The following is a 72089-nucleotide window of genomic DNA, read 5'->3' as shown; positions in this document are numbered from 1 at the left end:
AACACGAGACATTACCATTCTATGGTCGCTACAACGGACCTTACCAAGGACCTCCACATCCTCTACGATGCCGGGGTGTGCACACAGTATGAAGTCTATTTCATTTTTAGTCTCACCATTGGGGCTCTTCCACGTCCACTTCCTGCTTGCTCGTTTGCGAAAGAAGGTATTCATGATTCGTAAATTATTTCTATCTGCGAACTCTGCTAATACCTCTCCCCTACCGTTCCTAGAACCTATGCCATAGTCACCTACCACCTTGTCTCCAGCCTGCTTTTTACCTACCTTTGCATTAAAGTTGCCCATCAGTACAGTGTACTGTGATTTTACTTTGGTCATTGCAGATTCCACATCCTCATAGAAGCTTTCAACTATCTGGTCATCATGGCTTGATGTAGGCGCGTAGGCCTGCACCACCTTCAGCTTGTACCTCTTATTAAGCCTAATTACGATAGCTGCTACTCTCTCGTTAATACTGTAAAACTCCTCGATGTTGCCAGCTATATCCTGATTAATGAGGAATCCCACACCTAGTTCGCGCCTATCTGCTAATCCACGATTGCACAGTACATGCCCTCCCTTTAGTACTGTATACGCCTCATCTGTCCTCCTAACCTCGCTAAGCCCTATGACATCCCACTTAATACCGGCTAATTCCTGCAATAGCACTACTAATCTAGCCTCAATTGATAAGGTTCTTGCGTTAAACGTTGCCAGGTTCAGTTTCCAATGGCGGCCTGTCAGCAAATTAATTACATCAATTCTGGCAGTCAATGTGCGGCGGTCGTAACGTTTCTAGCCCGAAACGCTTTTAAAAGTGCTGGCATGAGGTGTTCTGCATAAGCCCGTAATAAAATATGGAACCGTTTATACACAAACATTGGAAGGGCTGGCTGGGATTGGGCCAGTCCTTTTGTGCAATATAGTTCATGCACTTATTTCATCAGGAAGAAGAGCCACAATGATTTTCTTACGGAGAATGCATCGCTAAGGCCTATACATCCTAGCCCCTACTCATACTAGCACTAACGACGGTGGCAATTTTCAGCCTAGCATTCGATTGCACCGAGACTTTTTCCACTTTGAGATTTACCCTCGGTAAGCGAGTGTTGTAAGTAGAGATGTTGCAGCTCGTACTTGTGTCAGTAGAAGTGCTGGAATTTAAGTCATGTGTTAAGATAAGAATAGAATAGCTTTGCAGATACTTTATCTCGACATCACCCTTTGTGACGCACCATTTAGAAACGCATTTAGAAACATATTGCTCGCCTGCAAGAAAGACAGAAGCTGGCTTTGAACACAATGCACTGAGTGCTAATAAAAGCCTCATAATCTTATATACGTTCCTGTGATGTTTTCCCGCGTACAATTTACGTCCATCAGATGCGATGCTCAAACTTTATATGACGTCTGAACTGACTTACGCCCTTCCATTGGTCACGCGGCATGCGCAACCTTTGTCCAGTTTTTGATGGAGCGATTAGCCCCAAATATAACAGAACTTTGTCACTGATTTTCATAGCTAGTGCACCAACCAGGTGTACGAACTAAGGCGGAAGCTGAAATACTCGTCAAAAATGCCGAATGCAGGTCCTACTTCGTACTTGGCCAAAGCAGCTGACAAGGATTTCCGCGACAAAGACTACTAGTGAAGCCGTCAGTGAGAATATAAAGTACGTGAAGAAACCGGTAAGCTCCATCAACTGGTGCCTGGTTTCAGCCGTGGCGTTCATCCGCCGCAGTTTGCTTTTGAGATCACCCAGCTGAGGAGGGTGCAGAATTCTAGCCTCGTGCACTCTGAGCATAAACAGCCTGTACTGAGCTTTTAGTTCGAACGTCTTCCGCATTAGGGTTGTCGTAAATATGTTACTCAGCTTGTCCGTAGACAGCAAAATGTCCGGACTCACAGCTTCAACCACGTACGACGGATTTTCTTCGCTTAAGCATATGTGGTCCGGCCTGAGTGCGCATTTTAAGCAGCTCTCGAACACCTTCACTTCGAGTTTTTTGGCGTGGCGGTTAGCGTTGAAGGCTAAGCTGATCTTTCGCGCCAGCGAGTTGGGATTGAGGTTGACTGTCAGCTCGTAGTGCAATGATGACCCCGCGATAGCGCAAGGGAAGAGGGAGCCGCGATTCAGAGCCTCGTCCAATTCCACAATTGTGTCCAGAGAGTTTGGTGCCGCTCGAACATTCAGCGTCGAGATAAGGTGACTCCTCATGTAAGCTGACAGAGGAAAGACCCCGAGAACCAGAAGCACCGCGCAGTGTATCTGCAGCGCTTACAGAGGCGCCACGCAGGGATTTGCGCGGACGTCACGTACACAGCCGCCAGGACCAGCATGACTGAGTCGTAGGCGTGGTCTAGGAACGAGAATTTGAACTCGAGTACGTCGGCAACACCGAACACCAATGAACACAAAACAAAACACGCTGTGAGCAATGCGAATGCAAGCTGTGACTTCGCTACCACGCCGTGAAACGAAAGCGTCTGCCTTATGGCTTGCCGAGAGTAAAAGACGCTGTTATAGTAAGACACCACACCAGGGAAGTCGAACCATTCGGCGAGCCTCTCGTGCAGCTGTACTGGCGTCATGGCGACGTCGATAGCACTGCGCACCATTTCGTAGCCGTAAGACTGTTCGTTAGGAAATGCTGTCCTGACTAATGTTACGTTCATAGTTTGTAGAAACGTAATCAGGAGACTATGCGGAAACACCGAGCAAGACATATCGGCCGCGTGACTGATCATGCGCACACAAGCAACGCTTATGGCGGCGCCTTGGGGGAAAATGTGACTCTCTATAGTCACATTAGTTCGCCCGCTGTCGCATGTTCTAGCCAGGACCCTGAAACGAGTGAAGCCCGTCAGAAATTCTGGAGTCTTCCTGCTTGGCATCATGCACACAAATCCAGTTCGGCACAGGCGGTTTCCAGGAAGGTTGATGTGGAGATCAGCCAAGCGCTCCACGCCTTCATCCTCCCCTATTAACACCCACACTGTTCGGTATGTTGTCACGTCTCCCTGGCTTATGAAACGGGCACATTCGTTGAAGCCATGTGGTTCCATCGATGGCACCAGGAATACCGTCTCCGAACTGTTCGCCTGGTTGGCCATTAGTAACCGGTGCAGGCCTATGTCTTGAGTCAGCCACTGAGTAGAGGCCGCCGACAGCAGACGAATCCATGCGGCGTCTGAACGGTCCCAGTGACCCTTGCAAGAGGCAACGACGAAGACTCGGCCATGCGCAGTCAGTGAGCGGACAAGTGTTTCAGGTTCCTCAATGACACTTCCGAAACAAACAAGTGGCGAAAGAAATGCCGTTAAGTGCAGGATTAGCCACACAAAACTTACGTGCGCCCTGCGGGAAATCCATACAGATCGCATTGTATATGGTCTCCCTGGACGCTTGCGTTCAACCCGTTTGTGGACTACACTCTGCGTGTGTGCAGAGGTGTTGAAGAGCAGTGAAACCTCGTGCGTGGTGCGGCCGGTGGGTGCGATGGATATTTCGCGTGCGTAGGTGACGCTTGAAGTACGTGCGGTAGGGGCCCTGGATGTAGAGGGTCTAAATTAATGACTGGTATGGGCACCGTTGTTGTGGCTACGTTCCCGGACAGAGATAATAATGTGCTCACCGCGATGATATGCAGTCCGCCTGGTTGGTTTGTAGAGAGTTGCGGATAAAAAGTGTTTTTGGTAAAAAATCAACCACGGTACCTGGGGCTCCACAAGGCGGCAGTTAACCAAAAAGCAAAAAAGGGTCTTGCAACATGGCGTCGCGCTTGCGTGCTCAGGCAAACAACTATTAACTATTTCTAGTATTTAAGTCACACGAGCGTGACGTCGTCTTCCAAAAAATTTTCGGTTTCTCTCTAAAGAAAGTTCCTGATTGGTTCATGGTCGCAAACTTATCAGCACTGCCAATCCGACAAATCAGACCCGCTAATCTACCTTAAATCACCTATTAATCCTCACTATATAATGCACCTATATCAGTCAATAACTCCAACTAAATCGCCTTAATACATTTTAAAGGGTCTGCCTACTTCCAAAACTTTTGAGGTCTTTTGGAATATTCGGGGGTGGGCCAACTTCCTAATCCTATTGCAACTCTTTAGACAGTCGATAAAGAGGTCTCCAAGTTTTCTGCGGATATGATGGTTAATCCTAAACTCTTTTTTTAGCCTTTAGAACACTCGCATATTGTGAGCTTGCATACTTCTTCCCTTGTTTGTCATGAAATGCCGCTTGCTCAAATATTACTATGACGCTTTTTTCACTTGGTGCTGTCTTGCTTGCTATTGTTATTGCTAAGAAATGTTATTAATCTGTGCGATTTGTTAGAACACGTCCCCGTACAGTAGTAATGACCTTGACCTCTTTCTGCAGTAGAATATGCATTTTGCTGTTCTGTGTATCTTTGCAATAATCTTGAAACTGTTGTGCTTATATGGCCAACTATCATCATCATCACTTGCTGTTTGCCCATCGACAGTGCTGGCTACTGGGAAAATCCGCCATGTTTTTTTTTTGTTAATCAACGTTGGCCACTTTCATTTTGCTAACAGCTATAAAAGTTCCTTCGCTAGCTTGAAATGAGGTAAGAGGCTGGGGAGTTTTTCTCATTTTTTTTGTAGTAGGCAAAAAAAGGGTACAGAAAGCTTCAAACGCAAAATCAGGAGGAAGAGGCAAATTTATTAGAAAATTTGGTTGCTATGATTCTGATTGCCAGAGAGTCGTATTCACTAGGAGGTAAAGTCCTCTTGTGACGGTAAACAAGATCTGCTTGAGAAAATCACGGACCGTATCGCAGCTCTGGCCATGTGTTAGGCACTCAGATTCTGGAGATGTCTTCTAGTATGCTTCTAGTATGCACACAAATTAGTACCATTGTTAAACAAAGCTGCTTCAAGGTTTTATCTTAGATTTCACTAAACGATTACACTTTCAAATTATTAGCTTGCATGGCATAAAAATCACGCGCTGGCTTAATATATTTGCGTACGCAACAATAATGTCAGGGTTATAATAGAAGGAGAGGGACAGTTTGTTTTCACTTTTGTGGCAAGTGAGAAAATTTCTCAAGACAATAAGTGTGGTATGTAGACTACAGCTACCATGACTTTCTTGCCGTGCCCACGTATTTCGCCTTCGCTCGCCATTGTGGACAGAACTCCCTCCCTCCAGGATGAACTCTGCGCGAGTGTTCAAGGCCGTGTACGTTTGCACAGAATGGTGATACCAAAGGCGGCCGGAAGCCATGTTCCTCACCTTAATTTCGCATCTAAGGAAGTGTTTTCAGCGCCCCGTTTACTCCGTTTGTGGTGTGCTTGAAGAGTTTTATTCCGAAAGCAATACTACGCCAGGTCGAACCGCTCGTCGCGTGGTCCGTGGACCCCCCTGCTTTCAAAAGCGAATTGGCCAACATGGGTGGCACATTCTCTACCGTTGGCTGTGATAGAAACAGCCACCTGCCAGTGCAGTGGTGCATCATTTAACCGCTGCGAAACTGGGATGGTAGTGGTGTGAGGACTCGCCGCATCTATGAAGAATGCTAATTAGAGAATGAGCAATTCTGCATTTATGGACATTAACCCAAAGCTATCGCGTCATACCATTAAGTGTCTTCCCCAACTGAAGAATGAACACCTGCTTTCGCACACCTACTCGGTTTAACTACGTTAAACCCCTACCAATTTTTTTTCCCTAAACCTTATGTATTATCCCAGTAATACGAAGAGCTGATTGCGGGTGGATGAGGGCGGATCAGACGATGGAATAAAGTAGAAGACGACACACACGAGCGCTTACTCGCAACTACCTTTTTATTCAGAATAACACACGTTTTATACAGAGAGTCGTATTGCATTCAAGAGACCAGAGCGCTTGCTCAAACGACTTTGAAGTTGTGTGTTAGTTCTCTGGTTATTTTACTTTCCCACCGGGATAAAATCACGCGAGGACTAATGGAAACATAGTTCATCTGAATGAGACAACGAAACTGTCTAAGCCGGCCTTCTTTATTGCTCCATGGTAAGGAGGTGTCGTATCTTGATAACTCTTGGTTATGATGGGGGGTAAAATGGGGGAGGAGGGGGGAGAATTCGTTTCTGAGACGGGTTCGCAGCGTAGCAGATGAGTTGTTAAACGTGTATCTATCGAAAGTGTTTTGTGCAAGCGCTTTAAGCTGTTTAGTGGTTTAAATCATTAAAAAATGAGTTACCAGTTAGCGCTCACCTGTATCGTCTTCTACTTTGGTGATTCCTCTGTTTCGCTTTGTTCAACCCTCAGTGAGTTGTTACCAAGTTTCCCAGCTACCCACCCTTCTTAGCACGAAGAGTGGAATCAAGTACAACTTACTTGAACCCCGCTATTAATTGCGAACCAACTGTAGAATATTGTTCGATAGTGTTACGAACATATTTATGAGAATGGTTTAGCCGTGGGATGCACAGCAAAACCTTGATTTTGAAGCAAGTTTCTCCTGCCCTAGCGCCCAGTACTTAAGACTGCCTTAGCGTGAGGTGTGTTTATTGATAATAAATAGCAGGAAAATAAATGTCCTCCGACGAGAGACCTGCGGATACATTGTGCATTTGGTGAAATCATATGATATGCGAAAGAATTACGTTCGTAAATAACTCCCCGTTTAAGAAACGTACTTCTCTGGAATTTGTTGGTACGCATCTGCCTGAATTACTGGCCCTGATCTGTGAGTTCCGCCTCTAAAGGAGTGCATTGGCTAACACTGTGAAAATAAAACATTTCTGACACCACTGCACTCGTTATGTTGTGTTGCTTTGTGTACATTTTTTTTCTGTTTGTAACCAGTACCATTTTTCATAGCTCGTAGCTGTCAGAGTATTTTTAGAAAAATAAATAAAGAATGTGAATGTCAACAAATGCGCTTGCGGATCTTTGAAGTGCTGGTAATGAAGGGACAAGTTCTTTGGACGTTGTTGAACTCTTACCCAGGCATATTTCTGTCACCAAAATAATCATAATGTGCCGTATGTCTTTCACGAAAGTGACGAAGTATGGTGGACCGTGCAAATATATCTCATTGCATTGTTTGCTCCACGAAAACGCTCTTCGTACGACGTGTACCCTGATCAATGACGCTCGGAGAAGTGGAACTGTGTAATCCTAATGGGTTAAACGTGCACAGACGACACGAAAATTATTCTAGACAAACCTAAGGTTACTGGGCAAAGAGGTGTAATTAAACCTTGATCAATAGTTGCGCATCACGATGTTTCGCTTGATTAGCATTATCACACCAGCTGCGACGGTCCGCGTTCCGTCTGCGGGCACATAACATTCGCTGCGTTTTGTTAGAAATAAGTTGTGCTTGTGTGCAGAGCTACTTACCTACTTAGTTACTTAACGATGGATCATGCTCGAAGAGTTGAATTAAACGTATCAATAATGACGAGTTTTAAAACGCGCTTGATGAGAGATAAGCGTCATTCTGGATTGAGCCGTCTTCTTAGGAAACCTGCTTTTTCCTTGAAAACGAGAAGGGGCAAATTGTGCTTCTACAAGAAAACGAAAGGGAAAAAAAAAGACGGAAAATTGCATGAAAACCCTGACCAATTTCTCTTTGCGGATAAGTGTTTCTCAGTACTGGATAAATCACTGGCAGTGAACAAAGTTATCGTCTAATTCGGTTTGCGCCGCTCCTGGCTTGAGGAAAACAACGGCCGTCAGAAGAAAATGCAATATTCGGACTGCCTTTCTAGAGTTTTGGCCGAGCGTCAGTCATCTCAAACAGCTACAAAGCCGCTTGGAAACCTTACAGTATGGTTTCCAGCGATTGTTTCAATTCCATTGCGCGTTTTCTCGTTATGGAAGTAGCACGGTCTTTCACTGCAGTAATACGCTACAGTTATGAAGCAGAAAAAAAAGAATATCAGCCTACGTGGAGCTTGTCTATATAAAAAAAACGAATTTGTTTAATATCTTTTAGCTCACAGCAGTATTGGACGAGTAGCAACCGCGGTGTATGAATATAATATATTCTTTCACCCCTGTAACTACTTAAACGGCAGCTTATGTAACGCAGCATCTTACGACGAAGCTCGTACAGGTAGCCAGTCAGCTTGACTGCAGCAGTAACGCACACGACTGGGGCTACGTCCCGTGCAAACAGTTATATCCAGGCACTTTAAATGAGGCTAGATACGCCGGAAGAACGCTACCAAGTAATAGAGAGTTTTAGAATCGGGTCGGGGCGAATAGGTTGACCCTATCCGCAAGCGCTTAGCGTTAGAGGAACGGGTTCACATTTTCTATCTATAGAACATGATCGCGGATGGTCACTTTGCGTTGCTTGAAGGCAGCGTCATGACGGCGGCAAAGAAAAGCTTTCAGAACAAATAAGCTTATATATATGCTGTATTTTTTCATTGTGTAAGTAAAACGACACGTAAACTGTTGCAGTTACCAATTTCTACTTAGAAAATGCGAAAAATGATGCGAATGTTTTCTTTATGATGCGGACACGTTCAATCCGAGACTATTCACACAGGAAGTTCCGCCGCTAACAGCCGATTGCCCCTCCGTGACCGTGCCTTGCTTTATTTTTGTGCATAAGTTCTGCACTCGCTTTCGCGCTAGCTGTACAAGAAGTGCTTTTGACATTTTTTATTGTTTGCCATGTGCAGCGCCATTTAGGGGGGAACCTGCAATTGAATTATTATGAGTTTACGTCCGCGCGAATAAAATGTACTGCTTCAATATGAAAAGTGTGTTACCGGGATGCCAATACTTTGAGACTCCTTTTTGGGACCGAAATTGCAAACCTGTTTGTGGAGATCAGTAGTTCGAACCTCCCGAGCTTTTTGACGTCAATCGACGCGTTTTCGGTAAGCCTAGCTGCTCTGTAAACAGGGAAGCAAACTGAAATTTTGGCGTGTTTTATCGTTAAAACTTTGTGGTTCGGGCAACTTCAGCCAAAGCGAAAGCCTCGTGCGCTTTTAGATTGCCGTAAGCGTGAGCCACAGAGTAGCGGCAACGACGAATCGGTGATGAAGCGAGAGGGCCCGCTTCGATGGGCGCCGCCATGTTGACCGAACGTAAAGCGGCTTTGGGGCGCACGCTATTTCGCCGATATAGCGTTAGCGTCGCGCGCTCACCCAAACACCCAAGGGCCGTTAGCGTTCTACGCATGCGCCGTAGCGTCCAACTATTGCCCTATGACCGAAAGCGATAGAATGACCCTATACTAAAACTCTCTAATAATAATTTGGGGGCACTCTAGCTCCGCCTTTAAGGCTCTGACGCGACCGCGTAATGTGTCCCGTCAGCTGCTCCTGTTGCCCACGCAGACATTGTTTTCATATTATGTGAAAGACAACATGACATGAAAATTGGCAGTGGCTTTGCTCTGATTAAGCCTGGACATACAAGCGAAAAACTGCAGTTAGGCTTTGTTTGACCTCATGGCTGTCGCAGTTCGCGCACAATGCATTCGGAGCACCACGATAACGGCGTAGGCAAGCGCGTTATATAGCCCTCCTTCCGCATGCGTAGTAACTGTGGTAAACACGCGGCTGCAACGAAAGGTCAAACTGTGGCGAGGAGGCGAGCGCGCAGTATTAGCGGCGGCGAGGAGGCGGCGCACATGCGCAGTGGCACCCGGCTGCGCCGAAAGGTCAGGCGCCGGAGTCGGCGCGGCGGCGGCTGCGCCCATCTGCGCCGCGCGTGACGTCACTCGGTTTCGCGCATGCGCAGGTGTGGCAAATCTTGAATCCGACGGCTCACGCGAAGCGCGGCTGTGGTGCAGGTAGTGAAGCTTTTCGCTTCAATAAAGCCCCGCTTTATCCAAGCCGTATGAACCTCCCTGAGTGGCGTAGGCGTAGCGCATCTCACTCGCAACCAAAGGCCAGGGCTGGATGGATGGATGGATGGATGGATGGATGGATGGATGGATGGATGGATGGATGGATGGATGGATGGATGGATGGATGGATGGATGGATGGATGGATGGATGGATGGATGGATGGATGGATGGATGGATGGATGGATGGATGGATGGATGGATGGATGGATGGATGGATGGATGGATGGATGGATGGATGGATGGATGGATGGATGGATGGATGGATGGATGGATGGATGGATGGATGGATGGGTGGGTGGGTGGGTGGGTGGGTGGGTGGGTGGATGGGTGTATGGAAGGATGGATGGATGGATGGATGGATGGATGGATGGATGGATGGATGGATGGATGGATGGATGGATGGATGGATGGATGGATGGATGGATGGATGGATGTTTATCTGAATGTGCCTCAACAGCCAAGTGACCTAAACGAGCGCACACTAGGTCAGATACATCAAAATGGCCACTTAAAAACATTTGAAACCAGGCATTAAAACCACAATTAGGCAAATATGCCCGAGTCAATAAACGTTTTGTCATACAGGAGTTGTAAACGAGTCATTGGACAGATGGCTTGCAAATCGGGATAAAATGTGTCAAAACATTTTGCGGCTCTCGCATACGGCACACGAAAATTCAGCGACATCAGTAAGGTCTCACAGTTAATGAAACCGCGCACGACTTTTTGCAGAAACTGCATGTCACGTATGAGTCGCCTGTCGCCAAGGGTACACATAGTGAGTTCTGCCAAGAGAGAATCATAGTCGTAGAAAGGACGGCGACCAATATATCTATCAAATAAGATGCGTATGAACTTGCGCTGAACATTTTCAATTTTCGTGCATTAGGCGACAGATAGGCTATTCCAGGCTACTGACGCGAACTCAAGACGCGGTCTCACAAGGGCACAGTATAGAGTGCGTAGACATTCGTGCCATCGAAATTTTTTGTTAGCCTAGAGATAAGACCAATATGCCTCAATACGCGTAACATAATTGAATTTAGATGCAATATAAAATCAAGCCTTGAATCAACAACGACACCAAGGTCTCGTACATGGGCCACACGAGAAATTTGACCCGCCAGAAGTGTACAATCAAACGTAACTGTGTCGCGTTTCCTAGTTAGAGACAGGATGGAAGTCCTCGTAATATTAAGCGATTCATCAAACACCAATTCTCGACGTTCTTAATGCCATCTTGCAATTGGCGGCAGTCCTCAATATCTCCAATATAACGCAAAAATTTGACATCATCTGCGAAGAGAAAAAGTCTCGCGTTCTTGACATGTAACGGCAAGTCATTAACAAACACTAAAAACAACCGCGGTCCTAGGTTGGAGCCTTGAGGCACTCCCGAAGATGATAGAAATTCGTTGGACACACAGCCGGAAAACCGGACCATGTTACGGCGGCTGCCAAGGTAGCTTTTGAGCCACCTGCAGTACATGGGACAAAGTCCGTATTTTTCCATCTTCATCAGAAGTACAGCCTTTGTCAAAAGTTTAGTGCCCAGGGGGTTTACTTCTTAGCCTTCCAGTGGGACCCCTAAAGCGTTCTGGGAAGTCCTACCCACTGAAGCAGGCAGAACGAGAAATCTTCTTACCCAGAGGAAATTTGGAGCGCTGGAGATGCATCACGAACCACACAGTGAGGCTCAGAAGCAAACCCCCTGGGCTCCAAACTTTTGACAAAGGCTGTACTTCATGGGAAACCATATCTAAGGCTTTAGTCATGTCAAAGTAGATGCATCTACCCGACCGCGATTAAATACATGGGGCTCAGTATAATCAAGAAAGGTGCATAAATTCGTTTCCACAGATCGACCTTTTAAAAAACCGTGCTGCAGAATGGAGGTCTTCTGTTTGAAGTATGAGTTCATGCGTTCGTACATAACCATTTCACAAACTTTCACAAAAGAACAAATCAGTGACACAGGTCGAAAGTTGTTTACATAACTAGCATCGCCAGATTTGAATACAGGAACAACTACTGACAACTTCCAATGAGAAGGAAAGACACCAGTTCACAACGATAAGTTGTACAAATGCGTCAAAACAGGGACAGAAATGTCAGCGCATCCTTTGATTACCAAGCTAAGAATTTCACACTCCTGTTGAAAGTTTTGGCTTAAGTTTCTGAATCGCCGAAAGAACCTCATGCTCGGTGACGATATCATAAGCTAAACAGTCAGCGGTGTCCTCAAAAGCGATAATAGCAGTTGTGCTATCATGGCGCAAAGAACAAGAGATGAAGTGATCAGCAGAAGCTTGGCACACATCTTGAGGTTTAAAACAGATACCATCGCGCGTCTGTAACACAGCAGCACTAACTTTATCTTTTCTTTGCTTGCGCACGAAATCCCAAAAACTGTTTGGTTCCTTTTTAAAGTTCTGTTCAAGAAGATTGTGATACTCGGATTCATCACGTGCAATCAGTTTTTTCACAATTTTTCTGCACAATGAATATCTTTGGTAGCAATATTCACTTTCTGATTTCACGTAGAGTTTGTGATACTTCTGTTTTTTCTTCAAGTAGTGTCTCAAATAGCGCGAAAACCAGCAAGAAAATTTACAGTTGTTCGATTTACGGCGAGGTATACATTTTTTCATTATACCCTGTACAATTGATGTAAGTAGCTCAACGCCTGTGTTTACATTCTCAGTCTCAAGCAATTCTGACTAGTCGTAGACAGAAGATCATTGTAGAGCCTAAGGCAATTGCGATGCGCGTATCTAAATTTTTCTGGCACCATCTCACGCACTGGACGAAACTTCGTGCTATAGACGTCTTCTGAGCGTTTAAATTGAACGCAAAGCTTGTATAGTCGTTTGTAGTTGTTCTCAGGTGTTTGAAAGACGTTTTGCGAGTTGCAAATAGGTTTATCTAACGTGCGCTGACGGCGCAGTGCATACTTGCATTTTCTTTATTTTTGCTCCCATGTAAATGCGGCCGCCGCAGTTGCAATCGAACCCGCAACCTTGAGACCAGTAGCCGAGCGCCTCAGCCACTGAGCCGTCAAGTCGGGTCTTTTTGGTACATGCTTTCTGAGACAGCGAATGGTCCCAAAATTTATTGTTGTTTAACGTGGTTGGGCCGCTGCATCTCTATTGCACAAATGATATCGTACATGAAAGAACGAAATAGGAGCTTTTATCTATGTTTTCTGGATGTTTTTTTTTGTTAGAGCCGGGCTAGCAATTCTAGAATGGTTTTCTGGCGGGCTAGTTGGTGCTTGTCGTTCATGATTAAACTGCGCGAAGAAAACACGTACACACATACAGCGCAGAGCCGGGGGTAGGAGAAATATATTCACCAACATATTCACCAAAATATATAGCACCAACTAGCCCGCCAGAAAACCCTTCTTGAATATATTTCTCCTACCCTGGGTTCTGCGCTCTATGTGTGCACGTGTTTTCTGTCTCTGTCCGTGTTTTTTTCGCGCAGTTTATTCACTAACAATTCGATTAACACAATCTGCAAACGTGTGAAAGGGAGTGGCTAATAAAAATAACGATCTCACATCAGCTTGGCTGGCGTGTATTGCCAAATAATTGCCGAAAGCATATTACAGAAGCGCAGATCAGGTTTTTTTTTTGTCCCGTTTGTTATCCGGTAGCCGGGGTGCAATATTCACCCTGCATAGCGCAGACAGCTTTCGGTGTCTATGCATACGCGGTAGCACGTCTAATTTTGTCTGAAAAAAAAGAACAAAGATATGCCATTCTGCAAGAAAAGCGAGGCTGAACCGACTGCCGCACCGGTTCGAAACGGCTCCTGTCAATCGTTCCGGATCGCGTTCAGTTCCGGATCGGGTTCAGTTCGGTTCAGTTGCGGATTCGGGTTAAGGCTCGGTACCGGTGCGGCACCCTCAACAAAACACACTTTTGAACTTCATTCTATTGACGCGCGGCACTGTGTAATTCCAGTGGTGTATTGAATAAGTGGTTCGGTTGTACACACGTGCGGAAACCTTCTACGGAAGTTACCGAATGCGACTTCAATTTTATCACTAAACAAACCGCATGCAGTTTGATCCTGATGTGGCTTTTATATTGTCACGTTGTAGTGACGGCAGTCCAGCGGTCAGGAAGGCACTAACCAGTCTTGGAAACGAAGCTCTTTATTTGGGCTGACTTACGCCCGCAAAAGAACTGAATCACTCGGCGGCGGCGTGGAAAGAGAAGTTTATTTTTTTCGAAAGCAACAAAAATACAAAAAAACGGTTGAACTCAAAGGTCTGATCATTCAAGCCCATGCGCAGTGCCGCTGCACTGAGCACGTCAGTAAGGCAGTAATGAGGCCGACACTCGACCGCCGCGCAGGGCGATGAAGTACGTCGACCACTTGCGCAAGAACTCAGCCTCGCTTATTGACAGTGCGTCCACGCATGCTTGCTGAAAGAGGCGCGTGCAGAGGCGCTGCAACATCGGAAACATCGCTCTTTGCGGACGGCCATTTAAGGAAGCCACTCCGCGCTGCCGCCACAAAACGAACATGCCGACACACAAGAGCATATTTGCAAACAGTTCGCGTGAACTAGTGCGCGCTTCCATGCGTGGTACAAACATCCGTGACACTAGCATCCAAAAGGTGCGCGCCACTACACAGTCGAACATTGCGTGCCGCAATGTTTCTAAGAGACCGCATTGCGGGCATCGGGCGGAGGGCGCCACGCCCCACGCCGCAAGGCGGTCTCTTGTGGGCAGGACCCGCCAGCCTCACAACCAGCCGAAGTCCCTGATATCTGCAGGAAGTGCAGGTGAGGTCAGTTGGCGCCAGCGCGCCCGTCTCGTTTCGTCTGGTATGCAACAAACGTGCTCGTCAGTCGTCGAACTACGAATGCCCGCCGCTCGCGGCATCGCTGAATTTAAAGCCGGCAAGGAAACTTCGAGATAGCACGTCGAGATCATCTAGAGCAATCTGGAAACACGTAGATGCAGCTCTTTATGGCTGCAATCAATCGAGATTAGTCCGGTCACGAACAAAAATGATCGAGTCACGAAAAAAATGATAACACCCTTTCCTGCGGCCTTGCGGGAACGAACAAACACTACAATGATACGTGGCAATATGCAAGAATAGTCGGTTAACCCCGTGGTAGGAGAGGCTCAACAGGCTCTCCCTGCGCTATCAGCCATCGTTGGCGCGCTGCCGTATATCGCTTTAATCACCCTGAATAGCTAGCGCCACCTCTTTACCATCCTGCGAACTTGCATTGCCCCTGCTTTCTGAAGGATGGGCCGCTAAGTTTTGTTTCGTGACTGCCTTGCATGGTGCCTTGGCTCTTGGAGAACACGTTTTGGTCCATTGCGAAGGAGCTGCGCTCTTCAGATCAACCTGCAGCGATACAATGACTGAATACGTGAGTAATGTGCACCTGTGATTTTGTTCCACTGCGGCGTGTTTATGACCCATCGGCGTGGCTGTCGTCAGTGTGCTTGCGCAGAAAAATGTCAGCAGTTGCGCGCACCTCACGGTGTCGTCGTGTCGGGCTGAGCGCTGCAGGTCAGGTTTCACCGCCGCTATGGCGTGAATTGACGTTAGTCTCCAGTCGGGGTAATGTGTTCTGCCCGGCAGTGGCATCATGTTCGTAGTTTACGACGTAGACCCTGCAGTAACGGTGCAGTACACATTTGTGCAACTGAAGGGTCAACACTGAGGCTGATACTCAGTTGAAAAGCGTAGTTTAAAGGACGTAGTTGCAGCGTCTTCGTTCGGCCCCATTTCTGATTTGCCTCGCTCGGAAGCAGCCTCGCTCGAAGTTTGGCAGCGGGAATTTTCGCTTTGAGCTTCTCACTCGCCCCTCACGTGTCGCCGAGGCTTGGAGAGCTGAGAGGTTCAGAGTCCTAGAGCGGGCAAACCTCGTGATCGCGTGGGTTCCATGCGTGGAGGAAAAGTCGCCCTTGTTCGTACACGGTCGTCCAATTCTACTTTGAACACGTCTCGCGCAGCGCCTGTCCTGGGTGCTTGCATAACTAGCAGCAGGCGTCATGGCTTCCAAGATTACCCTCGACTCGTTGCACCTGTGGGTAATCTCGGAGGCCATGCAGGCGCACAAGAAACCGCAGGCGGGCCGACATGGCTTTCGCTGCGTCGCCTGCTACATCGAGCCAGCACCGCCGGATTGAGGTCGCATTGCGGTGAAGTTTATTTCGCATTGAGTGCTCAAATCACCCGGGGGATTGTTGTTTCCGACACAGCAGCTTAGAAGCCCAGCCCCTCCGAATGGCTGATGGCCGCATCCACGGCCAGAAAGGTGTTTCCATATCGTTTTTTCTTGCAATCAACTCGGAATGAAAAGTTGCAAGGGGAAAAGCTTCGTTCAAGTGCCAGTTCAAGCTGTTTACTCGCAGGCCGTCACCTTTACTTAGCTGCAATATTTTATAATTTGAAGGATTTCGTGGCCAGGTAGCTTCCGTCCAGATTACCCTCCCATACCTCTCTGTTAACTGTCTTCTGCCAGCGACGGCTACATTATCTCCACAGACTTCCTAATCCCAACCGGCCGCCTGTCCTTCTGCAGCCCCCTTCAACGCTTGCCTTCTCTTGGAAACCATTCTGTTACCCTAAGGGCCTATTCCTTACCTTGCCTGTTACGTGCTCTATCAAAGCCCATTTGTCTTCGAATCTTCGACTACGAAATAATTAAATCGCGTTTGTTTCCCGACCAATTCTGCTCGCTTCCTGGCTGTTGACATTGCATAAATCAGTGTCCTTTGCGTAGCTCTCTTCGGTGTCCTCGGGTTTATTCCAAACCATTTCTTTAGCCTCTACCTTTCTACCCGTATGTTTAAAGTTGAGCTCCTACAGTTTCATCTTGAGGGCTGTTGGTGTTGTTCCCTTTCTGGACGATTTAACATTCGTTTAATTTTCTTCATGTTAATTTTTAGGTACACCGTTCTGCTCTGCCTGTGTAGGTCGTCGATCATGCTGTACATTTCGGGTTAGCGAGACAGCGTTTTCAGCATATCAGAAACAACTGAGGTAATCCCTCTCGGGAAGCATTATGGTGCACGCAACAAATCCACAAAAAAGGATGGACGCGGAACAGACGGTCCTCTCTCTTTCTCCCCTCGCCTCTGTGCTTGTTCTAGGCGCTAAAACGTTTCCTCAGAACGTAAACCCGCTAACCTGTCTACAAGTTCTTTTAAATTCATATTAAACTTTACCCCCAACTGTTCCCAATCAAGTCTTTCATGCAGCGCCAACAAGACAAGGATGCAGAGAAGAGACGCACACACGGACACAAAATTACAGCCGACAATTTACTGCGAGTAAGTCCACTTTTGTAGGCAAGCTGTGCAACAATCAAGAAAACATTGGGAAAAGGCATAAGAGAGGAGAAAAATGAGTAATTAAAGAAAAGTTATTGTCATCAGGGTTTAACCTTGTAGCAGAAACATCACTGCTTTGTCGGATGAAAGCACTGATGGCGCCCTGACACGAGTGTTTTTATTTGATATGTTGGGCGCCTCAATCGCTTCCGTGGTGACCCGATCACAAGCGGATCTATGACGTCACAGTCCTAAAAATCTGGTTGGCGGCTGGCGACGCCGTTCGTAACTCCATTTTTGTGTTCGCGCAGCCGGTCTTTTACGCACGTGCCAGTTTGCGCAATGTATTTTCGGCCACATTTCAGGCGAATTTCAAAAATCCCTTCTTTATCACACTGAACAAATTCCTTGTCATGATTAGTTCTTCCTTTCTTTGGACAACGGATGGCACAGTTGCGTACCTAAGAAAGCTTTTCAGGAGCCCCAAAAAAAATGGCTGAGGCTTAACTTGGTTAAGCCTGGAGAATGCGAAGCATCATCGTGTCGCGTAATTTGGAGGCGCACAACCACAGCGACGGCGCGAGGTGGGCCCCCGTTTCTCCACTGTCGTGACGTCATCGTGTCACGTGGTGTGACGTCATGTATCACGTGATTTGGAGGCGCACAACCACAGCGAGGGCGCGAGGTGGGCCCTCGTTTCTCTACTGTCGTGACGTCATCGTGTCACGTGGTGTGACGTCGTGTATCACGTGATTTGGAGGCGCATAACCACGGTGAAGGGCTGAAGTGGTAGCTAAAGTAGTATGCTTCGCATAAAAAAAACTGCCTTCACTGTAGCACTATTCATAACCATTTTAAGATCGCGTGAGGGAGTGTGGCAGTAAGGAATGAAGGCCACTTTTTGTTTCTTTTTTGTTTGCCGAGTCTCATCATACTGACCTACTTGACGTTTCTTGTGCCTTTGCAGCTTTTCGGTGCTGAAAGAAGATATCAGTGGTAGCCTGCTCCTCACAAGCGATTAAATTGTTTTTGAAACATTATTTCCATCCTGCGGCAGAGCAGTGGTGCACCGCTTAACCGCTGCACCACTGCGCCAGGATTGACTACTCTCGGCGATCTAATAATGTGAAGAAATAAATGAGGAAATTCGCGCACAGCATACTCTCGGTAATTCAGATTCGGATAATTTGTACTTTCTGTTAATTGGAACAAATTTCAGAATTTTGGCCGGCTAGCTATATTTGCAATGCATTTTGCAATGCATTGGTACCGCGATTTCTCTTAAATTCGGTTAATTCAAATTTTTTTGTCTTCTCCCAACCCTCCCGGCGCGCGAAAGAGCGGCGACCGAGGTCGGATGACTCAGATTTGCGGCGCTGCGTGACCTGAAATCCGGCCCTTCCAAGCGATTAGCTCTCAATAGGGCCGAAAGGGTGCAGCGTCGATCGTAGTTGCTCGGTGGCGGCATAGTTTCGTTTTCTGAGCTCCGCTACGAGCCCGCGACGATTGCGGCTGCCGGACGCGCGTCTGCAAACTAGTCCAACTGAGCGCCAATTCGGAACTAATTGACGCATCGGTGGTCTTCTTAACGCGAACGCGAATAGCGGTGAGGGGCTCATGAGGCGGAAAAGCCGGCCTCGTCATCGCCATCTTCGCCGCAGTGTAGTGCTGCCCCGCTTCGGCGGCCTCGTCGCATCAACGTGCAGAAAGGGCGCCCCCCCCCCCCCCCCTCCCGTTCTTTCCGCGTGGGGCTGCTGATAAGATGCGCCGGCCCGATAACGCGATCGCGATCCGCTGTTAAAAGGAAGCTTAAGCGTCCTCCAAGGTTTTTCTTTTTCTTTTGCAACCCATCTCGCCATTCTTGGGCAAATGTGCATTCCCCTCGCGTCAGTCGGCGTGGTCCTGTGCTTCGATAATGCGCCCTGATTGCGATCTGCTGGTCGTGTGGTGAAGCCTCCTTACAAGGACATTCTTACATATTACTGACAGTGGCAATGCGCCTACAAAATGACGGAATGGCGAAAAACCATCACCGCAGCGCAGTTTTTCACTTAAAAGCACACAACCACTGGCTGTTTTTTTCTTCAATTAAATTTGCTCCATTTTGGAACAGTTTCATGAAGTTTCCTTTTTGTAGCCATTCGAAATTTTGGCCTTTGATTCGGAGCTTTTCTCGTCCCTTGCTGTTTTTACTCTATTGCGAAACCAGCGCATCATTGATCGCTTTTTTCGACCAGCCTTGAACTGGCTGTCACGCATATTTGTACACACAGATATCGATACAGCAAATTGCATTTAGTCTTGGATGAAATTAAGCTGCACTTGTGACATTTCAAACTCGCAGATAATTCAAAGAAAAATCTCTGGTCCCCTGAAGTTTGACTTAATGAGAGTCTACAGTGTATGGGTATTATTCCGCAATTGCAATCGCGTCATACCCTTGAGTGGAGCTTAAGTGCCCCTCCAATTTCTTTGAACCATGTGCTCATCACTGTATGTTAATTTGTGTTAGTGGAAGCCGCCGTAATAATTCTGGGCTTCGATTGGAATGCCTGTGTGACACACCTTTGTTACCGTTGTACCTGTCTCCCAATCTATTCTAGTTCTTCTGATTAATTTTGTGATAGTTTTATTGCTGTGCTCTTATTTTGAGCATAGGCAACATTTTGTTGTTATTCAGAACATTTTTTATGTCTCTCTACCGCTAATTTCGTTTGCCTTGCTTTATAATTTACATTACTCTCGCCGCTAGTATTGTGCGTTTCTTGGCCCCAGGTGTCTGCGAAGCTGGGCGCTGCTTTTTCACTGGCTGTCCTTCCCATTCTTTTGCTGGAAATAAAGATGGCTGATTGATTTATTACAAATAACGACGCGGCGTGGGGGCAGGATTGCGTGAGTGAAATGCGCTGTAGCCTAAAAGTTAAAGGAACGATTGATTCGAGAGCTCATTCCCAGACAGATATTTTCCAGCTAAAACAAAACAGTGAGAAAAAACTGTTCACTCTAATGGCTACGACCACCACCCGACTTGGAAGTGCACGCGGTTACCCTGTGTCCACGCATCCATCCGTACTCTGTCATCAGTTCGCCGCTGGGGGGCAGTGGCGCTGTTAGAAATATTTTTATACGGGGTGTTATACGCCGCCGGTAAAAAAAAATAAAAAAGAGGGCCTGTGCTTAGACAGTATCTTAGTCATTTTTCTGCTTTAATCAAGTCGAAGGGTGTGTTGGTTCATTCAATGTAATGCCTAGATAAAAATACGAGTGCACACAGGATTCTGAGGACTTGATTCGTAAAGAATATCTATTTTTTCACAAAAAAGACACTCGTACGAAAAATCGCCGCTATTTACAATATTTTCACATAATATACAACAACACACAGGCTTCTGCTCTGCAACAAAGGCAGCAACTGCTGACGAATGACATTTGTCAAAACTTCTGCCACATGCATGTGAACCTGCGCCCAGCCACAGAGGCGCTTAAAGATAGCATTTTTGGCGATAGTTTATGAATCACTTGAAGACATTACAAACTATGAAAAGGTAGGCTGACGGGTAAAGGTTTGTTCATTTGGGTTAACCGCGCCTAGAATTAAAAGGATTGCCATACGTCGTGCAATGCGAAGAGTGACTCTTTTCTGCATTAACTTCCGCTTCCTAGTAATATAGAGCCGCGACAACATACATTAGTCTTTTCGAGAATATGCAACAGAGAACACGGGGGGCGGGGGGGGGGGGGGGGGAGCAACGCTCAGAAAATTTCGGGGGGTGTTCTGACATCAAAACATCCCTCCTGGCTACGCCCCTGCTGGGGAGCACTACATATGTGGTTATTTTGATCATCAGCTGGTTCTTTAAATAGCGTTCCTTTGGTTTTCTATATGAGCGTTTTCGTTTTTCAGGTTCCCGAAGATATGGCTGCACCCGCTTTTCGGCATAATGTGAGCATGAATTCATCTGATGTTGAATACTACCCGTTTTATGAAACCAAAGCTGGTGTCGTAGCACGTGTCCAGCGTAACCTTCATAATTTGCACTTCATCTTTGTTCTTTCACGTTACATCGGCTCTGGTTCAAACAGCGTCCATTCTTGAACCTTGTACAATCTATCCTCATGCCTTGTACAAAGAAACATCAAATTTATTTCATTTGATGTATGATATATAAAGGTTATGATGCCAAGTTTAGTGTACAGAGGGCAAAACACATGCCTAGAACAACCAAACTGTGTGTTCCGCAGCTCCCAAAACCGCTGCGACGAAGAAGGCAAAAACTGACAATGAAATTCTATAAGTTTAACTGCACGTGTTTACATCCAGACCATTTTAACCAAATCTTATCGCTGGTTATCGCGTGTTCAGCCCGAAACACGCTAAGAACGTGTTCTAGACATGCGTTTTGCCCTCTGTACATCACGGAGGGCATAAAAAGTGCTATATAAATGCAGCTTCGAAGTTTTATTTTGCTAAAGATTAAGGGTAGCTTGCCCCAAAAGCAAGAATAAAGGAGGGGCAGCTGTACTAATAGGGTGTTTATGTATGCCTCACCTGAACTGAACTTTAACGTCCTAACAATCATTCGGCTGATGAAGCCGAAACCGAAGTATCACGAGAAAACAAATTCGGTGTTCATAAACCAAATGAGCGGTTTGCATTTGTTAATGTGTTCGGCATCATTGTAAGCGAGAGCAACGAACAAATATTTAGGATTCTTTACGTTCAAGCTTCTTGTCCCATTTGAAGCTTTAAATTGATCATTGCGCTGCTAATGGTGCCCTACGGCAACTTTTAGTTTCATCGCACGTTCAGCGAGGGAACCCTCGTACTGTCAACGCATATCAACGCTTTGTAAATTCAGATCAACCGTCTCCTTCTTGTCGCATTTCTTCGCACACAGTCCGCGCAAAATGCACCCGTCGTTTGCCAGTTCGCCCCTGCACCCTTCTCCAGCCTCCCTTATCGTTTCGCACCAGTTTTTCGTTCGCCCTCTTTCGCAGCACGTTTGAGGTCAACGATAAAGAGATGCATTCTCTACGAAAAAGCAATTCCAGACAGAGAGAACGAAAAACTTTAATGCAGCAAGTGAGCCTGGACCGTCCTTGGTCCCCAACCATCGCGCGGTGCCTCTATGTCAAAACTTTCGTGTCTCTTTTGGTCATGACGTCGCCAACCCGAATTACCGCAGCAAGCTGCGATGTCGGCTCCGGAGACGCGAGCAGGACCTCCCAGCTCAAGAGCGGGCTGTCCATGCGGGGGAGTATCTGCAGGGTAGCCGAAAAGGATGTATGAGAGTGTCGCGTGAGCGTCGCCGCATAGGCAGCATCCAGGGAAGGTGCCACGATAGTGGGATAACAGCTGAGGGGATGAGAGAGAGCGGGTCTGAAGGCAGTTCCAGGTGACTTCAGTCAACGTCTTCGACTTTCAAGACCTAAAGTAGGAGCGTATATGGTTGGCCCAACATATAGCCCTTATATTACATTGCTGCATGTACGCTCGCTACGTCCGACAGTGCAATCAGAGTTATGTACAGCCTGCGTAGAAGACGAAACTCAGCAGGTATTGTGCAGTCGCATTAGCTTCTGTCCCAATGAGACGCAGACTATATCCAAGCACCAGACCTCTCTCCCAGCTTTCCAGTAAAAAAAAACAGTAGTGAAATATGGTCTGTTATTTATGGACACGACAGCCATTCGCGATTGGAAAGAACAGAGCAGCTTTGGAGGTGGAGGTATAATTGCAGTGCAGAAACCACGAAATGGACCAATGTCCGTTGTGGTTACCATGCATGGTCTGCCACTGCCATTGGCTCTGCAGGCCGGAGGGCACACCAGCTCCCGTTCTTTTATGCGAAGCATATTACTCGCACAACCGAGCTCTTCCTTGCAGCGCCACGCACGGCCGCGTAGCTACCACTTGAACTTCATCGGCGCATCACGTGATATGACGTCACAACAGCTGTGAAAGCTGGGGCCTCGTGCGCTCGCTTGCGGACGCGCAGGCTCCGCCGGCGGCCTAACTCCCGCTCCTACCGCTAGGAGATACTGACGTCACGCAAAAGGCGACGCACTCGTTGAGTCAGTTGAGCAGCGAGATGTCGGCCAGGGTGAGGGCGGCTCGCCAGACCGCAAAACTATGCTTCGCATCCTAGGCTTCACAATAAGCTAAGCCAGGCCATTTTGTTTTTATCTGAGCGCTTTCTATTGTGGGGATGCACTCGCCTCCCCGTTGTTCGCTTTCCCGCAATGCACCCCAACTGTGGTTAGCTCCCCCGAAACGCACTCTTCTCAGTTGGGTTACTTTAACTAACAGGGGAGGGCGCTCGCGTCGCAGCGACACCAGCGCCACGGGTGGCGTTTTGCTGCACGCGCGCGGGCGGAAATCGGCTCTCTTCTCCTTGAGGTCGGAAAAGCGAGCGGACGTATCGCTCGCGTCTCCGCTCGCCAGCGGACGACCTCGTGTGGAAACATGTTCCCCTCAGCTCGTCCCGTCCAGCCTCGGAGTTTTCCCCCTGCCCTAGCGTGGGCGAACGTTCGCTCGTAGCCGTGCTGGGCATCCTCGGTTCCTCAGTGTATTTTGTTGCTAGCTGGCGTTATTGTTGTTATAGGAATAAATGCCTTGTTTTTGTCAGCCAGTGTGTCGTTCCTTTGTTCCCGCAGAGCAAGGCCCGCCGTGGTCGGCGAGCGCTCGGTAGCGCTCGCGACCACGGGGGGGGGGGGGTGGTCCGCGTGGTTTTGAACTGGGTCATCCGCGGATAAACGGGGAGAACGTGTTTATCTCCCCAATTAAAACCCCACACTATCCAGCGCCACCCTCTGTGATGGCATGGTGGCATATACAGGCTGACGTACTCTATGGAAACTGGATCTGGAGAACAATTGGGAGCTGAATGACCCCATGACCTTTCCTGGCTGTTAAGTTAGGTGGCAAGCAGTTGGTGGCTGCGGCAGATTGACATGCAAGTGGCGAGTAGTCGCTGTAGTGGCATAAGCACTTGGGCAGACTTGGCAGTAATTAAATTAGTGTGATGAAATTTCAGTAAATTACTTGTAACAGTAACATATTATGTAATTCATTATTTTACTGGACTGGTAATTTAGGAATATAAAGAATTTTTTTGGAGCAGCAATTTCACGGCAGAAGTAATTAATTCCTAACGAAATTACATTTTGCTGAGTAATGAGTCCGTGCTGCTCCTTAAGTATCGGCCATGCTTAGGCCTCGCGTTTGCAGGGTTGAGCGTCTAGAAAGCAAGGAAAACGCGCGGCCACCAATAGCCAGCATCCCAGGGAAGCGGCGGACGAGAGGCGATGGGCGCGTGGGCGTCAGCTCCGCCTTGACGGAGTCTGTAGGGCTCCTACGCATCTTCCAGCACTGCGTACGGTTGTACACAGAGACGTGGCTCAGGGTGGCCACCAGGAGAGCTCCATGAGCATGCATGCCGTATTGCACCTTCCCACAGACGCGCTGCGAGTGCTTCAGCGAGTGCTTCTGCCTCATTCACGTCGCCGTTCTGACAAGAAGTCTGAAATGACATATAACAATCTTGGTTGTGTGTTTTAGGGACAACTAGCTTCTCTGGCCCGATTTTAACCCCTGTTTTTAAATCAAGGATAACATAGACGACAGCGTTACGGCGTCATGCTATTTATTTCCACCAACGAACCTCGAGAACGAGCCAATCGAACAAAGGAATTGGCAGCTTGTCTGCGCCCTGCTGCATTTCTGGGACGATGAGAGTGAACAATCAGTCTATGCACTCCCGCTGTGTACGTGCACGACAAATTCTTCGAAATCAGGTGAGTGAGACCACAATACTCACCGAAAGAGGCACATCTTACCGACCAGAGATGCGGGAAATTGTACAAATTTTGCGAGTAAGTTGGCGCCATCCACGTCAGCAAAGCGGCTGTTAAATGAACTGGGGCTACCATTCTTCAAAGAGGGGCAAAATAAGCTCGGTGGCGGCGCAAACAACGAAATCTGAATGTTCTGTAGGTACTGGGACCAATGTGCAATATTTTATGTGTCGGAATTAAAAAGTAACTTTCATTACTTTTGGGAAGTTTTTGTAATTCGATTACGTTTTGACAGCAGAAATTTGTATTGTAACTTAATTACTTCTGCAAGATTTCTAGGCAAGTAATTTCTAATGGAAATAATTACTTTTGAAAAGTAATTTTGCCGCGTATGCACTTAGGATATTGTAGCGAATCGTTCTTGCAGAAGCTACGGCAGACCCACCGTGAGAGATCGTTCCCCTTGGATACTCTCCCGCCTCGTAGGGAGTGCCAGTCAAAGCGTCAACGTTCAGTTGTGAGCTGTTTCGTCTCGACATGTATGATTTGAGAGCTCCGAGAGTTAAATCACTTGGTCCTTGAGTGGTTGTACGAAAACCTACAAGAATTCACTTTGCATCTCTGGAGGAAACTAAATGTCTTCGCAACTCAGACAAATTATGTGCAAGCCTTTGCAAAAGGCGGTGTTGAAATCTGGCTACGATAAAGTGGACCAATTTTGCTACAATAACAATGCCTCTTTGTTACAGTGATACCAGAAATGATGTACATTAGTACTGCAGTCAAGTTGATTAGAAGGTTCTTCTTTTACCACCTTTACTGCCCGTTTTCTCAAGGATTAGTGACGGTACCACCGTGAAAGCGGCCCTCAGGATATGCGGGCATGCTGTGCCGGTGGCGACCCGTTGAACTGCTCTCAGAACGCAAGCCCATAGCTGCGGACAATGAGCGGCCCCACGCATTTTGCTGTCTTTCCAGGCCTGGAGGAGGGCGCAGTTCAATCGGGGCTCGAACCCTCCTAGACTGGAACAAGAAAGCTGGTAACGTCTGCTTGCTCGCAAGGGTTGCGGTGGTGTAACTAACTCGATGGTCCAGAGTTCGCGCCAACAGATTAATTCACATGCGACGTGAGATAAGTGATAATGTTATTGCGACAAATAAGTGTGTGTTATTTTTATCTTCAGAGCTCAGCTTTTAGGCAGCTCTTTTTGGGCTAAGCCGTGTCGGCGTCGAAGGCGTAAAAGAGCTAGAGGGGGGGGGGGGGTGTTGAGGGGCGCGAGCGGAATGAGAGAGGCGATCTCTGCTGCTGGCGCGTCCCAGCGCAGGGTCATGGCCCCCCTCTCTCTGCGACCTTGGCGAGGTGGCGCTCGTGGCCAGAAGTTCGAGAAGATCTGAGCCTTCTCGAGGACGCAGGGGGAAGGAGACGAATCTTAACGCGTGCTGTGGCGCCTTCACTCTCTCTTTCTCTGCACCTCCTCCCGCTCGTAGAAATTTTGGAGTTAGCTATTTAATAGCCTGCCGGCAATGGGGTGTATCGCACGACAGACATCTCTGCTTTGTCTTGTCGCGCGACAAAGGTGTCTGTCGCAGGCTTCATCGCGCGACAGACATCTGCCGCAGCTGCTGCCGTGCGACAGGCAGAGTCGTGAAGCGCAACAGAGAGCTGCGCGCCTCGACCACGGCGGCCTCGACAGAGCTCCCTGTCGTGGGTTGAGCCGCTCGACAGGAGTGCTTGTCGTGGGCTCTGTTGCGCGACAGATATCTGTCGAAGGTACTGTCGTGCTACAGAGTCGTGCCGCACGGCAGAGAGCTGCCTGACGTGGGTTCAGTCGCGCGGCAGACATCTAGCACGTCTAATTTAGCGCGACAGAAATGCCTGTCGTAGGTTTTGTCGTCCGATAGAATCCCGCTGCAGGTTCTGTCACGGCGCGTCAGATTCCTGTAGAGGGTACTGTTTTGCTGCCTAGTTTTCACAACGCTGTCGATCACGCGTGACGGCTCAAATTCATGAATGACGTCTTTCAAAAAAGTTTTGTGCTATAGTAGTAAGTGCTGGTCTAAAAAAAACTGATACGCATAAAAGGGTCTAAAAATTAACACGCCAAAAGCTAAACTACTCCACAGTGTTGGAATAGAATAAAAGTTTTCAATTGGTAGCAAGACAATGCAAGTGGTAAGGGAAAACGTCTACTTAGGGCAGGTAGTGATTGCACACCTGGATCATGTGAGTAAAAAACTAAGAATGGTGCATATCTTACACGTAATGTCAGAGTTAATGGCAGTGTCCAATATCGCTAAAGAGAAAAGCAAAGCTAGCTGTATCTTGATGTGGCTCAACTGCAGGCAGGAACGTGGGATCTAACCAAAAGGGTCCCGCTTCAGATGAGAACAATACAGTATGGAAATGAAAATGATAAGTGTAACTATAACAAACAGTAGGAGAGCAGAGTGCGTCGGAGAACAAACGCGCATAACTGACATCTTAATCGAAATTGAGAAGAAATGAGCTTGGGGCATGCGATGCATAGGCGAGATGATAGATGGCCGTTAAGGGTAACGGACTTGGTGATAAGAGAAGGCACGTATGGCAGGGTGCGGCAGAAAGGTGCTGGGCACCTACTTCACGAGGAACCTGCCGTTCGTGCCGCCGAATCAGACAGAGGTGCGTTCAAATTTTGCATTAGGGAGTATTGTAATCGCCCTCAGATTTGTTTCCTGCAGTCATAACCTATGCGAATGTGTGAAAATAAATCATTAAATAAACGCTTTCAGCTGATTAGCCTGCTATGTGTCTCGAAATCCCCCGTTTTAGATTCTGCAAAACGCTTCCCGGAAAGATGAAATATAAATTTAACCAGCAAGGGAGAAAAGATGGAAGCTGCGCAGCGTGCTCAAAGATGGTAGTTTTTTGCACAACGTGGCAATATACGGTCAAATATTACGATCGCAATTCTTGTTCGTACTCTAAGCACTGAAGTAGGAGCTGTAAGCGAGTACACTTCGCGTGAAATTTCTGAAAGGGCAGAAACAAAACTCGCCTTACGCTCCTTAGGAAGTGTGAAGTATATACCAAAGGCAGCACGCGCTTGCAATGTTGCAAGATTAACGTCGCCTGTAGAGATCAACCCAAATTTAGGTGACGAAATGAGCGATGTTGGAAGTCCACGTGAAATCAAACAAAGCACAGGAATACATACATGCAGAAATTGATATAAATGTTCAAGACAAAAGGGTAACCTGTGTTAAAGGTTTCGATGAAATACGGAAACATCAATAGACCCCAGAGTATCCCCAAGCAAGACCTAGAGGCAAAGGTAGAACTACCAGTAATGCACGGTGGCAAACTAAAGCCGAAGTTCAAGTATTATCACCGACTTCTGTACATTTAGTTAATCAAGACTAAGCATATATGCCTCCCGTGGCTTCATTGGGAGTTTTTCTGTCGGGCGACAGCATACGCACCACGTACTAAGTCCTGAAACTTTATATTCTGCGCACCATTACTCAGCGCGGCAGCATTATCTCAATCTAACATCTGTTTCATGCTGTCCCTCTGCACCCCCCCCCCCCTCTCTTTCATATGTTCTCACATCCGGTTGCAGATCGACCTAGAGGCCTCTCTCGACAGCGGCCGCCTGACGGACGTCGAGTTCGAGGTTCGCTCGGCTGTGTTTCCCGAGGTTCCCGAACGCAAATTTCGTGCCCACAAGCGGCTTCTCGCCCTGAGTAGCGAGGTTTTCGAGGCCATGTTCTTCGGGGACCTGGCCGAAGGGGACATCGTCAAAGTAACGGATGTCCACCCAAAGGGCTTCGAGATCATGCTTAGGTGACGAGCACTGAAGCACAACCCTCTTTTTGCAGGCAGCCGCCATCTTGTGTAGCGCACGTGCCAGAGAGCTAGATTAGACCTAAAGTGGCCAGAGATTCAATTGTAGACGACAGGGGCAGGGGGAATCATAAGTATACAGGCACTATCCTACTTTATTTCAGAGGTTATTCGCATACTCAAAACATTGACGGGAAGAAACGAAACGCGTTCTAGAGCTGTTTGTTAGCGAACAATGGACACCACAAAGAAACATTCCTTTCAGGCGCTTTGTACACAATTGTGTACGCAGCAAACTCGCAGCATGTTCTCAGATACTGGCGAACCTAGACGTGATTTCATTGTTTCACTCGAACTGAGCACCCATCCCATCGAAAATAAGTTGGTCTTTTGTGCCATGTAAATCACACGCAGCAAATAATATCTCACATAACAGTGTTCGCCTTTTGTGTGTAGACAGATTTTGCAGCGAGAAAAAACATCGATTGTTTTTGCTCAATTTCGGGCATAATGTGCATCGTCGAAACAGAAAATGATTCCACGATCCTTAGGGCCCTTATATGACACACGAGAACATTTCGATGTTACTATTTCCAACAAATCTGACAGTTTGTATGGAGGTCTGCACATTGTTCTAAAAACTTACCTGCTGGTTTTTCACGCTCAAAAACTAACAAATTCCCTTTCGCGAGGCCTGAATATACTACTCACGTAAAAAATTAGTTGATTTCGGTCAAAATAAAGAAAGGAGCTTGAAAGGGCTAAAAATGGCGGAATTTCTGTGTTTGTCCCGGGCTGTTAGCTGTCATGAGAAATACATCATTTCAAGCGCGGGCGACGGGGGGGTTTCAACTGCTTTTCCTCCAGTGCCTGGCCAACGAGTGCAGTCAAGAAAATTGGGAGAGGTATTGACCTTGGTTATCTTTTTTGGGCGGATTGGTGTGGTGGGGGGAAAGGAGGAGGCGTTGCATATGTGGCTCTTCCAGGTAGTTTTCTGAAGTTTGAAAAAAAAAAACCTGACGCTGTTGGCGTCTGTCACCACCCCGCTACAGAGGTGATGCTCTTAACTTTTCATCTATCCATGCATACGGTGCAGGTACCTCTACTCTGGCTGTGCCCGCATCAGCACTGTACTGGACGCACTGCATGCCCGAGAAGCCTCTAGGAAGTACCACATAGCGTCGCTAAGCAGCGGATGCACCGACTACATACGCAGAAACCTGGGTCCTTCAAACCTCTTCGCCTACCTTTACTACCATAGCCTGACCGGCGAACCGGACTGGCTTTCCTACGTACCAGGAGTACTGCAGTCCTTGTCGGAGTCGCCTGCACTTGCAGTGTTGTCTCTCAAAAACCTCACCGAAGCAGAAGAGCACATCTTCCACTTCGTAATTGACAATATTAGGTAAGTGCTGCCCCCTCAAGGTTTATAAAGATGCAGCGCTATACAAATCTCTGCTAAGGCCTCACTCAGAATATGCATCCCCTGTGTGGCACCAGCACTCGCAGCATCTCACAGCTGAGAAATCTGAAACCGGACAGTCAGGTTTATATCAAGGCTGTATTGTAGATATGCAATCATAAGCGAAATAAGGATGGTTTGGTTTAGTTTATGGGGTTTAACGTCCCAAAGCGACTAAGGCTATGGGAGACGCCGTAGTGGAGGGCTCCGGAAATATCGACCATTTGGGGTTCTTTAACGTACACTGGCATCGCACAGTACACGGGCCTCTAGAATTTCTCCTCCAAAGAAATTCTAGCCGCCGCGGCCGGGATCGATCCCGCGTCTTTTGTGCCAGCAGCCGAGCACCATAACCGCTCAGCCACCGCGGCGGCCGAAATAAGGCAAGAATATTGGAATGGAACCTTGGCGTGCAAGGCTTCAGAAGCAAAAGCTGGAACTGAACGCAGTAATTCGAAAGGCATTGACAAGAGAAATTACTTCAAACCGCATACACTGCCTCGAACAAAAGAGACCACAGTTTTGAAACACGTGAAATGAATTCTGGACTAAATTAATGAAGTACTCCTTTTATGAGTCCAGCTGATGTGGTGTATGTAAGTCAGAATTCTTTTATAACACTATGAACGAATTATAAAAGTGCTGTTCTTTCATATTAATCACCGCAATGAGCAAGTGCAGTTGTTCCTATATTTTTGCTTATTTGTTCATCGTTCTTGTTCCATTGCTTCCCTTGTCCCTCCGCCGTTTTTTTCTCTTCTTCGTAGCTATCTGCGTTTTTTTTGTGATTATCGTTAATAGTATCCGGTACCCACTCTCACGCTATAATATTCCTACGCTGCAGGGTGTTCTCGAAGTTTGTAAATGCATCTCAGGGTTCCAAGTGTCAGTAAGCCTCCAGCAGATTCTGGTGGCTCACAAGAGCTTTTAATAACCCATGTTAACCTTGTCGTACTCGCTACATTGTTTCTCTAGTAAGCTTCGTCGGCAGAATATACGAAATAACCCGTTAACTGTTTCGCAATCCAGTTGCCCGCCTAGCGGTCGTTCATCGTCTGTTGCGTAGACAGCAGAGAGCTCTCGGCAGCTCGAGCAATCAAAAGTGTGCGGTACTAAGGCGGCTTTTCGAATTCCTGGAGAGCTGTGGCCTTTGTCACCCACACTTCGCGCACTTTTAAGCGGGAAGCTCCCAGACACCCTTAGAGCATGTGGGGGTAGCGGTCTCGGACTCGAAGGAGATGCCCTCGACTGAGCGTGGCAAACTCAGCGGAGACCAGCCACCAAGTGACAAGAGGTTTTTGGGCGTTCGGTGCCCAGCTTTCGCTGGTCGCAAGCCAGAGAATGGGTCGGAGCCAAAGGTTCACAAAACAAAACAAGGTTTATATAGCAAAGAGACGATACAGAGGATTTCACAATCACTAGTACAAACACATACAAAGTGATTAATTGAACAATGCAACACGTGCAAAGTTAAACTCGAGAGAGAATACACCTACAAAGGCAATATTGCACCTAAAGTGCACTAACACAAGAGAGAGAGGTAACAAACAAAACACAGTTTGTTCACCGGGCACTGCGGCAGTCCGACGACCAGAGTTCCATGACGATGCCGTCCCGCAGACTGGCGACCGTTGCCTCGTTGGTCCGATGCTGGCCGAGTGGTGTTTCCCCGGGAGTCGAACGGGCGCGCTTCGATGAAGCTTAAACGGCGGTCCGGACTGACTGATAGCGGTCAACGTCCTTCTTTTATAGGCTCGCTCTCCCGTCTGTTCGTTGTACGCGCCAAAGTAGGCGCGCACATACACGCAGCATTTGCAGTGCTGTCTCCCTTCTCTCTTCTCACTGGCCGCGCGTCCCCATTGGTCAGAGGTCGGGGGTCGCATCTCGAAGTTTCGAGCGTGTTCTTGAGCGGCGCCGACGCCGAAGGGTGAGGGGGACGTGTCTTACTGCACGCAAGGCTACGCCCTTTCCCCCCGTCAGCTGTAGAACCGACTCGCATGTTCGAGAATAATCGGCGGGGATGACTCATTTCCGCGGCGCACGCCGCGGCGGTGGAGAGAGAGGCACGCGCTCGGCGGGGGCTTTCCCTCTCCCCCGTCGTGCTCGCGCCGGCGAGACGCCGTGCGCGCGGCGGTTTTTCTTTGTTTGTTCCTAAAATGCGCCGAATTTTGTGACACTGCCCCTTCCTTTAAGAATATTGTGTAACAATATTCACAAATCACAAAATTCGCGCGCACATGCATGCGCTCACAAAGTCAGTGGCGAATGCCAAAATACATACATCAATACCTTGATGCTTTCACATACATAACATAGTACAATAGACAGATTGCACTTCAAAACACGCCGTAGTTCGGCGGTTCAATTCGCGCGCCCATGCATGCGCTCACAAACTACATGTGAAAATACATACACCACTACCATGATGTTTTCACATACACAACACAGTTCAATGTTCACAATGCACATAAGTACACGCCGCGATTGGGCAGTACATTAACACAAGGCTACAAACATGGAGCGCGCAAATACAAGGCACACTTTCGCCTATATTTCCAAGTTTGGATGACACAGCGGGCGCGGAGCAGTATTGTTTCGCTCAAGATTTCAGTCGCGCTTTTAATTCTCTTACGCACGCGACTCTGACCTTTCTTTCTGTCGCGAGCTCTGCTCTTCTTTCGCCTCTTGCTGAGGCTTCTCTTCCGAACGCGGTTTTGGCTCCGCTTCCTGTTCGTACTCCTGTCTGGTTCTGCGCCCAGACCTCGAGTCCTTCCTCTTTTCCTGCGGCTAGCGCGTCTGTTGCGAGCAAATTTAACGCCAGTTGGCTTACGACGGCTGCGCTTCAGGTGTTTGCTCTCTTTTCCGTGTGCGCTCTTCTGTTTCCGTTTGCGCCTCCACATTGAGTCCTTGCTGTAGGCTGGGCTCGTTCCTCTGAACTTCTTTCTGACTTTGCTGCGATGTTCGGGCAGCTCGCTTGCATTCGGCTCGGCTGTCTTCAGCTTAGTTTTCTTCCGATCCATTCTCTTCCTGAATTTTCTCCAGGGCTTGTCCGGTTCGATTTCACCTTTATTGGTGGTCTTCGATTCGCTTCTCTTTCTTTTGACTTCCTTCCGCATTCTCCTACGGGTCAAGCCCGGTTCACTGCCAATGGCGTCATCCGAGTTGTTCTCTCGTGATGAAGCCACTCGTTCAGCTTTCTCTTGTTCTTCGAGCACTGAGCTTTCTTCTTCCAAGTCCTTTTTCCTTTTCTTCTTCCTGACTACTCTTCGAGCGCAATGCTCAGAGCTCGGCTCAGGACTGATTGGAGAATCTTCAGAATTCTTCCCCTTCTGATTCATTCTTAAGTTTGTCAGTTGGTCACTTACAGTGCAGTCGTAAGCAGACTTTTCCCCAGTCTGTTCCTTTCCTTCAGCTGCACCTACTCCTTCCTCAGAGACAAAAATTTCCTCGCCTTCCTCAGAGGCACAAATTTCCTCACCTTCCTAATCGGGAAAGCCCTCCTCGCTGCTCGAGGGTTCACTCGGAATGGTTTCCAGGTTTTCCCTGAGTGCGCTCTCTTCGGGTATTACCACGTCTGAGCTTTCACACTCAGTGCCATTTAACCACTCTTTCTCGTGGTCTTCACTGCCGGGCTCAGAGGTGTTGCACTCGGACTCCTCCATAGAGATCCGAACTGCTTCTTCGCCCTCAGGAGGCTGCTCTAGGGTTCCCTCTGACTGAACCGTCAGGTTGGCCTTTACTTCAGTGCGTACTACCTCAGCAGTAGCTACACTTTCAACTTCCTGAGGAAGCGACACTGCGGTCTGTTCTTCACTCTCGGTGGTTTCAGTTGCAGGAACAGGCTGTTCCACAACCTCATTCTGACCTGTGCAGCTGGCTACAACCTCTTCCGTGGTTGTCAACAAAACAGACTCGTTAGTCTTCCACCCGGCCTCTCCGGGGTTAAGCTCCACTGGATCCCTGACGTTCCTCAAACGCCGCATTTCAGCAAGCTTCTTCTGAAGGATTGCCATCTCTCTTTCAAAAGCCCTTTCGGCCTCTTCCTCTCTCCTTTTACGTTCTCTCTGTTCTTCTTCTCGTTTCTTTTGCCTCTCTTTCTCAGCGGCTTCTCTAGCGCGCTGTCTTTCTTTCTCTCTTTCTTCTCGTTGTCTCTGCCATTCTCTTTATCTCTCTTCTCGAGCTCTCTCTCTTTCTTTCTCGGCTTCTTCCCGAGCCCTCTCTCTTTCTTTCTCGGCCTTCTATCTTTCCTGGTCCACCCATTTACGCAGTTCGGCTCCGGTCATCCCCATCTGGAGACCGGCCTCTACTAGCTCCTTTAGCTCCTTAAAGCTCATATTTGGAGACCGAACTCTACATTCAAGGCAATGAATACCTCTACACGGTGAACATCACTAACCGCTTCAGAGCGGCACCTCACAATATCGCTCTGCTGCTAACACTCGTTTACGATTCGTAAACTCCTTCCGACTCTTTCTCCGTTCTCTGTGCTTGCAACACCAAACGTCCTGTCGCGGACGCCAGAATATATTGTCACCCAGACTTCGCGCACTTTTACGTGGGAAGCTCCCAGACACAAGAAGAACTCTAGTTTGGGCTAGTTGGTTCATGATTCAACAGGAAAATGGCGCAAAAGACGTGGACAAAAGAGACAAACACGACAGGACCAGCGCCAACCAAGAACAAGGAGTCGAAGCCAGTCTTGATACGTTCGGACTTGCCGCCAATACTCAGACTTGAGTATTCTGCAAACACGCCTGACGTGGCCCCAGGATGGCTCCAAAACACCAAAGAGAGAGTGGACTTCCAAGGGAACCAGTTTCCTTTTCAAGCAGTAGGAAACGACTCGGGCCTGGCATGTAGACACGGCGATGAGGTTGACACACACAATGGCTGGTTCGGTGCGAGAGCTTCGAGACAGTAAAGGGCCCAGTGTAGAAGAAATATGCTCAAGAAGAACTTTAGTTTGGGCTAGTTGGTTCATGATTCAACAGGAAAATGGCGCAAAAGACGTGGACAAAAGAGACAAACACGACAGGACCAGCGCCAACCAAGTACAACAAGGAGTCGAAGCCAGTCTTGATACGTTCGGACTTGCCGCCATTACTCAGACTTGAGTATTCTGCAAACACGCCTGACGTGGCCCCAGGATGGCTCCAAAACACCAAAGAGAGAGTGGACTTCCAAGGGAACCAGTTTCCTTTTCAAGCAGTAGGAAACGACTCGGGCCTGGCATGTAGACACGGCGATGAGGTTGACACACACAATGGCTGGTTCGGTGCGAGAGCTTCGAGACAGTAAAGGGCCCACTGTAGAAGAAATATGCTCGAGAAGAAATCTAGTTTGGGCTAGAGTTCCGAACGTATCAAGACTGGCTTCGACTCCTTGTTGTACTTGGTTGGCGCTGGTCCTGTCGTGTTTGTCTCTTTTGTCCACGTCTTTTGCGCCATTTTCCTGTTGAATCATGAACCAACTAGCCCAAACTAGAGTTCTTCTTGAGCATATTTCTTCTACACTGGGCCCTTTACTGTCTCGAAGCTCTCGCACCGAACCAGCCATTGTGTGTGTCAACCTCATCGCCGTGTCTACATGCCAGGCCCGAGTCGTTTCCTACTGCTTGAAAAGGAAACTGGTTCCCTTGGAAGTCCACTCTCTCTTTGGTGTTTTGGAGCCATCCTGGGGCCACGTCAGGCGTGTTTGCAGAATACTCAAGTCTGAGTATTGGCGGCAAGTCCGAACGTATCAAGACTGGCTTCGACTCCTTGTTGTACTTGGTTGGCGCTGGTCCTGTCGTGTTTGTCTCTTTTGTCCACGTCTTTTGCGCCATTTTCCTGTTGAATCATGAACCAACTAGCCCAAACTAGAGTTCTTCTTGAGCATATTTCTTCTACAGTGGGCCCTTTACTGTCTCGAAGCTCTCGCACCGAACCAGCCATTGTGTGTGTCAACCTCATCGCCGTGTCTACATGCCAGGCCCGAGTCGTTTCCTACTGCTTGAAAAGGAAACTGGTTCCCTTGGAAGTCCACTCTCTCTTTGGTGTTTTGGAGCCATCCTGGGGCCACGTCAGGCGTGTTTGCAGAATACTCAAGTCTGAGTAATGGCGGCAAGTCCGAACGTATCAAGACTGTCTTCGACTCCTTGTTGTACTTGGTTGGCGCTGGTCCTGTCGTGTTTGTCTCTTTTGTCCACGTCTTTTGCGCCATTTTCCTGTTGAATCATGAACCAACTAGCCCAAACTAGAGTTCTTCTTGAGCATATTTCTTCTACACTGGGCCCTTTACTGTCTCGAAGCTCTCGCACCGAACCAGCCATTGTGTGTGTCAACCTCATCGCCGTGTCTACATGCCAGGCCCGAGTCGTTTCCTACTGCTTGAAAAGGAAACTGGTTCCCTTGGAAGTCCACTCTCTCTTTGGTGTTTTGGAGCCATCCTGGGGCCACGTCAGGCGTGTTTGCAGAATACTCAAGTCTGAGTAATGGCGGCAAGTCCGAACGTATCAAGACTGGCTTCGACTCCTTGTTGTACTTGGTTGGCGCTGGTCCTGTCGTGTTTGTCTCTTTTGTCCACGTCTTTTGCGCCATTTTCCTGTTGAATCATGAACCAACTAGCCCAAACTAGAGTTCTTCTTGAGCATATTTCTTCTACACTGGGCCCTTTACTGTCTCGAAGCTCTCGCACCGAACCAGCCATTGTGTGTGTCAACCTCATCGCCGTGTCTACATGCCAGGCCCGAGTCGTTTCCTACTGCTTGAAAAGGAAACTGGTTCCCTAGGAAGTCCACTCTCTCTTTGGTGTTTTGGAGCCATCCTGGGGCCACGTCAGGCGTGTTTGCAGAATACTCAAGTCTGAGTATTGGCGGCAAGTCCGAACGTATCAAGACTGGCTTCGACTCCTTGTTGTACTTGGTTGGCGCTGGTCCTGTCGTGTTTGTCTCTTTTGTCCACGTCTTTTGCGCCATTTTCCTGTTGAATCATGAACCAACTAGCCCAAACTAGAGTTCTTCTTGACCATATTTCTTCTACACTGGGCCCTTTACTGTCTCGAAGCTCTCGCACCGAACCAGCCAGTGTGTGTGTCAACCTCATCGCCGTGTCTACATGCCAGGCCCGAGTCGTTTCCTACTGCTTGAAAAGGAAACTGGTTCCCTTGGAAGTCCACTCTCTCTTTGGTGTTTTGGAGCCATCCTGGGGCCACGTCAGGCGTGTTTGCAGAATACTCAAGTCTGAGTATTGGCGGCAAGTCCGAACGTATCAAGACTGGCTTCGACTCCTTGTTGTACTTGGTTGGCGCTGGTCCTGTCGTGTTTGTCTCTTTTGTCCACGTCTTTTGCGCCATTTTCCTGTTGAATCCCAGACACCCTTAGAGCGTGTGGGGGTAGCGGTCTCGGACTCGAAGGAGATGCCCTCGACTCAGCGTGGCAAACTCAGCGGAGACCAGCCACCAAGTGACAAGAGGTTTTTGGGCGTTCGGTGCCCAGCTTTCGCTGGTCGCAAGCCAGAGAATGGGTCGGAGCCAAAGGTTCACAAAACAAAACAAGGTTTATATAGCAAAGAGACGATACAGAGGATTTCACAGTCACTAGTACAAACACATACAAAGTGATTAATTGAACAATGCAACACGTGCAAAGTTAAACTCGAGAGAGAATACACTTACAAAGGCAATATTGCACCTAAAGTGCACTAACACAAGAGAGAGAGGTAACAAACAAAACACAGTTTGTTCACCGGGCACTGCGGCAGTCCGACGACCAGAGTTCCATGACGATGCCGTCCCGCAGACTGGCGACCGTTGCCTCGTTGGTCCGATGCTGGCCGAGTGGTGTTTCCCCGGGAGTCGAACGGGCGCGCTTCGATGAAGCTTAAACGGCGGTCCGGACTGACTGATAGTTGTTGTTGTTGTTGTGACTGAGAGAAGGATGAAGAGGAAATTGCACGGGCCTGCTACTGGCTCGAGCCAAGCCACCACCGCTGCCACGTGCAGATAGAGGAGAGTTAAAAGATCAGAGAAAAGAAGTAAAGGAGAGAAAAGACGCGCGTCGCAGCAACAACTGCGTCCGCCGGAGCGGTCGCTGCTCGAAAAGAAGCGGCCGAAGCCGCGCTCGCCGAAGCGAGGACAGATCCTGACTGATAGCGGTCAACGTCCTTCTTTTATAGGCTCGCTCTCCGTCTGTTCGTTGTACGCGCCAAAGTAGGCGCGCACATACACGCAGCATTTGCAGTGCTGTCTCCCTTCTCTCTTCTCACTGGCCGCGCGTCCCCATTGGTCAGAGGTCGGGGGTCGCATCTCGAAGTTTCGAGCGTGTTCTTGAGCGGCGCCGACGCCGAAGGGTGAGGGGGACGTGTCTTAGTGCACGCAAGGCTGCGCCCTTTCCCCCCGTCAGCTGTAGAACCGACTCGCATGTTCGAGAATAATCGGCGGGGATGACTCATTTCCGCGGCACACGCCGCGGCGGTGGAGAGAGAGGCACGCGCTCGGCGGGGGCTTTCCCTCTCCCCCGTCGGGCTCGCGCCGGCGAGACGCCGTGCGCGCGGCGGTTTTTCTTTGTTTGTTCCTAAAATGCGCCCAATTTTGTGACAGCCTTCTATGTCCATACTTTGGCAGTTATATTTCGTCTACACTGTGAGACGCAGGTGCATCAATGTTTACATGTTCACTGCAAGGCTAATCGTCCTACAGTATTCTCGTCTGCAGACTGCGCTCTATAATACTTTAACAGACCTCTTTCACTGCTTTTCTTGCCTTTCAGGCACGTCCGGGAGATCTCGGTCGCCACAGCCGTCATGCGCTGGTCCAAGGAGCAGTGCGCCAAAAGCCTCGGCACGGATTCCCCGCTCCAGCTGAAAGATGTGATGCGTCCGTTCATTGCAAAGCTGCGCTTCCTGACCATGACTGTCGGGGAGTTCCTGACAGGGCCGGTCGCCTGGGGAGTCGTGGACAATGACGAGGCCGTGTGCGTTCTGCGGAACATCGTGTCCAACGGGGCGATGCCGCTTCCTCCGGGATTCTGCGCCTGCACGCTGAGCCGCTTTTAGTGTTTGGCGAACACATACTTGAGGTTTTCAGAAAGGACGCACTTAAGGTACTTAAAGGGGTGGAGACACCAAATTTGTGGTTCGCGCGTTCTTAGTTGCAAACGTTTCTTATGGCTCCAGGAAGCATGATACACACTCAAAGATTCATATATTCACAGTGAATAATTTATTATAGCATTTTTAGGTGAACGATTTTCGGTTTCGGTTTCGGAACGCCGAGTTGTACAGTGACGTCACAGAGGGGGAAGATCAACTGCTTCGCTTGGTCACGTGGGCCCACAAAAGTTGTGACGCACCTACTGCTGCATCGTCTGCTTTCCCACACACGTGCTGACCAGCGCATATGAAAACAAACAACTGCACGTCTATATAGTCCCAGCAGCTCGGATTCTGACAGATCTGATTGCAACGAGTGAGGACATCGACTTTTTTTTTGTTCGCACGCTAATATCGCCTTCGCGGGTTCGCGTGAGGATGCGAAACACTTTGCAAAAAGCCAGTAAGCATCGCTGCGCCGCTCTACCCAAGCTGCGCCCACAACCGGTGTCACACTTCGCTGCCGTGCAGCAGTACCTGAGCGCTGCTTGGGATGGTGTACAAATATCACAAGAAAAGACAAGATCGCCTTGTTATCAGAACTGCCAGCTATACTCGAGCAGCGACAAAGCATGTCTGCTTATGTTGGGAGCTTTCGGCAACGGCACCGCTCGCGGGCGCTCCGGGCGACGGGCTCTGCTGCTGCCTGGCTGCCGTGGTCGTCGCTAGGCCTATAGCCTGTTTAGCAAGCGGCCGGCGCTTCGGAAGTCGCCTGCGCTATAATAAAAGGCCTACTTTTCACAAATAGCTGTAGTGTTAACAGAATCATCTCACAATAAAATAATAGTATGGTCAATCTCCTCGACGCCTTCGGCAGCAGAGCTAGCGGGCGCCAGGCGAGCCGGACCCCGACGTCGCGCCAGCGGCAGCTGCTAGGCGCGGTTGTGAGAAATTTGCTCATATCACAGTTGTTACCTCTACTAGCAGCTCAGTATTGGTCAGCGATCCTCAAAAATGACACTTTTTTCACATTTCTTGTCCCATGGTTTATTATTTACGTCAAGAACACTCTTTAGCTCGCTTTTATGACGTCGGCAGACGGTATCCAGGCTGACCTACCGGCCGGCAGACTCGGCGTACTTCACATCCGCACAAGAAAATACAAAACAGCCATGATACCAGAAAGGATGCTTTCTAGATTCGAGATACGACAGCATGACTGTGCTAAAAGTGGATCTTTCGGCAGCGACACTGCCTGCGGCAACGCCGGCCGACGACCTGCGCGCTGGTCCCAGACTGCCCTAGTCGTCGCTAGGCCTAGCTGCTTTCGATATCGACTCCGCAGCTGAGGGAGCTGAGGGACTGGCCAGCGCTCAGAAACGTGCTCCGCTCGGCACCCCTTTACTGTGAACTCGTCCTATAATAAAAGATATGCTCGATTTCCACGACGTCTTCAGCAACAGAGCTAGCAGACGGCAGGCGAACCGCACCAGGTAGCAGCAGCACAAAACCGGCTATGGGATGAAATTTGCTTGCATCGCAGTCATCACTTCTACCAGGAACTCGGTATTTGCCAACGATCGTCACAAACGATGCATTTTTGATATTCATATATCCCAGGGTTTGCTATGAACGTGAACAAACAATACAATCGCGTTCTTCAGATGCCGGCGTTCGGCACGAAGACTGGCGCAGGCCGCCCGGCTCCAAGGAGTGCGCCCTATGTCATCATGACGCTGCCGCTCTCCGCGCTCGCATTGGCTGCCGCTTCCCGTCGTTGTTGCCGCGAGCGGCCCGCCGTTGACATCTAGCAGGCCGGACGCAGGCAACGAGCTGCAATCGGACGTTGCGACGCTGTTCGCAACGGCGCGCCGCAAACCGAGCGAGTGGCGGTTAGCAGCAAACGCGGCTCGCTGGTGCGTCGACTGCGCTAACTGCGCTCACGCGGCTGTGCCCCGCTCATCGTACGTCACTGTATTTTGGTATGACGTCACTAAAACTTTATTTTTCTACACCCCTTGTGACGTCATGGTTGATGGCGCTAGCGAATGGGTCTAGGTCGTGAGAGTGAGCATTTAGGTAATCTTTGGAACCGAATTAAAATATTTTTTAAACGTTTGTTGCGTCCAACACCTGGCAGTGACTGCCCTTGCATACATAGGAATCCCATAGCAGGCTTTTTATAGCTTCAAAATTTGGTGTCTCCACCCCTTTAAGGTAAGGACGCACGAGGTGTACACAGCCTCGCTGATAGAGGCTGTGTACACCTTCCTGATAGTCCATCGAGACAAGCATCTTGTACTGCAGCCGCAAACCAGGCGTACTCTTCATCTGAATGAGCGAGCGGTTGGCTTTTTTGCGAGTATTGTTCGCTTTCCTTTTCTTTGCCGAGCACCCGCGGGAGCGAGGGAAATCGGCGATGTTTAACCGAGCAACATTCATTTACGAATCACGCTGCTTCCATAAAACTTTTTCAAGCGTGTGCTTCACTACGGGACCTCGGGCTTCAATCGCAGATTGTGCAAACTTGAGCTTCAGGTGAGTTGGAGCTGAAGTCATGGAAAAGAGAAAAGGAAATTGAATCCATATCCATGACTTGGAATCGAACCCGCGGCTGCGAACAGATCTCCTTTTAGGGCCTCTCAGCGAGACCACCATAGGTTTAGCCAGATAATGAGGTTTCGTTTGAAGTTGACGCTGACTCGGCGTCCTGGGCGGCGGAACGAAAAAAAAGGCAAAGAAACAAGTGCACAAATGTCAAGGATGCACATGCACAAAAAAGAGACACATACGCACGCAACAAACAAGACCACAGTGGTCCTCGAATGCCTTGCAATCGATTATCAAACCAAATGACTCAGTTTCAGGTACTGAGCTATGGAGCGCCAGCAGTCAACATTAAGTGCATCGATCTGCGTGCTGCCATCGCCAGCCTAGCAAAGAACCGGCGCGCACACAACACCAGCATAGATCATGTAGTTGTTGTGAGGATAGCACCATGCCTCCTTCACGTCCACGGACACCTGTAGCTCGGATTTTCCAGACAGCGACACCAGGTGTTCCCGCACCGTTGTGGTACCACAGAATTCATCGAAGGCAGATGCGCAGTGTTGTTTGCAGAAATTACTGGCCCTGCGTCAAGGCTCATCGCGATTTTCGCTGAACTGTTGACCGGGCTCTCGTTCTGCCCTTTAGCATCGTCTATCGCTGCACAAACAGGCCCACACCACGTCTTTCCAGGCGGAGCACCTTACACTAACCCTCGACAGGAAGACATTCTTGGTGGTAATCTCTTGAAGCATGACATCCTCGATGTAGCTGCTTGGCTCTCACTTGCAGGCGCTGTTCGGCGCGCAACTTGCGTGCTGCAGGGCGTCCAAAGGAGAACTCGGAAAAGGCGTGTTTAATGGCAGACCAGGTGCTAACGTCTGATTCGTGGGCTCTGTGCTCTAGGCTGGCCACGTAGACAAGTAAAACACTACGTTTATTTATTTATTTATTTATTTATTTATTTATTTACAATACCCCTAAGGTCCCTCGTGCGAAGGTATTACATAGGGGGGGGGCGATACAAGCATAACAATATGACACAGGCACTTGAAACAAAATACACGTAATAATGAATTAAAGGTAGTAAAGTACACAAATAACACAACAAACAACGCAGAATAAAATACTCACTAAATGCACATAATACAACAAAAGTACCAAATTTGTTAGTCCACGGTTTCCTTTAACAAATGCTGAAACGATTGTAGGTTAACCTCAGTAGCTATGTGTGTTGGCAAGTTATTCCAATCTATTATAGTGCGAGGAATGAATGATTTCGCGTAGAGCAATGAACGGCATGTGATACGTTTTATTTTGTTATCGTGGTCGCGGCGAGGAACGACTACAGGGTGTGGCAAAAAGAAGACATTGTGGAGGGTGGGATGGTGATACAGTTTGTGAAGTAAGGTTAGGCGAGCGAAATGGCGTCGATATGATAGCGGTTCAAACTCGGCACGTTGTTTTAATGCTGTCACACTGGTGAAGCGTGAATAATCTGAAAAGATGAAGTGAAGAGCACAGTTTTGCAGGGATTGAATATTGTTTATGATGTATGCTTGTTGAGGGTCCCATATGGCAGAAGCATACTCAACTTTCGGGCAGATTAGCCTGATGTAAGCAATTTTTTTTAGTGTGAAGGCACGTGTTTGAGATTACGCCAAAAACGAAGGCCGAGTGCGCGATTTGCTGATGGTAAGACTGTGTTAATATGGTAATGCGAAGTTAGGTCAGACTGAAAGTGAACTCCTAGTTACTTGTAAGTTGTTGTAAGTTCTATTCTATCGTTATTGAGGAAGTAGGCTGTAGGAATTCGAGTGGAACGGTTAGTAAACGACATTAACTTTGTTTTAGATGCATTTAGAGACATTAGCCAGGAGGAACACTAAGCCGTTACAACGTCAAGATAAGTTTGAAGTGAATGGCGGTCGGTTTCATTAGTAATATTACGATATATTACACAATCCGCTAATAACCTAATTTGAGACGGTACACACTTGGGTAGATCGTTAATAAAAATTAAAAAAAGCAAAGGGCCAAGTACACTTCCCTGGGGGACTACAGATGTTACGGGGACAGAACACGAGTTAAAGCCGTTGACAGAGGTGAATTATTTTCTCTTATAGAGGAATGGTTTCATCCATGAAATAACGTTGGGATGGAGATTTAAGTTTGTTAATTTGGTTAGGAGTCTGTGATGGGGAACACGATCAAAAGCTTTAGAATAGTCTAAAAATACTGCGTCAACCTGTAAGCCAGTGTCTACTGCGGAAAATATGTCGTTAGTAAATCCGGCGAGTTGTGTGTCGCATGAATAACCCCTGCGAAAACCGTGCTGGTATTTGAAAATGATATAGTGCTCCTGTAGATAATTAATTACTTGAGTATGAATTATATGTTCCAGGAGTTTACAGATGTTGCTGGTTAATGAGATAGGCCGATAGTTAAGTGGAATGGTGCGGTCTCCGGATTTGAAAATGGGTATTACTTTCGCTGTACGCCAGTCATCAGGAATTGTACCAGATCATAATGATTGTGAAAAAAGTGATATCAATACTTTTATAGAGGTTTAGAGAGGCATTCTTTAGTATTTTGTTATTAAATCCAAGGTGATCAGAGCTAGTAGTAACTTTGAGGTTATTCAAAAGGGCAAGAATGCCTGATTCACTAATGATAATTTCTGGCATGGAAGTGACGGAAGATGGCTGTAACATGGGCGAGGAAGTTGTGTCTTCATGGCTGAACACTGAAACGAATGCGTCGTTAAGAAGCTGTGCACACTCAGTTTCAGTTACTGGATCACCGTCAGGATTAATTAGTACGATTTCGGGGTGAGAACTCGGATTGATGACGCGCCAGAATCTACGAGAGTTATTGTTTAACATGGTGGACAGGTCGTGACTGAAGAAATGATGACGAGTTGTTTTAAGCAGTGACTGATATTCTTGATCCCAATGCCTGTATTTTGTCCATGACGATAGAAGACCTGTTTTGACTTCTTGGCGGTACAAGCGTTTTTTTCTTGTTATTAAGACGACGGAGGTGATTTGTGAACTATGGTGCATTTTTATGATATCGTATAGTGATGACTGGCACAAACTTCTCAACAAGATTAGTCAATGTGTCTTTAAGCGATTTGCAATTTGTTTCGACTGAGCGAGATGAACAGTGAGCTAGGAAGTCCTCTGAAAATGATTGCAGTGCAGAATTAATCCCATCGAAATTAGCGCGGTTGTAGCAATGAATTCGCTTAGTGGATGTTTTCTTTCTACCGAATGGACGAGTGATGTACCCGGTGATGATGTCATGATCGGAAAGGCCTTGTAAGTGCAAGATATCGGAGCGAACCTCAGGGTTATTTGTTAGGACGAGTTCAAGAATATTTGCCGTTGTGGCGGAGCGGCGGATCAGTGATAGGTTGAACAAGCAAAAAATCTAAGCAGGTATGAAGGAACATGTGGGCGTCCTGGTCACTGGGGTTAACCGTAAGATTAGGCCAATCAATGTTTGGGAAGTTAAAATCACCAAATACAAGGAAAATGGAATTAGGAAAACGCACATATAAGTCACTCAATAATCTATGAAATTCACCTGAAAATGTGGCAGTCATATCTGGCGGTTGGTAGAAGGCAGTAATAACATCAGCAATACCTATTTTGCACCGTATCCAAACACATTCAAGAAAAGTAGTGACAGTGATGGGGACAGTAGATATTTGTTTCTTTGTAGCAATAAGGACGCCACCCCCTTTTCTATTTTTCCTATCACAACGAAAAAAGCAAAATTCGGATTCACTGAGAAGAATGTTAGCTTCCGGAATAGAATCGTCCAACCAAGTTTGAGTTAATATCAGAAGTGAAGCGCACGTTGAATCGACGAGGGAAGAAAGGGCAACATATTTTGAAAGTACACTTCGGATATTAGTGAAAAGGAAACTACTGCAATTCTCTGAATTAAGACGAGTGTTCAACGAGGATGATGAAGACGCTGGAAAAGATGAGGTGGCTGTTGGAACCGGTCAGTCGGTCGTGGAAAGACTAACTGGCACCGCTTGGCCACTGGCGACATCCCACAGATACGCATCCTTATTGATATGCAATTTATCGAAAGCCAAGCGCACGCGGTCACCATCTTTTTTAATCGTTTTCTAGAACTGTAGCAGCTGGCGGCGTTTGTTGCGGACAGCAAGCGAATAATCACGTCCGATGGTAAAATCTGTTTCCTTTAGCTAGCGGCCGTTACTTAGAATGGCTTGAATTTCATGTTCAGGTTCATAGCTTCGTCCAACCGGTTGTGGCCGCTTACCCGCTGGTAGGAGTAAAGACAACTCTCAACGTCGTGGTAATCGGACCTGCTATATACGGCTGGGTCCCGTTGTCGGAGAGCGCCAGGGAAAACAACGGGCGTAGGCGAAGGGGAAGATGACTGGCTTGCGTCGGCGGACATAGTTGACGCAATGGTTCTGCTGCGAACCTCCAGGATGTAGCCCAAAGGCTGTAGTACCCAGCGCAGCTCCACAAAACTGTAACAGTATTTTCAGGGAAAGAGCCTAAGGCCAGCTAGCCAAAATGGCGGTCCAAGCTCCGGTCCGGTCCTCAACCCAACGATCTCGCACAGTGCGCTGGCGGTGCGGTTGCCGCCGCTGCCCATCTTCTTGTTTACAAACGGAACAGTTAAGTTGCATTACATTCAGTTAGGTGAAGAAATTGGTTAACTTGGTAAATAAATTATTGACCAAAACAATTAGCCAAATTAGTCAATTCTTACACTGATCGGCAATTTGATCGACTGCTGATTAAATTAAGGGATTCATTAAATATCTAAATGAACGAATTAATTATTAGTACTCTGGTGTGCTTACGAGACGCTCTAGCAACGAGACCCACGTCTTCGGATGCGGTAGAACCGATGTTAGAGCGAAAACACGAGTGAGAAATGGCAAAAGCATAAAATAACGAAAACGCACCAACAATCAGCAGCAGCAAGAGAAACGTTTTCGCATGACTACACCTAAGCAGACTTGAGTGCACCCGTGAAATTTTTCGTTCACGGAACAGCAAAGAAGTTTGGCGCCGCGCTTCAATCCTCCAATTCAGCCGCAGAGCACTGCCTCGCCGCAGGAGACATCTGTTTACTGTCATGCGGTGTTTATTCTAGAAACGCATTCTGGTGGCTGTTGTGAATACCCTCGTATTGCCGTGAAACTCGCCTCGATTCTGCTGTAAGTGATGAGGTTGCGTATCATCGTATATATTCCGAGAAGGCCATTACATTTTTAGACACACATGGTACACAAGGCTTGCCTCGTAAAGGCTCTTCCCTTTTTCGAGACTGCCTGATCGAAAAAACTCCGAGCGATTATTTAAGCTTTGAAAGCCGCACTGGAGAACGACGGGTAGAGCCATTCTCGACGAGCGAAACCGGCTCTGCGCCGCTCCCTCCTCATTCCTCTGACGAGCGTTTTGCCACAACGACGCCGTTCCGCTGAGGCGACGGTGGTGCCATACAACGGCCGCCCGGTCCCTATTGGAGTGATTGAATGCGATTATCCTGCAATAATTCAGAAGGTGACTCATAGGAAGAAAAATCTCAGTAATTCTGACAACTTTCATCTGTACAATTGGAAGACTGATAATGTTACACTAAATTAACAAAAGCGCCAACAATCACCGAAACCAAGTAGCTCAGGAGATGTTATTGATTTTAGTTTCTTTATATATATAATTTGCGCTATTGATTAATGGGAGATTAATACGCAAATATTTGATAAATAATTGATTAGAAATGAGAAGAAAAAACAATAACATGCGGCCGGTTGGATCCGAGCCCATGGCTTTTGAATTTCGCGTCCGGTGCTCGACCGGAGGTCGTGGTTTCAGATGCCACCGGCGGCATTGGTTTTTCTTCTGGTTTCTAATCAATTATCTTTAAAATATTTGCCCTATTAATCTCCCATTGATGAATAACAGAAACTGTATATAAAAATTAAAATAAATAACACCTCCTATGCTCCTTGGTTTCGGAGATGGTTGGCTTCCGTCATGTATGTCATAACGAATCCCTCTTTTCCCTTTCCTTCTCTGTTAAATAGACATAACGAAATTTTCAGGTTGGCATGTTATGTTTATAGGATTCTAAACCCATCTCTTCAGGACATTCAGGTATTAAATGTTCTTGGTGTTTTATTTTGCTTCCCACCGTAAAGAGCGGCTTATTCGGTTTACAGGACCTTTGAGAAAAAGTACTTTGGCTGTGTACACACGTGCACATCATAATCGAATTCCAAAGCGTTAATAAATGAGTAGTTTTCAGCCGCGAGGCTTAACATCCCAATTTAGAAACATCCTGTTCTTTTTTGTCGTATACCTATTCGGAGCTCATTCTGTTGGAGCAGCATAGTGACAAAACGCGCAGAAAAAGAAAGGACGAGACGGCCGTGCTCCAAGATAAAGGATGCCACCAGTAAGCCCAAATTTCCACCTTTTTGCAATTCAGAGCTGAACTTGCAAAAAAATACAGTGGGCTTAAGCATGTTTGCACTTCACAGAAATATACTGCGTGCCTACATGGACCATTTTACATCTTCAGCCAGAGCTTGTTTTGAATCCAGCACATATATCTTGAGACTGTGCGCTCTTGTTACTCCAAGGATTTTCCTGAGGACTTCTTTCGAGCTAAGGACTTACCTCCTAAAGAAACCTACAATGGACTCGGTATTCAGGTAACATGAAGCGCTGCATTACGAACTTCACAGCGTCCAAGCCAGTCGACTAGCAATGTCGAAGGTTTCCTTTCCACAAGGTTAGAAATTTATTTCAAATGGTACTGAAATGCATGTAGAAAGATTCAGCCATCAAGATTGCGGGAAAACACCTTAAGTTCATTCAACGCATTTTTCTGCGGCAGCGTTTCCTGCTTCCTGAAACTAGTTTTTGTATTGGGACAGAAAGTTGAGGTGAGACATATAACTGCGCGTAGTAGTTTGCAATCTCCCAGTAGCAAGTCTTTGTGGAAATTTCTGGAGTAATAGTATGTTCTTAAGGGGCTCATCAAAACGAGGAATATGTTTCTCGGCATCTGCTTTTCTTGTTTTTTTTTTTTACCACGAATCCCACCGCATGGTCCACAGCAGGAAGCATTTCTGCAAAAAGCCAAAAAATCTTATAATTTTTCATTCTGTGCTCACGCTTAAAAATAATCCCCACGGTTTAATTGCCAGTACAGTTCCTTCAAGGTCGGTTGAGTCTCTGGCATATTTTCTGTGTTCCAGTCATATAAAGTAAAATAGAGTTTAAGAACAACACAGCAAATAAAACTTGCTCACAAAACTCTACAAACGGCAATAACGAAGGACCGCTTTCAAACAGTGCTCTTGAAGGAAAAACGCGACGTCCCAAGTGTCTGAATTTCTCAGTAACTCATTCATAAAGATGTATGAAATCAGCCGAATGCTTACCTTCCTTCACTTAGGCTTCTTGCAATGGGAACAGACCATGTGGTAAAGGCTAGGGGAATGAAGCCAGGCGTGCGCTGTCTAGAAGCCCACGTAACGGAACATAGGGTTATGCTGCGACGAGTAAATCACACGATTTGGTAAGAGCGTCAGTAAGAAAGGTTGCACAAAAAGGTGTCAAGTACGCCTTGCCAATATTTCCTGAGGAACAAAACCTGGAACGGCGGCTCCTGTAGAAAACGCAGATAGACTCAGGCGTGACAGAAAATGGCTTCTAATGGAAATTTAACACCCTTTATGCTGGTTCTAAAACAATAGGCATTTAAATTTGACACACTCGAAAGAAGATTGTAGTAGGCTTCCAGTTAGCTGACCACTTAGGACTGGAAATATTTTGGATACGCAAGCAAGAACAAGTTTAGAAAAGCATGATGCTGGGTGAACTGCTTTTGCATGTTCAGAGAAACAGATCGAAAAATAATGACTGGATAAAAGAGGACAGACAAGGACGTTCACATGTGCTACTAGCTGGTGTTTTATTCGAGCCTCACACAGTACATACATGGTCTGTTCTGAAAGTAAGAGGACTCATTTTTTTAAACAAAATTTATTCAAGAGAATAGTACAAACGATTGCAATTTTTCAAGGTAGCACCCTTCCGCACCTACACGCTGCTGCCAATGAGTTTTACAGTTTTCGTACACATCCAGGAACGCCTGGACTGGAATGTTGTTTAGCTCCCTCGTCACGGCCTCTTGAACCACCCCTACCGATCCGTGATGTTTCCCCTCGAGCGTCGATTTTATTCTCAGGAATAGAAAAAAGTCTGGTGGGGCCAAGTCGAGGCTGTAGGGGGGCTGAGGCAGCGTTGCCGCCTTGTGCTGGTCAAAAAATCGGGGTTCTCATTCAGATGATGAAGAAGATCCTACCGGTTGGCCTTTTCCTCCTCTGACAACACTCCCGACACCACCTTCGCGCACGCTTTCCTCACGGATAAGTTTTCTGTCACGATCTCAAAAACTTGGGTTTGAGGAATGCTCAAGTCATCAGCAATCATTCTGATACTCATTCTACGCTCACTGTTAAGTAAATGTTTCCCTCGCTACACATTTTGGTTGGTCTTGCTGGTCGAAGGGTGTCTGAAGCGGTCGTCTTCCTCCACTCTTTCCTTACCTTCTCGGAAAAGCTTGTGCCACTCAAAAAACACCTGATCTACTCATGGAAGCGTCACCGTAGGCCTTCTGAATCATGTTGTGAGTCTCTTTGCCCGTTTTACCAAGATTTACTCAAAATTTGATCCAGTAAACGCTCGACGATTATGCGTGACGAGACGTTTCGACAGGGGTTCACAGTACAAGCGACCTCCTCTCTTCAACGGCCGAGAGCCGACTGCCGATTTTCCCCAGCATTCCCAATATCACCCTTCAACGATCCTGCGCGCGCAGGCAACTCTCGTCCGCCCATTCGCCCAGGAATAAACCAGTCCTACTACTTTCAGAACAGACCCTGTATATATAAAGGAAGCGATCGCCATGCAGAGCGAGTGACGTAACAAAGAAAAGACGAACACGAGTGATGCAATTAAGCGCATTATCAGCAAGATGCCTTCAGAAACCACGCTCTGCCGAACGCAGAAATAATGAAGGGGCGCTTCTACAGTGACCACTGCTGGTAGAGGTTTGTGTTTTAAGCACCTAGCAGAAGACGAGCCTTTTCGTTCACGTTCCTGTCTGCAATCTTGGTCACCTCAAATCTTGTCCTGGGCTTACTATTCCTATCCTGCCTGCATTTCCCGTACCTTGCGTCCCAGTTGCGTTGTATCTTCCCTTTAAAACCAATGATAAACAACTATTTCGCCTTTCCAGTCGTCTCTTAAATGTGTATCAGCGTACGTTCGGCCAGGCATCACCTGATGGGGTCTCAGAGTCTCAGTGTGGGAGTTTTTACAGCGTTGTTTCCAAGCTGATTAGTGAGTCTTGGAATGAGCTCCTCAATCTACTGATGACAGGGTCCCTGTTTAACCGGTCAGTAGCTTACGAAAGGTCTCCCCATGTTTGTTTAACATCTGAGGCTATTATCCTCGTCACAAGGGACATCAAAAAGGGAGGGGAAGGGAACAAGAGAACCTGTTTCTTAAGGTAGGGAGCAAAAAAGTGTAGGGTATACAAGTTTTTCTATGCTCATGAATATGGGGAGCTTTTAAGGCTCTTGGTGAACGTGGGCTCACAACTTTAAAAAATTCATCGCATACAATTTTGATGAATAATTTTTACATTGCTGCGTTTAATACCCGCCACCTGTTAAACACATCAAAAACGATGAATTCTCCAGGTAACTGGGATTTTGTAATTTTGTGGGGGCAAAGTGGATGTCATCGTATTAATTTCTACGTATGGGACTCACTGCTTGACAGTTTCACTTCCCATGTAGAAGTCCCGATCCAGTAAATTGCGTTTTCGCATCCAGCTTAGGAATTCGAACTTTCCGGATGTATTTAATATTCGCAACTTTTCGCTTTTCACGCCAAATCATATACTTGTTTTGATAGACTGAAAAAACACAAATAAATACCAAAGAAACTACCTCCTTTCGTGCGCTCTGCAATTTTAAATTCGGTTGTAGTTGACTCATCACTGCTGTCGTGTTCAGCAATTACGGTGCTTTAATTATTAGCGATAACTTTAACATTAGAGCGTCTTTGTCCATTGCTTCGTGATTCGCTTAGCTTTCGGTCTACCTGAGGCCTTTTTGTTCATACCGAATCAGGTCCCGATATTGTGCAGGTGAACTGCTACCCGCTCTATTTGCACTCCTCGACGGTGTCAGAACAAATACAAGAAAAACATTTACATACGTTTCCTGCGATCCGTGCTGTGACCAGGGACAATGCAGCTAAAAAAGATTTCCACTACCAGAGTTGCTGAAGACGCCGCAAGGGAATAAGCAAAGAAAGTGAAGAAACCGCCCAAGCAGCACATGACATTGGTCCAATGTAGGAATTGAGTTGGCAAACTACGGTCCTATGAAGGCCCCGCGTTGCCAATGTTCTCCCCGCCTTGGCTCAGCCATTTTCAAAAGTTGGCAGTATTGGACCAGTTTGTCGGGTGTTTTCCCCGCCTTGGCTCAGCGATTTTTAGAAGTTTGCAGTATTGGACCAGTTTCTAGGGCGTTTTCCCTGCCTTGGCTCAGCCATTTTTAGAAGTTGGCGGTATTGGACCATTTTTCTCGGGCGTTTTCCCGGCCTTGGCTAAGCCATTTCTAGAAGTTGGCAGTATTGGAGCAGTTTCTCGGACGTTTTCAAGCGTTGGCACAGCCATATTTCGAAGATGGCAGTATTGGACCAATTGGACCAGTTTGTCGAATGTTTTCCTGTCTTGGCTGTGCCATATTTCGAAGCTGGCAGCATTGGACCAGTTTCTCGAATGTTTTTCCTCTCTTGGCTGTGCCATTTTTAGAAGTTGGCAGTATCTCACCAGTTCTACAATCTCTTCCTGCAATAGGCAGCTCGACATCGTGTCTTAGGCAGCGTCGAGCAGTCTTGGAGCGGAAAAAAGGGTGGGTTAGATAAACAAAAATAAAACATCTTGATCCCTGTTCTCAAGTCCCGAAGCTATGTTGGAAAGCTTTTTCTCAAATATGGAGATTAATGGGGCATTAGCCCTCCTGTAGCTTGAAGAAGAATTAGTTGGGCGAGAACGAAGGCTCTCTAAGAAGAGCTCCGCGTTTACATAAATACCGCAGTAGCGCATCGTAATTCCCAGTGGCGGGGCTAGTTGGTGATGCGTTTTCTTTTCCCGAAATTTCCTCGCAGAGGGGAGATGCCATGCTCGCATGTAAGCATACGGCACGCGGAAGTAGGGGGAGGGGAGGGCAGCCGGTCACAACTTGAGTGTGGTCTGCTTTGTTTTCCTTCCCAGAGGGTATTGTGTAGGCGCCCAGGGCGGAAGAGGGGGCGCCGAAACTAGGGTGTCTCGATGTGCGGGAGGGGAGAGCGGAGAGAAGCGCACGCACATCTAGGCGCCCTGCGAGCACCTGTTTCTATTCACCCCACCACCCGACTTGCACTTGCCGATCTGCGCCCTGCCTGTGGGATTAGTGCATTTTCCTGGCGCATTTTCCCTGTTTCCATGAGTGGGATGCACGAGAAAGTTGACATGGTGCACTGCTCTCGCGTTCATGTAAACGGAGCTTATCAGCCGTCCTAGTGTTGTGCGCTTTTCTTACAGTTGCACTGTAAAAACTAGCCGTCACTTTGACGGTCACCCTTTGGTCAATTTTGACGGGTCCTAGGTGTATTCCGAAAAGACGGTTCCTTCGGCGTGAATCAGGGGGAGAGGGCAGAGGAACGAGGAGCGCAAAAAAATAAACAAAATTCTCGGCCTTCTGATTAGCTCTTCTTCGCAAACGTCATACGACCGATGACCTATCGCGATGCGGTCGCGTTTGACGTCGCGCGGACTCTGCGTTTTTTTTTTGCGGCGGCGGCGCTACTTCAATTTGCCTCCCCCTGCGAGGACACGGACCGCTCCCGTCGCGGCGACGACCATCCCCCCTCCGTTCTCCCCTGCCTACATCTCCCTACCCCTTCCCCTGGTCCCCAAGAGTGATGCCACTAACTGGCCAACATACGTTGGGACCAGTATCCCCCCCCCTCAAGAATATCCCATAGCAATTCAAGTAAAGTCAAGCATTTTTGGCCTCCTGGTGCGATCTTGGCGTGGTCGGTGTGCGCGGGCCTCGTTTTTTTTCGTGTTCTCGCGCCATTTTGTTTTTTCGCGTTGGTGAGAAGACGGCGAGGCTTGGATTCATGGAAGCGGCTGCTGTCTCAAACCAAGTGCGCCTGATTACGGTAGGTGTACTGCATGTTTACTATATTTGCTTACATTTTCCTTTCGGAACGTGGTGTATGACACAAGCGCGGAGAGTCTCGTTCGAGCCGTCGTGGCCTGCACACCGCGGCGGCCGGCGTACTTACTATCACCGTTAATTGAAACGGGAACAAGCCAACTGAAACGCGAACAGCACAACTCGCAGATATTATACCAGGGAGGCAAAATACATGAGCAGTTGATTTTCCCATCGAAGCCGAAAAGACCGCTCTTCTGAAATGTTAATAGCCCACGCCTGTATTTCACCTCCAGCCTCTAATATGCTTGATTTTTTGTAGTCGCGTTTCCGCGGTTTTGTTCGCATTTCATTTGACGCTGATTTTTCATTTCATTTTTCGCCTCAAGCCCGTCGTGGATTCGTCTCGCGCTGTGCTCGCCCGCTTTCCTACACAACGGTTACCATCTCTGCAAAATTTCTTCTGTGCGTTCCCTGTGCGCCCGCTCCTTCCTAACGCTAGAGGTGGCCTTGTATACTTCTTCACACGGGTGAAGGGAACACGCGAGCCGATCGCGCGCTTGTGGCTGTTGTAAACAACGCGCTGTCGTGGATTTGCGCGGTCTGCTTAGACTACTGGTCGCGCGGCTGGTAAGATGTAGTGTGACAGCTATTACCCCATAGTGCTCCTTCGGTGCGTATTCGGCTTTCGAATTAAATCGTCCTCACTGTTTTTAAAGCTCTTACTGTTCCAAAAGTATAGCACGCACGCATTGTATTGCTCAAGATGTGGCCTGCGTCTAGTTTTTAGAACAGCCGCAGGGGCTCGATCGGCCCGCATCGCGATGATCTCGCGTGTTCGCTGCCGTATTGCTTCTACCTGCACTAGGTGCGTTCGCCTTTCCCTTCGTTTTTTGCGGGGACATCTCGAGCACGCCTGTATCGTTTACTTTCGCGCTCTGCCGCGCCTATTTCGTCTGCCCGGAACTGCCCTGCAGCTCTTAGGTCGGCTGTATTCGCACCGGCTACTAACGCTGCAGCCGTCCGAGGCGGCGGCAGTAAGCCTGCAGGTTGTTGTATATTCCTGCTGTACTGGCCGTAGTTTGACGTGAGAACTCCGAGGTCCAGTCTGCCTGCAGCAAGCTGTGATAGCTTCGTGCAAGCGGGTCCCGATTTTCTAGAACGAGCATCTTGCTAGGAATACATATTCGAAAGCAAAAGATCAGGCCAGACCGAGAGCCTTCGCTGCCCTGTACCCTTAAGGATGAACCGAGTATAATCTCTATTGTCTTTCCTATGGCACCAAGCTTGCCGTATGCGTAGTCTGTGTTAGTCTTGAAATTACACAGCAAAACGTTTGACTCAGTAGTATTACGTGCTAGTAATTTTGTTCCCATGCAGGCTCAGGTGTGGGCGACATCCACCTACTTGCCCTTGCAGTCGACAGAGAGGAGTGGACAAGTGGACAATTCTGGAGAAGGCAGTGGGACTCCTTCTTGTAGCCTTTCTTGGTTTCAACATCTGTGATCCACCCGGCAGCCCTCTCACTATGGAACGTTTGCAGAGGTAAATGAGTGTGAAATAATTAGACAGACCTTTTCTATAAAGGTTGGGATTTCAGGAGCAGTAAAAAATTTATTCAAATAATATGCGTGACTTAAAATCGAGTACTCCTTCGAACGAAGAAGCTTAGCTGACCTCTGGTCAGCTTCCTTGGCTTTGTGGGTTCTTGAAGGGTGCTGCAATACAAGGTGCAGGACTGAAATCTTTTCTTTCAGGGATTTATGGTTTATGCACTAGTGCGTAATCTCATAACTTGGCAGCCCTTAGCACAGCAAGCTGGCACTATTCATATCGTGCATCATCGCTTACAGCGTTTACCAAATTTGTTACATGTTATTCAGTGTTCTAGCAAAAAACAGCAAAAACTGAAACACAGGTCGATGAGACGGTACACAGAATACCGCCGAACTTACAGCTGATTTATTTTTGCAAGCGCATATGCAAATGAAACAAGCCCAGTCGTCATTCCATTCCCGATAAAAAGCGCCACTCTTTTTCTGTGATAATGACAGAGAACCACTTATTCTTTTTTATAATTTGTTAGAAGAGTTTCAAGCAGTTCTTGCTCATGCCTGACTTACCCCTGCTAATAATCTTCGCGCTATGAAACAGAGGCTGGCATCTTCTACAGTCCTTCACATACAAAGCAAGGTTGCTACCGGTGCCTACTTGCAACTTCTTGCCATGCTATCTGCGACGTTCATTCAGGCATTGCCGAGTCTGCCTGATGTATACTTTCCCACTGGACATATGGATTTAATACACAACCCTCATTTCACACACTGTGAACTCCAACTGGTGGTTGCTCTTGCAGGCTGAAAACACAAACTGGATACCAAAATTTTCGGACACTCTTTCAACCCATAGGAAATTTTATGGAAGTATGGGACAAGAAACACTGAGGTGATCCTGTCCTTCCATAAAATTTCCCGTGGGCTGAAAAGAGCGTCCGAAAATTTGGTATCAACATGGCGCTTTCAGCCCCTCATGAGCTATCTGGTCTTTTAGCCCGCATGTCTGGCTGTGCAGAGAACAAGCATGCAAGACCAACCGCCAAACGAGGTTCACAAAATGTCATGTGCTTTGGGAAAGTATACATCGAGCAGTCTGGGCAATGCCTGAATGAATGCCTCAGAAACACATTGCGTGTGAGCAGAGGGAGCAATTTGGCGTTGCATGTGAGGGACAGTAGCAAATGTTTGCCACTGTTTCACCGCACGAGCATTACTAGCAGGGGGAAGTCCTTGCACGAGAGAGGACTGGTTGAAGCATTTTTAATCAAAAAGAATGAGCAATCCTGCATAAGCGAGCCATCTATCCTTAGCATAGTGGAAGACTGCTGTTTTTTGCATGGGATGGAAAGATGATTGAACTTAATTTTTTCATTTGCATGGGCGCTTGAGCGAGAAAATGGCTTCAAGTACGTGGATGAGCCAAACATGCATCATTTGTAAGTCCGCCAAAAGTGTGTGACTTCTTCTGGTCCTGTGTCACGGTTTTCAGGACATTGCAGAAAACACCTGGTATAATTGTTTATGTAATTCAAAATATCTTTGGTCATCTATGATGCTCACTTAGACTTGAAGCAAGTAATGCGTAACCCTATCAGTACATGTGTTGTACACCTTGTGATGGTCACAAGTGCTTCCCCCAGAATGATGCATTGATCTGCCAGAGTTTTCCAGTTGAAAGGAATGCTTCTGATACCTTCCACTTCCAGACCTGGCCTCCTAAGACCGGCTAGATTGGTTTATGTGCCGTTGCCTGCTGATAAAAGCTTTGCCTTGAGGAAATTTGATGTGTACTCTCTTTGACAAATTAAAGTAAAGTGACTGTGTTGCTTTAAAGTGGTAAATGTAAAGGTAATGTCGTGCCGTAAAGGGCAACTGCATAGGTTTTAGAAATCGACGAGCTTAAAAGGGTCGACTGTGTGAAACTTCCAGGTAAAGTATGCGAAGTCTTTTTGGCCTAGGATTTGAAACGGGGATGTAACCACCAATTAAAATTGCGACGGCCTTCAAGCTTCTCCCCAGCGCAAAACTCTAAATGGGGAACGCATTATGACGTCATCTAAAGTATCCGTACATTTCCATTCCATAAACGCCTGCTTTGAAGGAAAAAAACCTACGCCACCGTAGTCAAAGCCGAACGTTGTTTGGCAGTGTCCAACGGGGCCCGGGAGGGCGTGGCTGACGGCAGCAGTAATTTGAAATCATACCTTCCGTGACATCACACTGACCTTCCCTGCACTCCTCTTTTGCTTTGAGAAGAAGTGCAAATTTTAATCGTCGATTACGTCACTATTTTAAATGGTAGTGCAAAAAACTTAGCACGCTTTACCTACAGCCTATATAGATTTGAATCCTTGAGTATCGCGAAATTCTAAAAAAAAAGTGCAGCAGTTGCCCTTTAACGTGCACTGACATCGCACAGCATACGGTGCCTTTTGCGTTTCGCCTCCACCGAAACGTGGCCGCCGGGGCCGAGTTCGAACCGGGAGCACCGATTAAGTAACCGAGCGCCCTGGCCACTGAGCAACTGCAGCGAGTAGTGCAACATTTACTTTTGTAGGCGCTCATTGTCTTATGCAGGAAGTTCTAAATAAAACCCCTCACGATGGGCCTGTAAAGCAATAAAGAAAAAAAATGGCTCCATGGCTGTGGAGCTCGGCTGCTGATTCCAAAAATGCAAAAACCAGCGTGCTCTGTCGCTGGTCGAAAATCCCCAGCTGGTCTCCGTTAATCTGGAGCTCTTCACTACACCGTCTGTCATATAGCCCCAATGTCTACTCGACACGTTAAACCCGAGATATTACTACTAGTATTACCAGAAGAAGGATGTACAAATTGGTGCAGCTTCTATTTTTTTTTTAGAATCCGCATATTATTGTTTGCGTGCGACGGAAATAAGCAACAAAAGTAGGGTTGATGGCAACGGTGGAGATGTACTAATAAGAAAAAAATAAACACCGGTTACACAAAAGGGAAATGCGGAAATGCATGCGCTCGCTGGCATGCGATAGTGATTACGCCCAGAAAGATGCTACTGCGATGAAATGTAACTGCGATGAAGTGATTTCGTTATGCCGATTCGCTGAAATCGTTCTGCTTCCAAGAAAAAATTGCTGCGGGTCGCCAGCGCGCGGCTCCATCGCGCGGCTCCATCCGCTGTTCTCGCACTGCTCGATCTTGAATTATCATTCTGGCGACTTATATGTACTCCTCAAAGACGTACTTCCCGTGCTTAGTGTCTGACACGACAGGCTTATGATTGTTAGCGTTTTTTTCTTAGTACGCTTGGGCGACTGTTGAGACTTCACAACAATCTGCCTCGGCTATATCGGGTACAGGTGGGTGATGGGGGGTGGTGAGGTGGGTGAAAGTTTTTGAAGGTGCATTTTTACCAGCGAATGCCCTGATGTGCGCCCACCGGAGTGTGCATCAAGGATGGAGGCTGCACACACGCAGCGCGGTTATTTTTGGCAAAGCACGCTATACTGCGCAGTAAAAAGAACTAAAAGAGTATGCATAGTCTAACCTCTGACTCCGAGCGGGATTCGTACTAATGGCGGCGAAACAGAAAACTCTGTTTACAGATGCTTTAGGCTATTCGGTTATCTTGTAGGCTTCTTTTTATGGTTGTTGCATGTAATATTTGGAACCTTTCTGACCCTCCTCATGCCTTACATGACCGCGTCGAATTCAGTGATCTCGGCATAAGGCCTCATGCCACCATAACTCCCTGCCTCCGCCCGCACATGAAAATTTCAGATGGTGCACACGTCAGGAAAGGCGAACGAGTCAGGAGGTTGAACTTGCGCACCATATTCCTCCTGCGTTAAAGTGCACTGTTGTCTGAACAGTGACCTCGTGGAACACGGCGGTTGCGCGTCCTATGAACACGAAGAGTTCGCACGGAATTCCGGAGTTTTTCATCGCAGACATAAATGTTACAGTGAAATGTATGATGTCAATGGGTTTTTTAAGAGACCTCTTAAGTATGTCCCAAAAGAATACAGCATCACGGCAAAAATTTCATTTTACTGCTGAAATTGTTTCTCGATGCTCGCACAGGTAGAAATGCACTGACCACGGCACAAACGCCCCTTTGGCGCGAAGGTACGACCTAACATGTAAGGTCCATGTCTGAAGGGTGAAAAAGGTTTTTGTGGCCGATTCAAACTACAGTCGAGTCCACTTATAACGAACCTGATGGTCACCCGGGTTCTATTCGTTATATCTGATGTTCGTAGCAAGTGGATTCTTCGTACAGAAGCCAAAATTCTAAGGCTGCTAAAAGTGGCAATTATTTCTTATAAAGCTCCGTTATGCGTACGTGTGCAAAGCAGAGCCTGTCGCGCCTCTTTCCAGGCTATATCGGGAGGTCATTTAATCCTAGTCGAGACCTTTCTGCCAACTGTCAAATTCAGGGACGGGGTATAACTAATCATGGATGAAGAGTACATGGCAACTGGTGGCAAGTCGGCCACATAAATGAGATTCCTGGCACTAGGGAAAGCTCGCACTTGGTGTTCAACGTCTCCGTCAGAGCAGGCGCGTCTACGATTTTGTGGTCCGCAGGAACTTATTTATCCGAGGAAACATCCGGTCGGCCTTGGATCAATGAAGCGTTGCCAGAAATCTGTAAGCATCTGGTCACGCGTGTTTTCGAGCTTCTTCTGTCGCTCCTGGGCTGATCCAGCGACGAAGTAGCGCAGCGCTTGTGGCGCAGAACGCATCCGTTGCACTGTCCGCTTTATGACAATGCCTTCAGTCGGTAGCGGCGCAAAAGATGGAGACGACTGAGCAGGCTATGCATACCACGTGATTGGCATAACCAACAAGGATTTTAGAATTATCCAATCCCTGCTGTTAGTTTATCCGCCCCCCCCCCCTCGCCACCGAATACGGGCCGGTGTAGTTTCGGCTACTAGGCTTTGTTTCGGTGCAATGCCAGCAGTGGGGATGGGATGGCCGGGACCCATCCTCTGGGGATGCAAACCCCCAATGGGAGTGGCAGCGACTCCCAGACGACTGTGAGGGCCAGTCGTGCACGTGAGGTCCGATGCCTGAGCGGAGGCAGGCCTGGGTTTATACTCAGGTTGAACCCACGAAATCCGGCCCGGAAGGCATGTCAAACGCTAAAAGGTTTTCGAATACATGCTACCTTCCTTCCTCTGCGCGCGGGGGCGTGCAAGTCTGGCTACCGACGCGTCAGTTTCTGGTTACGGAGAAACCAGGTCCGCGCGGGGGTTCATAGTGGCCAGGCTCTGAGGACCGCCGCCTCGGGGAAGCGGCTTTACGGCCGGCCGCAGGCTTAACCGCCTGCGGGATGCCGGGGGATGAGGGCTTAGTACTGCCTCGTAAGAGTCTGGCGAAAACCGAAGATGTGTGGAGTACCGGTGGAGTAGGCCCGGGTCATCTCATCCTAAGCCACGTTCTTGGTTAGTGGCCCGGTCGCCCAGCCTTGAACACTCTCTCCTCAGTAGGAGAAGAGTAAGCTAGGAGAGGAAATAAGTGCATGGATGGTTGGAGGAAGCACAGATGGGTCCCCCCGGAGCGACCAGTTCTGAGGCCGCGAGGCCGTTGACGTTCTGGACCTCCACTGGCCGGGACTATCACACATACTTCCGGTGTCCGAAAAACCGCGAAAAACCTTCGACGGCTAGTAGCCGGCAGGTGGGAAAAGCCCTCTAGTGAGCGATGAGGAGCCCCAGGTAGCTACTGACCCCGTGTTAGGTTTTCCTGTCTCCGACGGTCGGAGCCCGTTGCGTATGGTGGGTGGTCGGGCATCCCGTGAGTGGGGCCGCACCATTGGGCAATCTCGATGCTCTCCCTGTCCTGGCCAGGCGGGCCAGTAATGGAGTCGAGATAATTGAAGGATCAGAGCAAAAAACTCGCTGTCCCCATTCCCTTCCCACGTCCCATTTCCCTTTCCGCTACTTCCCAGGGGAAGTCAGGGGAGCCTCCCCGGGCCCGCTCTTTCGGCTGTGGGTCGCTAATGTAGCATTTTCCCTAATATTTTATCTTTCCACCCACGGGTGGTCAAATTACAACTTGCCTACGGGCCTCCTCTTTTATTTTTCAATTGGGTTAAGCCTGTTGTGTGTAAACGGTGCAGGCAGGGGCCTATTATTTTTATTTCCTTTTCGGTTGCCCCAACCTATTCAATGTTAGTTTATCCGCGACCATGGCCAGTAGCATCGCTTTTTCCGATGCCCCTTTCTCGCGCGCACCGCGCTTCTGCTACTCGGGATGCTTTGCCGAGCCGGCGAACGCGTAGGCAATGATTGCCCTCGTTGGCCATCGACGCGAGTTTGCCCGGCGGTTACTTACTATTTCAATAGAGAATTATAGCATATCGTTCCCGTGTTCACTTTAGCGCTTACAGTGTTACCGGACGCTGGACTTTCCAGTTAGCGCTGCGCACAGCAGCGCCGCCTTTTAATTCCATTTCTGGTTTGACACGTTCTTTCCGAGGCGGTGTCTTGAAGGTTGAGAGGCTTGGTTTGGTTTATGGGGTATAACGTCCCAAAGCGACTGAGGCTATGAGAGACGCCGTAGTGAAAGGCTCCGGAAATTTCGCCTACCTGGGGTTCTTTAACGTGCACTGACATCGCACAGTACACGGGCCTCTAGAATTTCTCCCCAATAGAAATTCAACCGCCGCGGCCGGGATCGAGCCCGCGTCTTTCGGGTCAGCAGTCGAGCACCATAACCACTGAGCCACCGCAACGGCTGAGGTTGTGAGGCGCTATTTCATCTGCGTGCTTAGCGGAAGAATGACCTCTATAACCTCAGGTTAGTCAAACACGCCACCTCGTTCGCTATAACCGAGTGGTGTGGCCAGAGTTCGCTGTATCTACAACGAATTTCCGTTGCCCTTGTGCATATTTTCGTGGTGGCATCACACCCGGTCGTAATAAGTGAGCGTTCGTTATATCTGCGGCCATTAAAGTGGGCTCCACTGTACATCCGCTGACACCGCTTTAATAAGAGCAGCTGGCATTATAGGTGGCGCACGACGCATTCTTACCAGGTCACTCACTCTAGTTCTTTGCAACACACTTCTTTAGTATCAGATACATTATTGCCAGCTTGTCAGGGAAGTGCAACGAATTCCTGTATTCGCAAAATTCACAGCTTGCAATAGAGGGTTCTTCGCTACGCCTTACTCGGTCACTTTGAGTCACCCAGCAACGTCCTCTTTCTTGAAGCCCGTATGATCCCAATCATTGAGTTATATTAATACCGTTTAAACACTTGTTTCAATATATAAATTAAATGTGTCATGATTTATATTCATTGGTTGCCAAATTTGCAAGAGAAAAGAAGTCAATCTCTCAGATAATCTCAAAACGGGATGATGCCAACAGGGCGCCTTAACTCCGGGCAACAATGCTTGCAATGCACACTCCCTTTCCTTCTGAACGCTTCCACATGCATAAATATTGACTTTTTCAACGGCGACCATTAAATACTGCGTAGCATGTGTATAGAAGGCAGCGCCAAACTACTTTCAAGTTCTCTTGATGCATGAAAGTTCATTTGATGCATGAAAGTGTGAAACTTGTAACAATACTTGTTTTGCAGTTTCTCCTCAGTTTCTCATCAGTTTCTCCTCAGTTTCTCTTGCAGTTTCTCATCTCGGCGGCGGCAACGCCAAGATGAGTGTCACAAACCCGTTCACATTATTCGCACAGGTTTTTATGGATTTCTGCGGCTACCAGAGGCGCAGCCATCGGCATGTCAAGCGTCGGTGACCCTTCTTCGGACTACTGGAGGCGGTGAAAGGATCCAAGCGTTTCGACCCGCCTCCTTCCACCAGCGCGACTATCATATCTCGTATAGCACCACGCGGCTATCAACGGAAACCACAAACGCATCGACACGGACATCACGACCATCCAGTATAAAATGCGGCTTCGCCGGATGCTTCCGCAGTGGACGCGGCGGCAACGCCAAGATGAGCGTCACAAACCCGTTCGCGTTTTTCGCACAGCTGAGCAAACGTTACGGGAAATCCTTTAGAAGTAACAACGTCTGCTTACTGTTGCTGCCGTGCACACAGCCGCTTTGTGAATTTCTCTTGAATATGATTGTGTCTTTGCGATATCTGCTTTTGTTTAGCGGTGATATTGAAGAAAATCCCGGCCCCATTGAGCAAACGATTGCTGAAGAGCTGAAGATAATTGCTGAAGACATTCAGGAAATTAAGAAAGGCAAAGCTGTAACCAACCATAAGCTTATTGCAATCGAAAAGAAGCTCGAAAAAATTAGTGGGCTTGAAAAACAAGTCACGCAGTGCGCCAGCAAAGTTACGTAATTAGAACGTAACCTTGCTACCATGACCAGAAAAATCGATGAGCTTTATAACAGAAACCATCGCTCTAATCTAATCATTTATGGTGTTAAGGAGCAGGAGGATTAAACTTCAGACACTTTGTGTTACGTCCTACCGGCCAAAGGCCGGCAGCCATGTGATGAAAACAGGCCGATTCGCAGAGCAGAAAAGACGCCCCTTTATTTCCAGCTCGCAAATATATAGAGAAAAGCAAAGAGAGAAAGAAGGAAAGAAGGACCATTGACGCATGCGCGGAGAGGCGCATGCGGTCCCGATTTTGTTATCTGCTGCATTCCTTTCTCCTAGTAGCTGTAGCGCTCCACTGGCTTTCTGGTTCTTGTGGACCGACGTAGCTAAGGAACAGACCCCTTGGGAAGGTCTTGAGCCTCGTAATTAGGTGTTCCTAATGTCGTAGGAGGAGATTCTTCGGGACTCGACGTTTCCCTGCTTCCGTCTGTGTCTGATGAGCGTTTTCGGATCTGGTCGACATGGCGTCGAACGACTCCGTCCTCAGTTGCTACAGTCACTAGACGGGCACCACTCGTAGATTTCACTTTTCCTGGTGTCCACTTTTCTCCGACGCCGTAGTTGCGCACATAAACGGCATCTCCCGGGACGAAGTACCAACTGGCGGAATCAGCCGCTGGATTCTTGGGCATTTCGTGGCTCCTAGGAGGAAAACACATGTCGAGTCTTGTACGCAAATGGTACCCAAGAAGAAGTTCGGACGGTGCAAACCCTGAAGCCTGTGGCGAATTGCTGTAGTTACAAAGAATTCTCGCCAGAGCAGTTGCCAACTCCACACCAGGCATTCTCTTCAAACCCTCCTTGATAGTTCACACGGCCCGTTCTGCGAGACCATTGCTTTGAGGGTGATACGGTGGGGTCCGGATATGCTCGATTCCATTTTTCTGCAAAAATACAGCAAACTCGGACCCGGTGCGGGGCAATCCAAACCTGCTAAACAAGGTTCGCATGCAATCGGCAGTGGCAGTAGCGGTTGCTCTAGATACTGGAATGGCATCTATCCAATTGCTATGAGCGTCGACGATTACCAACAGCATCTTGTTACCAATAGGACCTGCGTAGTCGGCGTGCAGCCGTGACCACCTCTCGCGCGAAATCGGCCAGCTGACGGGGTTCCGTGCAGGTGGCGTGGGCTGCGCCTGCGCACAGCTTCGACACTCTGAGACCATCCTACAAATGTATTGATCTAGACCGGGCCACCAAAAACTAGCCCTCGCCTTTGTCTTCATGGTAGACGCACCCTGATGAGACTCGTGTAGCATCTTCAACACTTTCTCACGCGCCGCACTAGGTATCACGACACGATGACCCCAGTACAACAGCCCCTTCTCCACAGACAACTCTTGTCGCCTTTTCCGGAACTCCACCATTTCCCTGTTGTCACCTTCCACGGCGGAGGGCCATCCTTCTGTCACGTACCTGCATATCGCTTGCAAAAACCCGTCAGCTGCTGCAAGTGCTTGAATCTCTTCGTGGGAAACAGCTGGCTGGTCCCATTTGCCCATGATAAGCACCATTTCTGACAGATCTTCGGTTTCCGCTTGCGGCTCCTGCAGCGATTGAGGCAAACGGCTTAAAGCGTCAGAAATTAGCATCTGTTTGCCAGGTTTGCAGACGAGCTTGTACTTGTATGCCCCGAGCAAAAGCGCCCAGCGCTGAATTCGGGCGGCAGCCTTGACAGACGTTTGACGATCCTGTCTGAGAAGACCCAACAAGGGGCGGTGGTCCGTTACAAGCGTGAACTCACGTCCCAAAAGGTAATCGCGTAAAACGTGTCGTGCCAAACACCAGGGCTAAAGCTTCTCGCTCAATTTGGGAGTATTTTCTCTCAGCTGAGGTAAGCGTCCGTGATCGGAAACCAATAGGCCTGTCTTCTCCATTTACTCGGTGCAAAGGGGAAGCTCCGACACCGTAAGGCGAAGCGTCGCATTCCAACATCAACTCCAGCTGCGGATTAAAGTACGTTAGCACTGGGGCTGAATACAAAGCTTCCTTGGCCATCTGAAACGCCGAGTCTTCTTTTTCTTGCCAAACCCATTTTGCACCTTTTTCAAGACGGCTGTACAACGGTGCCAACATAGTGGAAAGATTTGGCAAAAACTTGTTGTAAAATGTAACCAGTCCCCAAAAGGACCGCAACTCGGCAACATTTCGCGGTAAAGGGGCTAGCCTGATTGCATCCACGTGCTTCTCGAGCCGGTGTAATCCTTCAGCATCAATAAGATGGCCAAGATATGTCACTGATTTTTGACCGAAGTTGCACTTGTCGCAACGAAGTTTGATACCGTTCTCGCGGAGACGCTGTAGGACCGCTTGCAGGTTTACGTTTTCAGCCTCGCTGCTCTCGGCTATCAGGACATCGTCTAGATAAGCCTGAGTCCCTTTTAGTCCTTGCAGCACCGATTTAATTTTCCGTTGGAATATCGCTGGCGCTGATGCGATGCCAAACGGTAGCCTGTTGTAGCAAAAGAGCCCCTTTTGTGTGCATATCACCGCTAATTTCCGCAAGCCTTTATCTAGCTCGACCTGATTGTAAGCATCGCGAAGATCTAGCACACTGAATTTTTTTCTTCCACATAGGTTTGCAAAAATGTCGTCGATGACAGGCAAGGGGTACTGCTCAACATCGCACACAGGGTTTAGTGTCACCTTGAAGTCCCCACAAATGCGCAATGTTCCGTCCTTCTTCAAAACTGGCACGATGGGCGTTGCCCATTCAGAATGAGGGACCGGCGATATTATTCCTGCTGATACTAATCTGTCAAGCTCCTTAGACACTTTATCACGCAGTGCAAAAGGAACTTTCCTTGCCTTTAAGAACTTTGGGTTTGCTCCAGCCTTGATGTGCAGTCGGGCTGGCGGGCCTTTCATGAGACCAACGCCCTCAGTAAAGAGGTCGTAGTGTTGCTGGAGTAGCGTCGGCACGTCCTCCAAGGTTTGTCTTGCCACGGGAGCCTTCGAATAGACGCTCAGCACCTGAATGCTTTCGTCTGTTAATTTTTTCAGCAGGTCACGACCGCGAAGACTGGGGCCATTGCAGTCTAAAACAGTCAGACTGCACTGCACTGTTGTACCTTCATATGAAACTGGGATGGTCTATGCACCGAGGAGCGGCAACTTTCCCAGATAGCATGAAAGCTGTACTTCAGACTTCTGTAGCTGCGGCCTTCGCTGAGAGTGCAATTTGTAAATGCTCTTATGAATGACGCAAACAGGGGAGCCGGTATCGACGTCCATCATTATTTTGATGCCATTCCACGTAAACGGTTTCCTGATTGGGGGGGGGGGGGTATGAGAGAGCGCGGAGTGGTCAAGGACCAAATTTGTGACGCGCTGCTATCACTGTCATTGATTACTGTCGTCTGTGCCGTTACTGCTAGCATTCTACTTGGCTCGTTTGCCGGATACATTTTAGCTAAATGCCCTGGCCGTGCACACTTGTAACATTTACGCTTGATTAGTCGACAAGCCTTGTTCTTATGACCATGCTTACCGCAACATTTGCATTGTTGCACGCCCTGCGACTTCGCGCGGGACTCGTATTGACCAAAGAGCTTTAGCAATCTCGCTTGTTCTTGGTCCGCAACAATACCTTGTAAATCGCGCTCCGCGCTCTCTGCGGCAAGGACAAGAGCCTCGGCTTCTTCAAGGTTAAGATTTTTCGTCGCTAGCAGCTGCTTCTGCACACTCTTGGACCGGACGCCACACACAATACGATCCCTTATCATTCTGTCCAGCGCAGTTCCAATATTGCAATTGTGTCCCAACTGCCGTATTGCCAGCATCAATCCAGGAACAGATTCTCCTTCTTGCTGGCAGCGATGGAAGAACTTGAAACTTTCAGAAATTTCATTGGGTACCGGGTCGTAGTAACTGTTTAGGACCTGCACAACTTCTTTGTAGGTCAGGGCGCTAGGCTTTCGCGGTGCTACCTTCCCGTTCAAAATTTCTATCGTTCTTGTTGAAAGCGAAGCTACCAGCAAGGCTCTTTTCCTAGCATCGTCCTTCACATCATTCGCTTCGAAATAGGCTTCCACCTTGACTAGGTACACCTGCCACTTATCATTTTCGTCTTCAAATTCCGGTAGCCTGTGTGCCATGGCTGGTGGTGGGCTCCTTCTGCTTGGCTGTCGTGCTTGGGCGTATATGCTGGCTTCCTTGCTGCAGAAGAATCCTCGTCGCCACTGTTACGTTCTTCCGGCCAAAGGCCGGCTGCAACGTGATGAAAACAGGCCGATTCGCAGAGCAGAAAAGACGCCCCTTTAATTCCAGCTCGGAAATATATAGAGAAAAGACAAGAGAGAAAGAAGAGAAGAAGGACCATCGACGCATGCGCGGAGAGGCGCATGGGGTCCCGATTGTGTTATCTGCAGCACTTTGCATGAAACTGTCACGAAAACAGCCTTTGAGGATTTACTTGGACTTGCAAAGAGAGACATTGCAAGAATTCATCGCGTGGGCAGACCAAGTAAAGACAACGAAACTAGACCTAGGCCGATAATTATGACGTTTCTTGACTACCGAGACAAACTTAGCATTCTTAAACAATGTTCTAAACTAAAACATTCCGGTCACTCCATTGGAGAAGATTTTTCGCTTGCTGTCATGAATGTTAGAAAAAATTGTGGGACCGCCCAAAAAACACCGTGATTGAAAAGAAAAGGTCTCTCTGGTATATGACAAAGTAAATATAAATGGTCAGCTCTTCACATGGGATAGTGAGTGCAGTGATATTGTTGCAGTTGCGCCAAAGAACGAAGACCAAAGCAACACTGGAAAGCGATTCACCAGGAATCAATGTCATTAACTGTACTCAACTTGAAGCAATTGTGCTGGCTTTCAAACCCGATATTGTCGCAGTTACAGACACATGGTTACACAAAAACATTTCAGACCGTGAAATTGTACCGCCGCGCTGCACAATTGTAAGAAAAGACAGAGAATTCAAAGGAGGGGGCGTCGCTCTGCTTATTAAAGGTGAGATAAAATGTTCAGTCATGCCGGACGTTCCAACTGTTGAAGCAGTTTGGTGTAAGATTTATCTGACAAATGCTATCGCGCACGTTGGCGCTATTTATCGTCCACCAAACACAGAAAACTCCTACCTAGATCCCTTGCTTGATTACATGTTAAAGCACATGTGTGGCAGCAGGATACTAATGGCAGGAAATTTTAACTTTCCGGAAATTGACTGGAGCTCTCTGGGTTCGGGAAGTGTGGCAAGCTCCATAATGCTTAATTTTTTATTCACATTTAATGTAGGTCACCATGTTTCCACGCCCACTCGCATCCAGGGAGCGTCCAGAAGAATTCTCGACCTAATATTTGTTACAGACCACTTCCTCCGAGGTACAGTTGATATTCATACACATGAAGGCTTTTCTGACCATGAACTGGTTGTGTGCACCTTGCCCTTACCGAATGTCATCCGCTCTCATCGTCCATTTAAAAGTGTACTTGTCTTCAATAGAACAGATGACGTAACCATACTTACATACCTTGCTCACGAATTTCCAGATTTCTATGATATCTGCACCAATGAACAAAGTAGCATAGATGAGGCGTGACTTCAATTCAAAACTCTTATTGGGCATTGCATTGGCAGTTTATTACCCTCAACAAAAAACGTCATCCGTAAGCAAAATCATTGGATCACGCGTGATATAATACATACGAAGCGCAAAGAAAAAGGCTACGCAAATCTGACAAGTTACGAGCTGCCCCAGCTTACCAACGGCGGATCCGGGAAATAACAAAGTCACTTAGGAATAAAAAAATGCTCGAAAAAAATTTCTGCCCAGCACTTTAAACAATTTTATCAAAACCGCCCCAAATAAGTTTTGGCATTATATAAATCAACGTCCAAACCCTCATCCGCCGGTATCTCCCCAAGAAGGCAGAGAAAAGGCAAATTCATTCCACCGGTACTTTCAGCCAGTTCTTTCGCCAGACGACCGCCAGCTTCCTGAATGCAGGTCCAGCACCACCGACCCCGTCAGACTGTCTGGCGTTCCTCTTATATCTGACAGCGGACTGTTATCGCTTCTGCTGAGTCTAGACGAGAGGAAAAGCAACGGACCGGACGGAATCCCAAGTATTTTTCTAAGACGGTATGCGGAACTAGTCAGTCAATTTCTTTCTCTTATATATTCAAAATCACTCCGGGACGGCCGTTACCACCAGAATGGAAAATAGCTAAAGTAGTCCCCATGCACAAGTCAGGCACTAGGCACTAATCTTCACCGAGTAATTATCGGCCCATTTCACTCACCTGCACATGTTGTAAATTACAGGAGCATATCATACTTAGATACATGACCCAGATTGTAGAAGAACAGAATCTACTTAATCCAAACCAACATGGGTTTCGATCCGGCTTGTCTACCGTCACCCAGCTAATTGAAACCCGCCATGACTTTGCAATAGGCATAAGCGACCAGTCACAAATAGATGTTATTTTTTTAGATTTATGAAAAGGCTTTAATCGGGTGTCCCACATGAAATTGTTATTTAAACTACCGAACTTATTTGGAGACGGCCCGATTCTTCGCTGGATTATTGAATATCTTACAGATCGCTACCAGTTTGTACAGCTTGGTGAATGCGTTTCAGACACGGTTCCTGTTCTTTCCGGCGTCCCACAGGGCTCAGTACTTGCTCCGCTTCTATTTCTACTCTACATTAACGACGTAACCAGGGATATAAATGTCAAAGTTCGCCTATTCGCAGATGATTCCGTGATTTATCAAGACATAAAAAATTCCAATGGCCAAGTAAACCTAAACAACGCCCTGAATCGTGTCGCGCAATGGTGCAATCAATGGCAGATGATTATGAATACAGACAAAACAGTTTCCATGAGAATTAGCAAGAAAAAGACATCGTTAAATTTTGAACATCGCCTGAGCAACGTCCCACTACGAAAAGTGCAGGAGTATCGGTACTTGGGCGTCTCGATAACATCAGATCTTAGCTGGTTATCGCACGTTCGGAACGTCACAAGAAAAGCTACGAACAAACAGTTGTTTCTCAATCGTATGCTGCGTCATTCTGCTCCCTGCACTAAGCAACTCGCATACGTCACCCTTATTCGTCCAGTTCTTGAATACGCCAACACAGCTTGGTTTCCGTAAGTGAAAAACGATGTGATCATGTTAGAAAGCGTGCAGAGCAAGGCTGTTTGGTTCATATTCAATAGATACCGCCGCACCGATTCCCTAACTGACATACTGCATCGTGCAGGCCTTCCAACCCTGACTAACCGAGCAAAGGTACACCGCTTGAAGTTCCTATTTCAACTTCTTAACAATTCCTTTAAGATTGATCCCTTAGCCTTTGTTAATATCAACCGTTCTAGAAACACATGCCGCAAACATCCTCTCGCGCTTCAGGAATTCTCGTGTAAAAACAACGCCTTTCCCTACTCCTTTTTTCTTCTCGCAGTGCGCGAGTGGAACAAATTTGATCCAGTAATTGCAAAACAGAGCTCGCCTATAAGCTTACCCAGCTCGTAGAAGAAGCGCTACTGTGGCCAAACGCAAAGTAAAACTATTCTATGCCATCTGTGTCGTTATTACATTGATCATTTTGCTTTCAGTGTTTGGTGTTTCATTTCTTTCGTGTATTTTGTGATCCTAATTTTAAAAATTGTGTACTTTCCATTCTTATATATGTGATTTGAAACACAGTAAGTATTCTGTGCTTACTAAATTCCTTGTTCATATCCTTAGACACGTCCTGTAATAATGTGACCAGTCGATTGTGCCGCTGTGTCTCTGGTATAATTCTTTGTTACCAATACTGTAATTTTTTTTCTTGTACCCACCCCTGTTAAATCCCTCTGGGGATTGACAGTATCTTTAAATAAATAAATAAATAAATAAATAAGTCTTGCCATTTATTTCCTTGTAATTTGTTCATTTCTTATTTCTTAGGTTTTCTAACTATTTTTTCATTTGCATAACCCTAAATTCAAATGATGGTTTGGTTTGGTTTATGAGGCTCTAACGTCCCC

At 47.7% G+C, this 72089-nt stretch overlaps 1 protein-coding gene and 1 pseudogene across 1 annotated transcript; both read left to right on the top strand.

Annotated features, from left to right (window-relative positions):
• Positions 1–15131: 15131 nt before the first annotated feature.
• LOC149334039 (BTB/POZ domain-containing protein 2-like) lies at positions 15132–39282 on the top strand. The gene is made up of 5 exons (XM_089556178.1): positions 15132–15253; positions 21070–21108; positions 28565–28788; positions 29885–30193; positions 38997–39282. Exons 1-5 carry the CDS (start codon positions 15242–15244, stop codon positions 39280–39282), a joined length of 870 nt encoding a protein of 289 aa, XP_089412304.1. The 5' UTR covers positions 15132–15241.
• Positions 39283–62486: 23204 nt separating this feature from the next.
• LOC149334038 (uncharacterized) lies at positions 62487–68882 on the top strand (annotated as a pseudogene).
• The last annotated feature ends 3207 nt before the right edge of the window (positions 68883–72089 follow it).

Source organism: Amblyomma mixtum, chromosome 8 (genome assembly GCF_055824585.1).
Source record: "Amblyomma mixtum isolate Tamu chromosome 8, ASM5582458v1, whole genome shotgun sequence".
NCBI lineage: Eukaryota > Metazoa > Arthropoda > Arachnida > Ixodida > Ixodidae > Amblyomma > Amblyomma mixtum.
The sequence above is the reverse complement of the archived record's forward strand: the minus strand, read 5'-3'. Positions and strand labels throughout refer to the sequence as shown.

Bases quoted from the DNA above. Each gene is read 5' to 3' on its own strand.
- LOC149334039 (XM_089556178.1), top strand. The intron at 21,109-28,564 runs GTGAGCATGAAT...ATCCGGTTGCAG, and splicing joins CACCCGCTTTTCGGCATAAT to ATCGACCTAGAGGCCTCTCT. The intron at 28,789-29,884 runs GTGACGAGCACT...CATACGGTGCAG, and splicing joins GGCTTCGAGATCATGCTTAG to GTACCTCTACTCTGGCTGTG.